The sequence below is a fragment of the Dermacentor variabilis genome, chromosome 5 (assembly GCF_050947875.1).
Source record: "Dermacentor variabilis isolate Ectoservices chromosome 5, ASM5094787v1, whole genome shotgun sequence".
Classification (NCBI taxonomy): Eukaryota; Metazoa; Arthropoda; class Arachnida; order Ixodida; family Ixodidae; genus Dermacentor; species Dermacentor variabilis.
The window spans coordinates 128,563,164-128,629,104 of record NC_134572.1 but is presented as its reverse complement, the minus strand read 5'-3'; the positions used below and the strand labels follow the sequence as shown (position 1 = coordinate 128,629,104).

General features: G+C 45.3%; 1 protein-coding gene across 1 annotated transcript; it reads left to right on the top strand.

The window, feature by feature from the left end:
* Window positions 1-8,543: 8,543 nt before the first annotated feature.
* LOC142583643 (disintegrin and metalloproteinase domain-containing protein 10 homolog) lies at window positions 8,544-43,794 on the top strand. The gene is made up of 8 exons (XM_075694136.1): window positions 8,544-8,627; window positions 10,809-11,001; window positions 12,596-12,786; window positions 14,816-14,996; window positions 18,684-18,840; window positions 19,957-20,138; window positions 39,038-39,249; window positions 43,597-43,794. Exons 1-8 carry the CDS (start codon window positions 8,544-8,546, stop codon window positions 43,792-43,794), a joined length of 1,398 nt encoding a protein of 465 aa, XP_075550251.1.
* Window positions 43,795-65,941: the final 22,147 nt, after the last annotated feature.

Sequence of the window (65,941 nt, the reverse complement as noted above, 5' to 3'; positions counted from 1 at the left end):
GATGCGTGCGATTTGCAGGCCAACCTCGCAGCCGGGTTTTCGGCTCTCTGCACCGTGGTGTGTTCGAAGGCAGCATCGACACCGGCTCGGGCGATCGCCTTTACGTGGAGCGGGCCAGGAGGTTCTTCAACGACACCCGCCCTTACCACTCGGTGCTCTACTCGAGCGCGGACGTCGAGATCCCCGCGGTGGCAGGAGGAGGCAGCGGCCGCTGGTGCGGACTTCACGGCAGCACCGAGCACTGGATGAAGGATATGCTACGCAGATTCCGTCGCGCTTCGGCTCCTGAGGTGACTCCACCTCAGTATAGCTCTCAACTTTTGCACGAGGTGTCTTCTCGCAGGAGCTATCCATTACCTTGGGTTCTATTTTTATGTAACCTTGTCATTGTATAGCGTAAATAATATCAAAAATAACGTACAGTGCGAAGGACAAGGACTGCGAAGACGACATACACAGCGCTGACTTCAAACAATACTTAATTGCGTTGCCACAAAGTGTGTATATGTACAAGAAAGGGCATGGCGCAGAAAATGAAAGGCAGTCACATGGGGTGTTCTAACAGCAAGTCACTGAACTAAGAGCATGGTCATTAAAAAAATAAAAAAACATTACGATTTCTATCTGTTTAGATACGTGACTTCACCAGGGGTCAGCGCGATAGAGGGGGCACTAACGCAAATGCTACCATGTTTTCTGATAAAATCAGCTTCCACAATTTGCCGGGTGAGCTGTGAGCTGTCTCGCTAAAACTTCAGTATCTTCAAAGAGGGGCACGCAGCCGCATTCCCGGCAATGGATGCCCAAGTGACCTTGTAGAGTGCTGTGGACGTTGTTACAGTGCTCTCTTAGTCGATCGTTTAAGCACCTGCCTGTCTGTCCAACTTATTTACTGCCGCAAGACAGGAGAATACGGTAGACTACATTTGTTGCGCACGTCACAAAACGTTTTCTATGCCCGACAGAGCAACAACTCTGATGCGATTTAGGCGCGTTTACCCGCTTACAGAGCCTTGCCAATTTTTCCCGGGCTGAGAAAACGACTATGATTCCTGCCCGCTGCCTAATTTTCTTTAGCCTATGGGAGACATCATGCACATAAGGTAGCACTGCAAACCTGCGTCTTTCAGCCAGCTGGTTCCCTGATTGAGCGAGCTCATCACGTTTCGTGTGCCTCAGAAGCTGTTCCGCTATGGCTGAAATTAAGGCCAAAGGGTAACGAGCCCAAGAAAGGCTATCAACCTGAGCAGCAAGACAAATGTTGCATCTGGAGTGGGCACGATTTATTGAGGCTGTTAACGAGACATAACTTTATAATACCTCGTTTAACGAGCTTTGAGTGTGCGGAGTTAAAGGGCAAGAGTGGCTTTTTACTTCTCGGTTCGAAGCACCAGCACAAATGTTTGTTAGCAAGGCTCAGCATGAGATCTAGAAAGCGCAAGTAATGATTAATGGGGACCTCATGCGTAAGTTCTAGAGGCTCCAGCTCTTTCTTAAAGATCTCCAAGACTTCAGACACAGCAGGCTCAAAAGCGGGATTAGTGCAATCAATAAATATCAGCTAGTCGTCCACAAACCTGCACACTTTGACAACAGGGGAAGCGGCTAGGTGACCATGAATATTGCGATCATGATGAGCTAGATAAATATCACTTAGTACTGGCGCCAGACATGTTCCTATACAAACACCATTCCTTTGTATGTAACTTTGTTCATTCCATGAGATGTAAGTTGATTTCAAGTAGAAGGTGAGCAATTCAAGAAAGCCGCTAACAGAAACACCAGCAGCATTCTGAAAGACAACTGATCCCAAGTGATCAATGCATTCTTCAACAACCAGAAGCAACTTGTCATGCGGAAGTGAATAGTACATATCTTTAACGTCTACCGAGAACATCTTGAGTCCCTTTTCATTCTCTTTTAAAAAACTAATAACTTCACCAGAACCTCTAATGAGGAAAGGATCGTCAATGATTAGAAGGTTTAGTTTATCTTGCAAAAACAAGTCAACAGCTTTCAACACCAGAGGTTCTGGAGAAGTTATTAGTTTTTTAAAAGAGAATGAAAATGAACTCAAGATGTAAGAAAACAGAGCGTTGCCCCGGAAAAATTGGCAAGGCTCTGTAAGCCGGTAAACGCGCCTAAATCGCATCAGAGTTGTTGCTCTGTCGGGCACAGAAAACGTTTTGTGACGTGCGCAACAAATGTAGTCTACCGAATTCCCCTGTCTGGCGGCAGTAAATATGTTGGACAGACAGGCAGGTGCTTAAACGATCGACTACGAGAGCACTGGAACAACGTCCACAGCACTGTACAAGGCCACTTGGGCATCGACTGCCGGGACTGCGGCTGCGTGCCCATCTTTGAAGATACTGAAGTTTTAGCGAGACACAGCTCACAGCTCTCCTGGGAAGTTGTGGAAGCTGATTTCATCAGAAAACTTGGTAGTAATTGCGTTAATGCCCCCTCTCTCGCGCTGACCACTGGTGAAGTCACGTATCTAAACAAATAGAAATCGTAATGTCTTTTTAAATTTTTTTAATGGCCATATGCTCTTATTTCAGTGACTTGCTGTTAGAACACCCCATGTGACTGCCTTTCATTTTCTGCGCATGCCCTTTCTTGTATATATACACACGTTGTGGCAACGCAATTAAATACTGTTGGAAGTCAGCGCGCTGTATGTCGTCTTCGCAGTCCTTGTCTTTCGCGCTGTACGTTATTTTTGATCATGAATTACCAACTAGCTCAAGCAACCACCCTAGTAAATAATATGTTTGGTAACTGTCATTTTGTGCAGACGCTTTGTTGAAGCTCGCGTGATTTATTTACTACCCTTCTCTGGTCTTGGTAACAAGGGCTCGCTCAATATTCAGTCTGACAGGGAACGGTGGCTCTTTTTCTTACGTTTCGTTGTGTAATTCTGCCACGTCGTTACATTTGCGATTGAGGCCCCCATGTTTTCTAAGCATCATTATCATGAGCCAATTTTGTGTCCAGTGGCAGATGAAACCATCATCTCCCAAAAATATCCGGTTACGACTGTCTTGCTTCATCCGACTCCGTAAATTTCCCCCCAAATGTAGCTCTTGTTACACTACTTTATCATCCGCAGTGTTGGAGTATATGTCCGTTCCTTTAAAACCCACTCGATCCTGCTGGCCCGGCACTGATAACATGAGGTGTGTAACTGCGCCTTATTTTTCTAGAATATAAGTTGCACACTTCGGTTTCTATTTATACTACTATCTTCCTGTCTATTGCCCCTACCATTCCTAGTTGAATCAGTCGCTCTAGGTCCTTGGCTTCTTATGGAACTTTGCCGCTATCCACCTAATTTTAGCTGAATAGAAATAACGCATTGAATATATGCCCTCTTTTACAAATGATGTCGGTAAGCGGTCAGTAATGATAGTAGAGTTCCAGCCATAGGGGCTCCAATGCTTTTATTTGTGTGGAAATTAGCGCACGTACTCGGGTGACTTGACGCGAGTCGTACGTGCTAGCTTCAGGTCAAAGTAAACGAATACAAAGACTACGACAACATAGCGTACATTGCGTTGTTGTCGGCTTTGTAAACGTCTGTGTTGCGTTAAAGTTAACATATAGAAATTACTTCTCGCCATTGGGCACTCCTTCAACTATTCGGCCGCCTGTACGAATGTAGTCTGACACAAGTTCGAGAGGTTGTCTACCCATAACAAACGGTTGTTCGGTGTCAGGTTATTAAAGCTTGCCATAATCCCTGGCATAGTGATCCTCAAACATAATTTTACGGTGTGCTTTTTAAGTACTTTGTTGTACTTTTGAAGCTTAACAGCACAATAATAGTTGACGTACTTCTACGTGCGCTTTCAGAGCTGACACCAGTCACAAGGTCTTATAATTCAGACAGTACTGACATCTAGAATATAGCTTTTACTCGCCTTCTGTTAACAAAAGAAATACTGCGTCACACCTTTCTAAAGCTGTTAAACGAACTTCATCAACACGAAATCAATTTAGAACAGCTGGGGACTGTGGAATTCAGACTTTTTTTTTCTCGTGATGGATTGATCAACTTCTTTCATGTGATTAACTGCACATTATGTAAAATTCTATTGCAGATTTTTGAATTTTTTGCATTGTTAAAGTTGTATAAAGGAATGATGAATTTATTGTCGTGAATACGTGAGGTATTTATAACTATACGATGCACATAAGTATTTTTGTATTTCCCTGTTCTTCCCCGCCGTGGTTGCTCAGTGGCTATGGTGTTGGGCTGTTGAGCACGAGGTCGCGGGATTTAATCCCGGCCAGGGCGGCCGCATTTCGATGGAGGCTAAATGCGAGAACACTCGTGCACTTAGATTTAGGTGCACGTTAAAGAAACCCAGGTGGCCGAAATTTCCGGAGTCCTCCACTACGGCGTGCATAATCAGAAAGTGGTTTTGGCACGTAAAACCCCATAATTAAATTATTTCTCCGTTCTTACTGTATGCCATGCCATGTAAACGGTGGCTGGAACCTCCTGAAGTGGACAGATCGACTGTTTCTCGAGCCCTCGTCTTTTCCAAAAGAACAAACTTGTCGAAAGAATAACGTTTTGTTTGAATTGATTTGATTAACATATTGTTACGTCCAAGCGCGTCAAAGGGACGCGGGGATCAAGAAGAGAGGGGAAGAGGAGAACGAAGACTGTGCAGCGGCCATTCCTGTTCTTTGTAGCCTGCCGTTCCTGCCCTCGCACGCCTAAATAAACCCCTTTTCCCCGTGCTTGTAACAAATTGGTGGAGGTGCGGGGTGGCGGAAGTCCGGCAAGTCGACGGCTTCGGCGAAGTTGTAGCAGCGTAGGCTCCGTGATTACGAGGTTTACCCCGCACCGTGGACCTGCGCTCAGGATATTGGCAAATCCCGATACACCCGGCAGACAAGGAGAAAACAGCCTTCATAACCCCGGATGGATTATTCGAATTCAATGTGATGCCATTTGGGTTGTGCAACGCTCCAGCAACCTTTGAAAGGTTCATGGACACCATTCTACGTGGGTTAAAGTGGAACATCTGTATGTGCTATCTTGACGACGTTGTTATATTTGGGCGCACATTCAATGAGCACAATACGCGCCTGGATATTGTCCTCGACTGCATCAAAAACGCTGGCCTGGTTCTGAACTCCAAGAAATGTAACTTTGGTGACCGTCAAACACTTGTGCTGGGTCATCTTGTTGACAAAGACGGTATCCGGCCTGATCCCCTCAAGACGGCAGCTGTCGAGGCATTCAGTGCACCGCAGTCAGTGAAGCAACTTCGTAGTTTTCTGGGTCTTTGCTCTTACTTTCGCCGATTTATTCCTGGTTTTGCTGACGTCGCTTATCCTCTGACAGATCTGCTACATAAAGACGCACGGTTTGAGTGGACACCCGAGTGCGATTCTGCATTTCGTCAGCTGAAGTTCCTGTTAACCTCCCGACCTATCCTTCGCTACTTTAATCCTACTGCGCCAACAGAAATCCACACAGATGCTAGTGGCGTTGGTCTGGGTGCCGTCTTGGTCCAACACTATGACGACCGTCAGCACGTGATTGCTTATGCAAGTCGCTCATTAAGCAAACCTGAACGCAACTACACGGTGACAGAACAAGAATGCCTCGCTGTAATCTTTGCGGTTCAGCGATTTCGCTCGTACTTGTACGGACGCCTATTCCAAGTCGTCACAGACCACCATTCCCTGTGCTGGCTCGTGAACCTTCGCGACCTTTGTGGCCGCCTTGCGCGCTGGGCTTTGAGGTTGCAGGAATATAACTTCACTGTTTCCTACAAGAGTGGCCGAAAACACGCTGACGCAGACTGCCTTTCCCGTCTGCCGCTTGCCACGATGGACTGCGACGCAGACGATTTTGATCATCTCGTCGCTTCTGTGACACCCGCTTTTCCAGATATCGATGCATTCAAAGCAGAACAACGGACAGACACTAAATTGGAGCCACTCTTTACTTCTGCCCATTCAAGTGCAACAAGCAGCTACTGTGTACGTGACGGGCTCCTGTACAAAAAGAACTACTCAAGCACGGGTGCACGCTTCCTTCTAGTGGTGCCGGAGCGTCTCCGGCCAGCAATCCTTCAGGCTATGCACGATGACCCTACCTCCGGTCACTTAGGCACTGTGCGCACACTTTATCGCATTCAAGAACGCTTTTACTGGCCCCGGATGCGACATTCGGCATTATGTCGCCAGCTGCATACAGTGCCAACGTCGGAAACGCCCAACCACTGCCCCATCTGGTCTCCTTCAACCTGTGCCGCCTTCCAGCTCACCCTTTCGGCAAGTTGGAATTGATCTGTTAGGCCCTTTTCCAAAGTCATCTAAGGGGAACCGCTGGATAATTGTCTGCGCCGACTATTTCACACGCTATTGCGAGACGGCGGCTATACCATCAGCAACTGCCACCGAAGTGTCGCTTTTCTTACTTCACGCTATTGTTCTACGACATGGACCGCCTGGTGTTATCATAAGCGACCGGGGACGTCAATTCACGGCGGATATCGTGGAAGAGCTTGTGCGTTTATGTAACTCGCACCTCCGGCACTCGACGCCGTATCATCCGCAAACGAACGGCCTCACTGAGCGCACTAATCGAACAATCACCAATATGCTTTCCATGTATGTTGCGTCCAATCACAAGAATTGGGATGAAGTTTTACCGTTTATTACTTACGCCTACAACACCGCCAAGCACGAGACAACCGGCTACAGCCCCTTCTTCCTTCTATATGCTCGGCCGCCCCAGTATACGCTCGACACTGTCCTCCCCTTTTACCACCACGAAAATCCTACGGTCGCCGATACGCTATGCCTCGCTGAAGAGGCTCGGCGACTTGCGCGTCTGCGGACTTTGGCATCACAAGAAAACTCCAAAGCCCGCTACGACGCACGACATCGGCCTGTTACATATCACCCTGGTGATCTCGTTTGGCTTTGGACTCCCACAAGGGAGCGCGGTTTGTGTCAAAAGCTGCTGGCAAACTACGATGGACCGTACGTTGTCATCGACAAAGTCAGCGAAGTGAACTATACTCTCGCGCGCCTCACGAACACTGGTAGACGTTCTGCTAGGACACAAGTCGCGCATGTCGCACGGTTGAAATCATGTACACCACGACAAGCTAGTTGACTCGCCCAGGGGGCTTTGTCTGCGAGGGGAGGTATATATGTTACGTCCAAGCGCGTCAAAGGGACGCGGGGATCAAGAAGAGAGGGGAAGAGGAGAACGAAGACTGTGCAGCGGCCATTCCTGTTCTTCGTAGCCTTCCGTTCCTGCCCTCGCACGCCTAAATAAACCCCTTTTCCCCGTGCTTGTAACAATATTTTAAAAAGGCATGGACACGTAGCAGTAAGTAGCCTTAGAGAGGATGCGCCGCCTCGACTGACCGTCCTCAAGTCGGTATTCTTTTGCTTTTCTTCTGAATAACTTCCTCTTCTTTTAAATACCTGTGTACATTTTCTAAAATATTGGCCCATTCTTTCTTCACTATTTGTTTGCGCAGTGTTCGCATCCCTTCTGGCATCTCTCTTGAATCAAACGCCTTTACGTGATCTATAAGTTACACAAAGAGGTAGGTTATATCCTACAGGCTTCTCAATCACCTGTGTTATGGCGTGGATCTGATTGATTGTTGTACATCTCTCTCGAAAGCGAGTCCATTGTTGACTGAAAATGGTTACCCCCCTTCTCCACACTCCACGACTCCACATGAGAAGGCGACTTAGATGTCTCACTGCTGGGCACATCCTGGCGTTAGCTATAGGGTTTCGATATGGAAAACGATGTGGTTAAATGGTCACTTTGGGATAAAATAGAGCGGCGACCTATTTCCTTTTTCGGCATACCCTGCCTTCCTGGCAGCTGGGTCTTTATAAGTGGCACTGATTAGAAGCTGGCGCGCAGATGTGGTACGTACGTAGGAGTGCGTTCCCTATTATGGCCCGTCATTGACACACGGGCCTGCTATGCACTGTAAGTAGTGCGGGTTAAACATGAAATAGCCTCTTGGTTTTCTTGTGTTGACCAAAATTGCGCAATACACCTGGACCCCGACAGCAAGGCCTTGCGCAACTTGACACGCGCGTGTATGTATTCTTTGCAGGCTCACCTCGCTCATGGTCGCGTGGGCCGAAAATTGCACGCCGTTACCAAAGCAAGTTACAACGACGAAAGTGACAAAAACGACGCCGACAAAATTGGAATAAGTCAGGCTGATGACGGCGACGACGAAAGGCGAGAAAACACCACTACAATAGACGGCGAGCGATTCGTCGAAGAACGACGTGACACCACCGATAAGGCGGAGCGGGAAAACCTGGACGATTCCGAAGACGAGGTAGAGACGCTGAAGGGTCCGAGACCGAAGGGGACGAGACCCAGCCGACGGCGGGTAGACTCACGGTCGCGTCGCGTGTGCAACTTGGAAATTATCGTCGACAACACGCTCGCCGAGAGTGTCCTGGCGGAGACCTCAGCGCTGGCACCGGCGCGGGAGATCATCGCGTCCATTATCGCCCACATGGTGGACAAGGTGAACGCCATCTACGGCGGCACAAACTTTGGCGGCATCGAAGACATCAACTTCGTCGTGCAGCACATCATGGTGAGAGCTCGACAGGCTCAATATCTCGAACGTACTCGACACGAGGAACAAAAGACCTGCGCACGACGAATTTCCTTGCAAGCTACAGCGACGCAGCTCGTTGTCCTATATAGAGGCTGCACATCTAAGCAGCAGCAATAATTTAATTGTGTATCCAGACAACTACGCTCTGCAAACCATTGTTAATGGTAGCACTTTATTTATTTATTTATTTATTTACTTATCTATTTATTTATTTTATTTTTTTTCTTTATTGATGACAGGCTCATTCCGTGTATTTATGTTCTCGCCAATTTCGCTTGTAGCTAATCACAGACGCCCTCCGGCAGCGAGAGGGCGTAAGGTGTTAGCAGCACAGTTATTCTCTTCGAATTCTCTGCAGAGGCATAATATCCTAACGACCCTGAAAACAGAGGCATAAACACTTTTTCTATATAATCTGATAAGAATTGTAGCACTCCGACGTAGAGAACATGAAAGACGCGACTCCGCGTACCTAATTGGCTGTAATATCTAAATCACGGTGTAACTTTCATTGCTGATTGTGCATGAGCCAGTCAGCGCCAGCCGCTCAGACTTGCGGAAGATACTTCAAATAGTCTTCAGAAGCCGTCGTCGGTGCAGGTATTTCCAGTATATATTGAAGTGAATTTAAATGAAATATATATTGAAATGAAATAATGAATTGAAATGACAGTCCATATGAAGATTTAATCTGTTTGGCGTGGTAGAGTGCCGCTAAGTTTGCTACGCTGGTTTGCACTTAAATGTTAACACTATAGGAAGGACATGAACGAACAGCTTTGGCTGACGCGCCTTAATGGCTTAGATGCTACAGCGTTGTTTTGCTTAGCTCGGAGTTGGCAGGTGCAAAATGCCACGGCGGCAGCATTTCGATGGGGCATAAATGCAAAAACACTCGTGTACTTAGCCTTTGGGGAAATAATAACGGGTGGCGAAAATTTATCCGTAACCCTCCTGCCCCACCATACGGCGTGTCTCATAATCAGCTCGAGTTTTTTTTTTTCACGTAAAATCAGAAAGTTTATTTTTTTAACGTTATGGCTATTGTTCGTGCTGAAACCAACGCGGCATACTGAACTGTGGCTTACTAACGAGCCCTGTTCAAAGAATTATTAACCACTATAGTAAGCCTCCAAATTTCACTTGAATTTGTCTTGCGGAAACATATCGTGTATTGACAATGGTAGTAAAGGCCGGACTTCCAATATTTGCAAGTCACGCACATATTGCCGCCTTCGCGACGTCAGTGCGACGTTGAAGATTTCATTCGTTACAGTTCGCAAAAACGATCAGGTTGACTGTTTAGTTTCTTGAGAATCAGGCGTAATTCTCGTTTTCGAAAAGCATTAAGTAGCCCTGGATGAATGCATTCATAGTGTACGTCACGGAGAGCCGATGATGTAATGCTGAGATCGCGTTGCCACCCCGTCTTTCAACTTCGTATTTTTTCCAGCTTGCAAACCCCTCGTCGACAGTAAGACTAATTCACAGTGACCTGAGATTGTACCTTCACAACTGTGAAAATCTTTTGTGCCTACCGTTTCTTTGCTATCGCTTAAAATATGCGATGACTTCACGTCTTTGTGTGCTTCATTCCATGAAGCACAAGGTCTCTTAGCCTGCCCAGTTCATGTACAAAAAAAAAGTTTAAAAGGCGATTTTATATGGAAGCACTTCGCCATCAGAGGAACAGGTTGCTGCAGAGAAGGGGCTGGTTTCATATCGTGACGTGTTGGAGACTGAAGATTCGGATGAGCGAAATACGCAGTGACGCTTTGCGTTTTACTGATCAGTGCGGAATAAATAATGGAACTTCGTTGCGTAATTTGGCTAATAATGAATGGCTAATCTTATCTTTGAGATTTCTAAATGTAAGACCGCAGGTCGGTGCATTATTTAGCACTCTAGAAGTATAATATAAGAATCACTCTTCGCTTGATATGCGTTTGATGTCGCAGAAACAAGGCCTAAAGAAAAGTCTCAAGGGTTCATTTTGTATAGTAGCGATTCCTGACCCATTCGGTGAGAAGCCGGTAAACTGGTACGCAGCTTTTTCAGGGGCACAGGTGACGTCCGTCTAAGTCTGCCTTCAAGTAAACCAGCGCTGCTTGAGGGTTGGTTTCAAGGGGCCACAACGGGCTGTTTTCCGAGTCGCAGATTGCTGAGCCCGGCGACTGTGTGGGCTACAAGGCCAAGCAGGACCCGCTGTGCAGCACGTCCCTGGACGCGCCGCAGCTGCTGTACCTGGCGTCACTGACCCGACACGATGACTACTGCCTCTCGTACAGGCTCAACTACCGAGATTTCGCGGACGGCACGCTGGGGCTTGCGTGGATTGCCAGCGACGAAAGTGAGCATTAGTTTCAGCGTGAGCCCCAATACAAGGTGGAACGGCATCGGACAATGTTTCGTTTGGTCATACGTCACTGGGCGGTCACCTCCTGCCCTTGGTGACATTGATGACGGCAGGCGACTGACAGGCGCTTGTTCGCGGTTTTGGCCGGAAAGAACAAAACTCTTGCTAAAACATGAAGGCTGTTGAAACACTGCTTCTGAAAGCAGTCTCCACTTAAGAGGAAGCTTTAGCTCGGGTGCTCGTATCTAAATGCATGTAAAAGGAGAATTCTTTTTCTCGGCGACCACTGCACCAAATTTGACGAGGTTTGTTGCTTTTAAAAGAAAAACTTAAAGTCTAGTAACTGTTGGTTTCGAATTTTGGATTTATTTCCCTGATTTTTCATTAAAAATTGACAAATATCGCAAATTTATAAAAAGAAACTACCAAGCTTACAACGCTGTAACTCTAAAACGAAAAACGATAATACAATTCCTTCAATTGCATCTAATAGTACATCTAAAGCGGACAAAATTGATATGCTATGCATGAATCTAAAAAAAATTTAGTAATATGGAAATACAGCTTTTACAGAACCTTTGTAAACAACGTAACAAATTTACGTAAGATATAAAATGACATATCAGATTTGTCCGCTTTCAATGGTCTAATGGACACCGTTTACAAAACCGCGATATCTGTTTTTGATGCAGAGTTATGAATTTGTAAACTTCGTTCTTCTCTTTTTTTCGAACTTCCGAATTTTTGAAAATTTGTTTAACAAGATCCAGGGCCTAAATCGAAGTTGCGCTTCCAACACTCACTAGAATTTAACTTTCTCTCTCAAATGCAACAAACTTCATTAACATCGGTCCAGGGGTTATCTCAGAAAAACGTTTTTGCGTTTTACATGTATTTGAATAGGCCGCGTCGGAGTTGGGCCCGAGCTAAAGCTTCCTCTTAATGACTATTCCGCCTAAATCGAATTTCCGTTTTGCGCGTCAGAACACAATCAGCATGAAAGTGGAGCACCACTCCAATTTATTTCTGCGTCCTATATTCAAGGAGCAGGGTTTAGAAGTAACATATAGCCGCTGTTAATATCTTCCCAAGGCTGTTATAGCATTTAGGTAGCTTAACAAAGCGCTGAGGTGATGATACAATTACAGTGGCATATAGGAGTAGGTGATTCGGCTTTATACTGCTGCGCAGACCGCTACTGCTAATTTTTGCAATAGTTTCATTGTAATTCAGTTATGGCTAATATGAGTTCGCAATATTTATTGACTAATGGTCGATGGGGACGCGAAGGACAAGATTATTGCGAAATCAAAGAACTCGCGCGAGACTACTAGCAATTCTTACTGTTTGGTTTAAGAACAAGGCATAGTTCGCGCATTGTGACGATGCGCATTGCCTGCGGATGTTCGTACGAAGTGGACGGACTCGCATGTGCCAGTATCGCTTCAGGCTGTCGATGAACTTACATACGGGTCGCCGCAAAGGACCACTAACGAGCCAATCCCGCTCGCTGTTCGTTGAAGGACTTTACGTGAGCGATATTGCGGATATGTCATAATTAACAGGTCAAAATCGATGCCACACGCAGTTGCCTCTGGCGGCATCTGTGAGCGGTACCGGATGTCCGTGGAGCTGGACCCCGACAGTGGCGAATACAGGCAGGCCAAGTTGAGCCTTAACACTGGCATCACCACGCTCATCAACCACAAGCAGTACGTGGGGCTGTCCATAGGGGCACTCACGCTCGCCCACGAGATTGGTCACAGCTTCGGATCGCCCGTGAGTTCGGTCTACGTTGCATTTATTTCCCTATACTCCAGCATGACCGTCACTGACTGATGTAGCTGAAGCGTTAGCTCGGCCTCAACTCCGCCGCCGCCTATTCAAGTACATGCAAAACGCAGAAATGCTTTTCTGAGGTAATCCCTGGGCCTATTTTAATGAAATAAGCGGCATTTATGAAAACAAAAGTTAAATTCTGGTGACCTTTATGTCATTGCGTGTCAAAAAAGCTGGAAGCCCGATGTTTACAAATTTGTCCTTCTGCATCCAAAAACAGATATCACCCTTCTGTAAATTGAATCCACCATAACATCAAAAGCTGACGAATTTGATGTATTAATTTATTTCGTGCATGATTTTGTTACAACGTTTTTGAAAGTATTGCAAAAGTGTTACGCACATATTAGGGATGCATTTGAGAACTAGGTAAACTACAGAAAATATGTCCGCTTTAGATGTGCTATTGGATGGAGTTGACCCAATTGAGACATTTTTTTGTTGTTGTTGGTAAGTTACAAAGTTGTAAACTTAATAGCTTTGTTTTGTGGAAAATGTGTGATTTTTGACAATGTTCATGAAGAAACCAACCGCCATAATAAAAATACCCCTTCTAACAGTCACTAGGCCTTAACTTGTCATTTTAGATGCCGCAAAAGTCATCAAATTTGGTGCATTGGTGGCCGCGAAAAACGATTTCTCATTTCCCATGTATTTAGATAGCAGCCCCGAGCTAAAGCTTCCTCTTAAGGCGAGCCTACGGCAGACGGCTGTAGTCGTGTTCGTCATGCATTTCACAGGATCTCATTTTAATGCATTTTTAATTTTTCGTCCGCTGTTGTACACCGATTATCAAAAGCGTTGTCCACAGTATGGCTATCCATGCACATTATACATAGCCCAGAAAAGATAACGTTCTCCAAAGTGTCTAATATATCGAGATAAAGAAAATGCTACCGTTGTGGTAAGACACAGCACCAATTGTCGCCCTGTCATTGCGGAACGCTTTTACAAGTTGTCGCGCTTATTGCCAACGTAATTCCTTGATTATTGCGACTGTTCCGAAAGTAGAACTGCTGAAGAAAAGCTTTTATAAGTGAGACGGAAGAGCGATTATCAGAAATTCTCGTAGTATGCGTAGCTCATGGACCATTAAAACATGAACATATAAAACTAAATTTACAGAATTTGTACAACATAAACATGCTATGGTACCACCATCCTTGACTCGGAAAGTGGCGTTTGCGCACGGAGTTTTCGACAGCGCTGAAGGCTCCGTCAAATTGTCTGCATAAACTGCACTAGTTCACTCTACTTGCCAACCGTTTTACAAGCTGTCATGTAGTGCGAGACAGTTCGCCTTTCATGTCAAAGGATGGCTAGTAAGAAGACGTGCTCATATAAAGGACATTTTTTTTTTTTTTGCTGAACAAGTTTTTAAAAAATTGCCTGTGCCAGATAGCACAATTCTAACCCTGGATTTAAATTACTCGCTGAAGTGGCCATAACGACTACGAGTAATCAAATAGCTTAATGGATTGAATATCATAATGACCACACTTAACCTTTTAGTTAATTACTTTATGGCACATATTTCAATTTACGCATTGTAGCTAGTGGGAACGCAAGGCCCGTCCACTTGTAAGGAAAATACAGGACTAGGCCAGTTCCGAAAGGTTAATTTTGAAAATTTCCAACGAAATGCATTGGTCTTCCAGCTAGCTTTGTACTTTGCGGCATGAAACGGTGTTTTCTTGAAATAAAGTAACTAAAACTACACTGCATTTTACTGCAAGATTTGGCGGCGCCTGTCCCGAAACCTGTGCCATCCTCAGTATACCTTCCAAGTCGCATTGCCTTGCATACTCACTAGCTACAATTCGTAGATTGAAGTATCTGCCGATAATTGGCGTAAACTTGCCTAATATTCAATTACGCACGACCGTGGTTTCTTTTGTGAGCGAAAATAAAGCCACGATGTGCCACTCCGTACCTCTTCCACCGTTGCCAACCTCCTTTCCCTTCGCAGCACGACAAAGGGAGTATTTGCGAACCCGTGGGTGCCGCGGGCAAGTTCCTGATGTACGAGTCGGCGACCAAGGGGAACAGGCCGAACAACGACCGCTTCTCGCCCTGCAGTATCGGCAACATCAGCGTGATCCTTGTGCCCGTCCTCAAGGGAGAGAGCCTGCGCGAGAACTGCTTCCAGAGTGAGTCCGCCGTTTCTGCATTGCCAGAAAAAAAAAATATGCAGCTTAAAGGGACACGCTCAAGATACAAAAGTATTTTTGCTGTGTGGTAGTAAATTATCATTCTACGATACCGGAAAAAATAAAGAGCCAAAACCACTATTCCCGCGAAAAGGACGTTCGGTAAGCCATAAGAAAGGCAAGAACAAAAGTCAAGTGGCGGCGTCGCTTAAAAGTTCCCGATCCATCTCGCCGGGACGTCATGGATTTGAGCGGCGTGCAGCGAAACGTTGTGTTCATGCGCGAAAGCATTCCCAATAATTCAACACCGTGCTCGTGTTGAAAACACAAAGCACACTTTCAGCGGCATATTCTCGCTGTCCGGTACGAAACTGCTACACGCACATGGGTAATAATGTCTATTTCTTCGTAAACTATCAGTATGGTGAAAAGTTACGTTGCCAAATAATTCTTCATTGGCAGCCGAAGCTTTCTACCGGCCTCCTAACTCGTATTTCACCACGCCACAGGTTTTATATGAAATTGTTTCTGAGGCTTCTTACACGTTCATGATGGCAGGAGACTAATTTGCCTGATTTATGCTGGCGTTAAGGAAGTTCTCAGTACACAGCAGGTGGAAACTTCAACTTGGAGATGAAAAGTATCGTAGATTCTTTCAGATTAAGGCAATATGTGACTGATCAAACTCGTGGTACCAATACATTGGACCTTTTCTTCTGCAACTTGCCAAATAGAGTGAATTTTGTAAAGGTTATTCCGGGAAAAAGTGACCACCGGGCTGTCGCTCCAAGTGTTGCAACCAAAGTAGCAGACAAAAAGAAAGAGATCAGAACAATGTAGCTATATGACAGAGCTGATTATTCCAGCATATCAAAGATGCTCCTAGATCATTTGCCGCTTTTTGAATGCCTGCCAGATGATTGTGACATTCAAGAATTGTGCAATAAGTTTAAAGAAAAACTCAAGGAGCTTACCGATACCTACATTCCCAGTATAAAATGCGGTAAACTTAAAAAACGTAACAAGCCATGGATGAGCGTATCTTAAGAATAGTTAAGAATAGAAGGCGTGTGTACTTAAACACGAAACAACTATAATAGCAATCGTCACTTTGAAAGTTTGCGTGCTATAACTCATGAACACAACCAAAACATAAAAATTGCTAAGGGGTGCTACTTTGAAAAATTCGGCAGGGAAATAAAAACGAATGCCAAGGCAGCCCAGCAATATATGAAAGGCTACGGAGCAGCTCCAGAGGGCATCACCGAAATTGTCTTTAATAAAGAGAAGTTTTTAGATGACACTGAGAAGGCTACTTGTTTAAATAATTACTTTCGTTCGGTATATTTGCAAAAACACAGCTCTAGTCCTTCACCATGCACACGTTACTTCCCGACCATCAAAACAGTAGAGCCAATTGTGAATCGAATCAAAGTATTACTAAACAATATTAACGATAATAAGGCAACTGGACCGAACGACATTTCTCCTCGAATTCAAAAGTAATGTTTCCCTTAAAGCAATTTCCCTTTATCTCTATGTAATCTACACCAAGTCTTTACCTTCGGGTGCCCTCCCGGATGACTGGAAAATTGCACATGTCGTCCCTATCATAAAGGTGGGTCGAAAAAAGATTTAAATAACTATAGGCCCATTTCACTTACGTCCATACCATGTAAATTATTAGAACACATTTTATACAAGGAGATAATGACACACTTACAAAGTACTGGCTTCACAACAACATGGGTTCCTTAAGGGTATATCTTGCACAACACAACTGATTGAATCATGTGTTGTGCATGATTCAATATCAACATGATATGATATCATATCAAGCATAATTTCAGATACAAGGTCATGAATATATCATGACCTTGTATCTGCTATCGACACCGGCGGATAAATTGATTGCCTCTTCCTGGTCTTTCAAAAGGTGTTTCATAAGGCATCACACCGTTTGCTTTTAGGAAAACTAGCGTCACTAAATATTGACTATACATTTCTAGCTTAGATAGAAAACTATCTATCGTTCCGCCGACAATGCGTAGTATTAAACGGAAAGAAATCCAGTTTCATAGATATACATCGGGTGTCCCACAGTGTTCAGTTTTGGGGCCACTTTTTGTTTTATTATAAATAAATGACATTTGCTGAGGAATTAGTTTCAATATACGGTTGTTTACCGATGACTGCGTGTTCCATAGGAAAATTAGAAAAGAAGATGACGTTGCCCTGTTACAAGGTGACTTATCCTGTGTTCTTAAATGCTGCTCAAGATTAAAAATGAACTTAAGTACTAAAAATGCGTTCATGTTACTCTTACACGTAAAAAACAAAGGCTAATACTTGATTATGTCATCAGCAATAACATAGTGCTCCAAAAATTTCACTATATATACTTAGGTGTGACATTCTCAGCCGATTGTTCATGGAATGCTCACGTTTATGCAGTGGTTGCTAAGGGCACTAGGACCTTCAACTTTATGCAGCGAAATCTGAGACACCCGCCGATTTGTTTGAAATCAACTGCTTAATAAGATACGTTCGACCAATGCTCAAATATGCTTGTGCTGTGTGGGACCCGTGGCAAAAAACACTAAGTGATAAACTTGAAAAAATCATGAACAGAGCAGCAAGGTTCGTCTTATGCCAGTACTCCAGAATCCATAGCTGTGCCCATATGAAAAATGAAATAGGATGGGAAATTTTTCCTCTTGCTGAAAAAAAATGAGACTGAAAATGCTTTATCAAATATTTCATGGTAAAACTAGCATACGAAAGGAAACGTACTTACACAGACCTCATTATGTCTCTGCACGTACAGATCATCAAATCAAGATATTAGAATACCACCCTAGAACTAATATTTATGCTAATTCATTTTTTGTTCGTTTCATTAGCGAATGGAATCGCCAATCAAGTCAGCAAGTGTGATGTGTCACTAAAGATGTGTTTTTTCGACATTGTAAACCCCTGCTATAGTGCCTTCGGTCTAAGCGGTGTAATCATTGTATAAAGAAAGGGAATCACAGTGCTCGCCTCGAATTTTTATCGATAGCGTTTGTGACTGGCACCTCATAGCCAAAAACAATGGCATCGTGTGAGGTCTCTTACCTCTGGCGGTGTGAACGACGCACTATTGGCATCCTGACAGCGAGATCCTACCTAGTCTTCAACGTCTGGAGTCATTACTTACCAAGCGAAGTCCTCATGATGAATACATTGTGGCACCTTCGACACGTTCAATTTGCATTAGCACTCCCGCAACTGCATGAGCGATAGGGTTTTCTTCGCTATTTATACCACCAGAATTTGTCGGACTTTTTCTTTTCCATGCGTCAATGAGGTAGGCGGCAGTTTCAGTAGTAGTCCCGTTTACACGGAATTCACAAAAAGATTGGTTCCACGTAACCCAACATTGTGCCTATGTTAGGCCAACCAATATTGATAACATTGTTTCATTTATCCGTAGACCATTGTATCTCATTCCATTACGTGTAGCGTTTTCTCCACACCTCTGGGCATTGTTTTTGTTTTTTGACAAGAGCTTTCTTTTTTACTTCCCCACGGCGTCTGAACTAGCAACATACCACATACCGTATTACCTTGAATGATACCACAGTCCACCCGAGTCAACTGAAAATCTTCGGACCGCTTGCCCATTTTTGTCTGCCATCGTCGCAGGGCACAGTGGTCCCGTGTGCGGCAACCGGATCGTGGAGGGCAACGAGCAGTGTGACTGCGGTCTCAACGAGGCCGAGTGCACGGACAAGTGCTGCTACCCGCGTCACGCGCAGAACAAGTCGCTCTCCTGCCGCCTCAAGCCATTTGCTCGGTGTAGGTGAGTACCTGCGTGCGCGAGGGAAAAGATTCATGGAAAACAAGCATGGCGAAAAAAAATATACATATTCTGCTGAGAACAGTCAGTTATACTTCTATTCTTGATTGTTCTGAATGTATCTCGGTTCTGACACTAACTTTTGTGTTTGAAGTCACAACGAAATAACAGACAGGGAGAGCAGTGAAGAGAAGAACGAGAGTCTGTTATTTCGTTTTTGTTTTTGTTTTATCTGTGCGCAAAGGGGTCATCGTTGCTTTTCTGATGTTCTGCAGTAATTGCGGTGTGCGAGGAAACAAACGATGTTAGAGTGACGAAGAGTGCGCGCAACGACATATAACATTGACGATGGCGGGCTGTGAATGTTTGCAAGGGATTAGTATAATGTCTGTCGCGTGATCCCCAACATTGTATACTAGAGAAATAGATAGCCGTAACACGGGCAATAAAATATCTGACGCTCGGCATTTTCTTGAATTAACATCTGTCTGGCCCCTGCAATCGCTGCGGCAACTTTACTGTTGTCTACATTGCCTTAGCAGTGTTCCTGCGGATACTTGTGCATTGTGTCCTGCATTTGCGTGCCTCTTGTGCAGCCCCACAGCTGGCGTCTGCTGCAACGCGTCGTGCAACTTCGTACCGAGAGGGAAATTGTGCAGTCATGCGACCGACTGCACCGAGGTTTCGTACTGCGAATATCCTTTGAGTGAGCCTTAAGCAGGGTGCTATTCACCCGCAGAAATGCGCAAAAATGGCCGACAGTCTAGAAGAGAATTCGTAGATCTGAAGAGTTGAGTGAGAGGCATAAGACGAACCAACAGGCTCAACACTTTATGACTAACAACCATACGAAGTAAACAAAGCCAAGGCTTCATGCTCTGTTCGGACAGCTTGCTGTTTTAAATGCTGAGTCGTTGACTCCATTCATAAGAATGCAATCGTTCGGCTCCAATGTTATCGTTAGTTTCATGCGACGTTGACAGTGCAATGAAGATAACATCGCTGTATGAGGAGGTTCGCAAGATTGAGTACAACGCTCCCGCCACCATGTACGCACCACTCGCTGCAGCGCGCTGCAAGACAATGCTTCCTTGACTTGTGCATTCGCACCGGCCGCAGGGCCGAATGTCCTAAGGCACCGGCCAAGCCCAACATGACGGCGTGCAACAAGAACACGCAGGTGTGCCTCTCAGGCCAGTGCATGGGTTCCATATGCCAGAAGTACGGACTTGAGGAGTGCTTCCGCGGCGCCAAGGGGCTGAGCATTGACGAGCAGTGCCTCCTCACCTGTCAGGCACGTGGTGAGTGGCTTACTACACACCTGCGGTAGATATGCAAGGTCTAGGATAAATTCAATCTTTAGTCACAAAGGCAGCCGGAAGCACGGTAAAGCAAAATGAGTAAGCGTTAAATTGTTTCTTTCTATTGATTGGGTCGTTCGTAAGTGCGACCAAGGCTTAAACTGTTAATGTTCCAGAGGTATGCGAGGCACTGCAGGCCCCTAGAAAAACTTGTATTGAGCTAGTTGGTACATGCCACTTAATCAACACAGCCCAAGGAAACAATCACAACGACACAGATCAGTATCTTACACGATAGACACCGTATAGTTCGGGGTGCATGGTTAATTGTGGCCACCTGGTACTCTTGAAAGCCTACCCTAAATTTGAATTCACGGGTGTTTTTACATTTCGCTTCCATCGAGGTGCCGCGGGGATTTCTTACTCGAACCACTGCGGTGTATCTGTTCGCAGGTTCCTGGTCTTTTTTTCCCTATGAGCAACCAGCGCTGAAGTTTTGCATGCCAACATCGGCACCGTAACACTCATCCTAGTGAGCCGAGGTGTCCATCTAGCACCCTTGCTCGCCTTATTGAACTAAATATTATTATACATTCCTGCAGAACTACAGTTAGTAATAACGACAGTTAATAATGTCACGAATACGGAGGAGTGTGTCATTAGCATTCATAAGCTCTTCACAGATGCAGCTCCATTGCTTATTGTGTGGCAGAAACGACAACACGCGAATATACCACCTCCGAGAAGGGTAGTGCTAGTGTTCAAAGCACTAGTTTCTTTTGTCTCGCTGCGGGAAATCTAGAATGTAGCACGCATGAGATTTTGAACGGAGTAAAAAGTCTCTTAACCGAACAGAAACTTCGAAACAAAATGAGAGCTCCATTTGCAATATGGCTTTTCAGTGGAAACCAGCGTGAAACTTCGTGGATTACTGTACATTAGGTATAGCTAGAGTTTTACGCTGAGCGTGTTCGACTGGGAAGAATACGTTAGCAAACACTTTGCAACTGCGCGAACAAGTACAGGAAATTATAGTTCATTCGTTGTACGACTAGTTAGTTGGGTCGTTCTGTACTGACGGGCATTGTACCAATCCTTGGAACCGTTGAAGAAAAGAAAAGCAGTTCGAAGTGGCGTATTTGTCCTTTACTCGAAATTAGCGCTCATTAATTTTCATCAGAGTTGCAGATACAGTATCACACAGTCCAGTTGTCTGCATGCTGTTCAAGATGTGCTGCGCCTCATGGCGTAAACGTCACAACGACGAAGCCACGTTATGAACAGCACTTGCTGCTACGCTTTCATATCTGTAGTCGAGTTTGGCGTAGGAACAAGCACCAAGGTTGTTCAGTTTTAGCGTTTACACATCTACTGTTTTCTCTGAGTGAAGTAAAAAGGTGCCACATATATGAGCCATCTAGCATCGATTTGTACCTCTCGTCATAACATAACATTATGAACACTAATTACTTCGAAATTAATGTGCTTCTGCACGTATGTTAAGGTCAAGGTAGAAAAGAGCACGCATGGCAAATCCAAATATCACAATAAAATTTCGAGGTGAATGTATGTCCTGGTATACATGTTTCTACATCAGCGCTCGTCTTCGAATGCGTAAATATTCATCCGCATCAGTCGTGATAAAAAATTATCGCACATATTGGTACTTCAGAGGAACCTTTAGCACGCGGTGACTCCAGACTTCCCTATTCAAATACATGTAGGGCTCAAAAATACTTTTCGAGAGAACATTTGGACTAACTTGAATAAAATTTGTGGCACCTTGTAGAGAAAGGTAAGTCGCAATAACTATAGAAAGCAGAATATTTATGACATCGACATTTTTACAAAATATAAAGAAAACAATCGAAAAATAACAAAATGAGAAGCACGATTATTACGAATCAGTAACTCTGCACCTAAAACAGTTATAGCCGTTTTGTAGGCTGCATTTCCTAGAGCATTTAGAGCCGGACACATGTGATATATTAATTTCGAGCTTACAATTGATGAAACTGATACAAGGCTCTCGCAAAGACCCTAGTGATTATATTTCAAACACATAAATTTTATCCACTATAGATGTATTATTTGGCACAGTTTGCAGAATTGTAATACCGTTGTCTTATTACGGCTCAAGCCTTATACGATTCGTGGTACCAAAAATGCTATGTTCGTCGTTGCGCCGTCCAGCGTTATGGCACCAAAATTCATGAAACCGAAAATTTCTAGGAAATCGAACCCTCGACCTTTGCACCAAATCGATGGCGCCACCATTTCTGATCGAACCGAAGGCCATTGGTGGCAGGTGAACCCACGACATTTGGAGTTAGCTAAAGCGAAGCTAAGGCACAGTTAATTACAGCAGAGTTAATCAAGGCATTGGAACCCACGGCTTTTGGCGGCACTCGAGCCCACAACCTTTGGTGTTAATTACGGCGAGGTTAAAATATAGGTAATAAGACACACCAATCCACGACCATGGGTGGGACCAAAATTCGATCGCAACAAAATTGATGGTGCCACCATTCACTTTAGCACCAACGACCATGGGTGGGAGTCGAACGCCCGACTTTTGGTGTTAAGGCGAAGCAAAGGCACAGTTCATTAGGATATAGTTAAATAGGGCACTCCAACCAGGACCTTTGGTGGGACAAAACAAGTAATAGGAAGTAACAACGCATTTCTATGACAATGTCAAGTAATTTAATGACTGTCTCGAGAGCGCGCAGGCTTTCGCCTTCATCCCCTTTAGCGTTGGCTAAAGTGACTGTCAACTTTTTTGAGTTACACAGTTATAAAAGTTCGAACTTAAATGGAGTGAGAAGTTAACACTACAAAAGAATAATGTGGCACCAATCAGAATTTTGGCTGAGTACCGGTTTCACCACCTTGTAAACGCAAAAAACCTCATCAAAATTAGCAAGGTAGTTGTCTAGAAAAACAATTTCTCCACCCTCGTGTATTTTTCTTAGCAGTACTTGCTAATAAGCTTCTGTAAGAGCCAGGTAGACTCCCCTGAATTAAAGAGAAACATTGTTGGAAGTAGGCCAATATCCTTCATAATGGCCTTAATCTCTGCCCTTGTTGTAGGATTCACGCTCGTCTATACGCAATAGATGTGCTGGCGAAATAGTACAGGCATCCGTCACTTCTAGTATTTTGCAACTGCGCATGGGACCAGTTCGTGACGGCAACAGGTGTATTTGAATGGCAACTGTATAAAAGAAATAAATGAATCTGAATCTCTCGGCGCGTTATTGAACACCCGGTGATCGAAATTAACTGGTGCTAGTGATTAAAAGTAAGTTTATCATCCCAAAACCATGCAATAAGAAGTGTTTGCTGCGCTAATGATTCGACGGAGAAAGACGTGCACAGGACGAACAAGAAAGAGACATTAAAAGTCATCTTTTATATGCAGCGTGTGTACTTGGAGTACGGCGCAACTATTTCGAAGTTTTGTTTAGCGAATACTGCAGGGCTCATGCAGGAGGGGCATTGGTACAGTCGTCATCAATGTCATACTTAACAGTAGGTTGTCTTGAGAAACGTTTAGAATCAATGAACACTTTTATGGAGGGAATGTGTGTATAGCTCCAATGGAAGTTTAACAAAAAGAAAAAAGAGTGTTTCTTTTGATATTGATGACGAGTTTACGTTGCAAAGGAGAAACAATCGCGATACAGTAAATGCCACTAGCTAATGTGACACCAGGAACTCTATAGCAATATTGGCAAGGACATAACAGCAATAAAAGAAGGTTAAAAAACCGAAGCTCAGGCGTCGACACATGCAGCACATTAAGTGCTAGAAGGAAGTGATAAGAGTAACGTGTTCCACTTGAATAGTATCGTGCGCAGAAACGAGGGATATTTGAAAGTGATTGTCCTAGGAGAGTGCGGTTTTAATTGCTACGTGCCTTGTCGATCGCCCTATCTGCAACCCTGCTCCCGCATGGGTTGCAGAAGATAGTGCTAGCCTTCCCTCCTTCCCCACAAGAACCACTTCTCTCTCTCTCTCTCTCTCTCTCTCTCTCTCTCTCTCTATCAGTTGTGAAGTGTTGCATCTGTTGTGAAGTGTTGTGAAGCTTGTTACCCTCAAGCAGAAACTTCTGCCTTTAAATTGTCCTTCGTAACTGCAATGTTTGAATACCTTGCGTAATCAATAAGCTACACAGTTCAACGATATTTAGAGAATAAAAAATCATCTTTTTTAACGTGTAATGTTCTGTTTAATGTAGGGATCCCAGATAATTGCTGAATATTCTAGTTTAGGGCTTATAATAGAGCAGTAAGTCAAACGACATTAAATTTGTGTCTGAGCAGATAGTTTTCTGAAAGACGAGGAACGTGTAGCAGAAATGTGCGTATTACAGCTCAGGTTGACTGTTATGGTAACACCAAGGCATCTATATTTACCCACTTCACATAAATGGTGAGATGAAAGATCATGAGCAAGGGATAAATGGTGTTTTTTCGACAGACCTATTCCAACCGTTTTAATATGCTTTAGTTCCAATAATATATATATATATACATATATATATATATATATATATATATATATATATATATGTATATATATTGTGGCAGGAAGAAAGCAGGCCCACGAGTGTAAAATAACGTATATTTACAACTGGCGTATATGGCGTTCAGGCAACTGCCAGACTTCGTCTTCCTCTAGTCCAATTCAACTTCTTCGTTCCCGTCACCGTAACATCACCCTCCCGGTGGAGTAGCTCCGTCCCGGTGCAAGTTATAGAGCCTCACTTAATGGGGGGACATAGGGCTTAAGCCTGGCGACGTGAACAACATCGCTGGTGACGTTGCGATGCACTGAAGGCTGACCGACTGGGGTGATCTCGTATGTCACGTCGGACAGTTGGCGTACGATCTGGTACCGGAATACCGGAAAAGTAGTCTTTCCGACAAGCCGACGCGACGTGAGGGCGTCCAGAGAAGGATAAGGGAACCAGGTGAAAAATGGTAGTCTCGGTGCCGAAGGTCGTACCGTCGCTTTTGAGAAGCTTGCGAGACTGTGAGGCGATGACGGGCGACATCTCGGGCCTGGGCGGCTAAGTTAATAGCATCGCGAGCGTAACCAGTGCTGGGTGATCGTACTGTGGAAAATAGCAACGTGTCAAAGGGCAAGGTGGCGTCGCGGCCATACAAAAGGTAAAATGGTGAAAATCCGGTAGTGTCGTGACGGGACGAGTTGTATGCGAAAGTGATGTGTGGTAAAGTGACGTCCCAGTCACGGTGATCGTCGGAAACGTACGTGGCCAGCATTTCAGTTAGCGTGCGGCTGAGTCACTCGGTGAGGCCGTTCGTTTGAGGATGGCACGCGGTAGCAATCTGGTGTTCTGTAGAGCAGGAGCGGAGCAGGTCATCGACGACGTTCGATAAAAAGTAGCGGCCGCGATTCGTCAGCAACTGATGAGGGGCGCTGTGGTGCAGGATGACGTCGTATAGTAAGAAGTCGGCGACATCTGTAGCGCAGCTGGTTGGTAGCGCTCGTGCGATGGCATATCTCGTGGCATAATCGGTTGCTACAGTGATCCATTTGCTGCCTTTGATAGAAATTGGAAAGGGATCAAGGAGGTCTAGGCCCACACGAAAGAAAGGCTCTGTGGGGATATCATTTGGTTGAAGCAAACCAGCAGGAGGCGCAGCAGGCGTCTTCCGGCGCTGACACAGGTCGCATGAAGCGACATAACGACGCACAGAGCGATAAATGCCGGGCCAGAAGAAGCGGCGCCGCAGGCGGTCGTATGTACGAGTGATGCCCAGATGTCCAGCAGTAGGAGCGTCGTGAAGTTGCTGGAGCACGGCTAGTTGAAGGTGGTTGGGAACGACTAGGAGGAGCTCCGGGCCGTCAGGACGAACGCTAGGACGGTATAAAGTTCCATCGCGCAAGGTGAACATCCGGAGGGACGGGTCATTGGGCGAGGAGCGTAGGCGTTCCATAAGTGTTCGAATAACAAGATCTTTGCGCTGCTCGTCCCCAATATGGAGGAAGCCGGAGATGGATAGAACACTGATGTCGGATTCTGCACCGGTATAGTCCGGTTGATCCACGGCATTGCGGGACAGGCAGTCAGCGTCTTTATGCAGGCGCCCTGACTTATACATAATAGAAAATGTACATTCCTGGAGACGCAATGCCCAACGTGCAAGTCGTCTAGTTGGGTCTTTCAAAGAGGAGAGCCAGCAGAGGGCGTGATGATCGGTTATGACGCAGAAGCTCCGAACGAAAAGGTACGGCCGGAATTTCGCGACCGCCAATACGAGCGCGAGACATTCTCTCTCAGTAATGGAGTAATTTCGCTCGGGCGTGGAAAGAAGGCGGCTAGCGTAAGCGATGACACGGTCTTCGCCCTGTTGACGCTGAGCGAGGACAGCGCCGATGCCATGACCACTCGCGTCAGTTCGTACTACAGTGGGCGCAGAAGGGTCAAAGCGTGACAGAATTGGGGAAGTTGTAAGCCGCTCAATCAGGGTAGAAAAGGCTTTCTCCTACAGTGGTCCCCAAGAGAAAGAGACGTCTTTCTTAAGAAGGTCAGTGAGAGGGTGAGCGATGTCGGCAAAGCCCAGAAAACTACGGACATCGTTTGTTGAACAAGGTACAGGAGAATTTCGCATGGCGTGAAATTTCTGTGGATCAGGTTGGACTCCGGTGGCGTTTACGAGATGGCCGAGCATGTTAATTTCACGGCGACCGAAATGGCACTTGGAGGAGTTTAGCTCAAGGCCAGCCCTGCGAAACACGGAGAGTATGGTTGTGAGGCGCCGCAGGTGGCTCTCAAAGTTCGGCGAAAACACAATCACACCGTCGAGGTAACAGAGGCATGTAGACCACTTCAAGCCGCGAAAGAGAGAGTCCATCATGCGCTCGAATGTAGCTGGCGCATTGCATAATCCAAACGGCACGAATTTAAATTGGTACAGACCATCCGGTGTGACGAAGGCGGTTTTCTCGCGGTCCATCTCATCGACGCTAATCTGCCAATAGCTGGAGTGGAGGTCAATCGATGAAAAGTATTGGGATCCGTGAAGGCAGTCAAGAGCATCATCAATGCGCGGCAGGGGATAGACATCCTTCTTTGGTATCCTGTTGAGGAGAAGGTAGTCAACGCAGAAGCGCCACGAAATGTCTTTTTTCTTTACTAAGACAACCGGTGATGCCCACGGGCTACTGGAAGGTTCAATGATGTCCTTGTCCATCATCCTGTCTACTTCTTCCTGTATGATGGCCCTTTCTGTTGCGGAGACACGATATGGCCGCCTATGAATGGGGCTGGCATCACTGGTGTTGATGCGATGCGTGACGACAGATGTCTGGCCAAGTGGACGGTCGTCCAAATCAAAGATGTCCCGTAAAGATAACAGGAGGTGACGAAGAGCTGTTGTTTGCTCGGAAGGAAGGTCAGGGGCGATCATCTTAGAAACATCGTCCGCAGGCGCCTAGTAAGGAGGAGTGGGTGACAAAGGCCCGTTGGTACTCACGAAGGATTCAGAGGTAAAAGAAGAAATCTCAAATTCTTCCAAAGGAGTGATATGCGCTGTGGCGAAACCGTGTGGCAGCACAAGCGACGAAAATCCAAAATTGAGGATGGGCACGCTAGCGCAGTCTTCGCGGATCCGGATTAAGGTGCTCGGTAGGGCAATATTGCGTGAAAAACCACGTCAGTAAGCAGCGGCACGACGTACTCGCCATCAGGTACGGGAGGACAGGACGACAGGACGACATTTGTAGCCGCTTGTGGAGACAGCCTTGCAAACTCAGCAGAACATAAGAGGTGTGAAGCACAAGTTGTCGCGTCGGCAGGAAGCGGCAGATCCAACCGTACAACACCTGCGGAGAAGTCAATTTGGGCAAAGTGTTTAGAAAGGAAGTCGAGGCCGAGAATTAGGTCGTGTGGACAGTGTTCAAGGACGATAAATAGAGCAACGGTATAATGGCCCCCAATGGCCACGCGCGCTGTGCACATTCCAAGACCAGTGACGTACTCCCATCGGCGACTCGCACAGTGCGTGGTACGGCTGGCATCAGAACCTTTTTGAGCCTTCAGCGGAGAGCAGCGCTCATAACTGAAAGCTGCGCTCCTGTGTCAACGAGAGATCTAGCAGGAACGCCATCAACTTCAATTCCAGTAGGTTTCCACATGTAGGCACGGTCAACAGAGGATTTGCAGGCCGGGTCGGAGTTGCAGCTTCACTTCCGGGAGTTGCAGCGCCTAGTTTCCCGAAGCGAAGCGTCCGATTGCAGAAGGGGACGAAGAGCGGTGAACGAGAGGCGAACGGGACCTACGACCTTGCGGAGACGGGGAGCGGCTGGATCTTGGTAAAGCACTGTCGGCGTTGATGTTCCTAGTCGGCGTATAGGGCGAGAAAGTACCATTGTCTGGTACTTGGTGGTAGTGACCACCGACGAGGCGACGACCAATGGTTGCGGCAATGACGGGTGATGTGTCCAATACCGGAACAATTAAAACAGATAGGTTTATCATCCGCTGTGCGCCAGTCAGCTGGGTTGCGACGAGGAGGCGGAAAGCTTTGCGTCTGGGAGCGAGCGGCCGGAGAAATCTGGTAGGTGTTTGTATGGCGGACAGAGCAGAGAGATGGAATGCGCAAACTTGATATTTCCTCCCGAACGACCGCTTGTATAAGGGAGATAGCGGGCACGCTTTCCCGACAGTCAGAACGAACTTGAGCGGGAGCCATGGTCTCAAGCTCATGGCGAACGATGTGCGTGATTTCTTCCGCTCCTGTGGGCTGAACGAAGCGCGGCGGGTCCTCGCAAGATGTTGCGGCAGTATTGGGCAACCGGGCGAAAGTTTGAGCGACGCGGCGGCCCTTCGCTTGTTCGAAGCGCCGGCACTCCTTTATAATTGCATCCACAGTGGCACAATCCTTGCACATCAGGAGATTGAAGGCATCGTCTGCAATACCTTTCAATATGTGACCAATCTTGTCTGCCTCGGTCATGTTGTTATCAGCCTTGCGACAGAGGCCAGCACATCCTATATGTAAACGACATAGGATTCTGTGGACGTTTGAGCGCGACACGCAAGTTCTTTTTTTGCCGCCAGCTGACGACCGACAGATCTGCCAAAAAGGTCTCGCATTTTTTCTTTGCAGACATCCCAGCTCGTTAGGTCAGCTTCGTGTTTGTCGTACCATTGCCTCGCAGTTCTTCTTAGGTAAGATATCACGTTTGCTAGCATCATTGATGGGTCCCACCTGTTGTTGTCGCACACTCGTTCGTACATCGTAAGCCAGTCCTCGACGTCGGCGTTGTCCGTGCCACAAGATGTCCCTGGGTCCCGCGGATGAGTGAGGATGACCGTTGGCACGGGCTGCTGAGGCGTTGCCGCTTGTGTCGCTTGATTTGCCATTGTGGCGGCAAGTAGATGACGTCCGCTGCGAAGTTCCGTGATTGCACCCCACACCTTCCACCAAAATGTTGCAGGAAGAAAGCAGGCCCACAAGTGTAAAATAACGTATATTTACAACTGGCGTATATGGCGTGTAGGCAACTTCCAGACTTCGTCTTCGTCGAGTCCAATTCAACTTCTTCGTTCCCTTCACCGTAACAATATATATATATATATATATATATATATATATATATATATATATAGTGAGAGAGAGAGCGAGAGAGAGAGGCAATCACTTGGGCTCAAGTTCTTTTAATTCATAATAAATTCATATGCGAAAGCACCATCATCATCATCAGCCTAGTTACGCCCACTGCAGGGCAAAGGCCTCTCCCATACTTCTCCAACTACCCCGGTCATGTACTAATTGTGGCCATGTTGTCGCTGCAAACTTCTTAATCTCATCCGCCCACCTAACTTTCTGCCGCCCCCTGCTACGCTTCCCTTCCCTTGGAATCCAGTCCGTAACCCTTAGTGACCATCGGTTATCTACCCTCCTCATTACATGCCCGGCCTATGCCCATTTCTTTTTCTTGATTTCAACTAAGATGTCATTTACCCGCGTTTGTTCCCTCACCCAATCTGCTCTTTTCTTATCCCTTAAAGTTACATCCATCATTCTTCTTTCCATAGCTCGTTGCGTCGTCCTCAATTTCAGCAGAACCCTTTTCGTAAGCCTGGTTTCTGCCCCATACGTGAGTACTGGTAAGACACAACTGTTATACACTTTTCTCTTGAATGATAGTGGCAACCTGCTGTTCATGATTTGAGAATGCCTGCCAAACGCCCTCCAGTCCATTCTTATTCTTCTGGTTATTTCCGTCTCATGATCCGGATCCGTGGTCACTACCTGCCCTAAGTAGATGTATTCCCTTACCACTTCCAGTGCCTCGCTATCTATCGTAAACTGCTGTTCTCTTCCGAGACTGTTAAACATTATTTTAGTTTTCTGCAGATTAATTTTCAGACCCACCCTTCTGCTTTACCTCCCCAGGTCAGTGAACGTGCATTGCAATTGGCCTCCTGAGTTACTAAGCAAGGCAATATCATCAGCGAATCTCAAGTTGCTAAGGTATTCTCCTTCAACTTTTATCCCCAATTCTTCCCACTCCAGGTCTCTGAATACCTCCTGTAAACATGCTGTGAATAGCATTGGAGAGATCGTATCTCCCTGTCTGACGCTTTCTTCATTGGGATTTTGTTGCTTTTTTTATGGAGGACTACGGTGGCTGTGGAGCCGCTATAGATATCTTCCAGTATTTTTACATATGGCTCATCTACAACCTGATTCCGTAATGCCTCAATGACTGCTGAGGTTTCGACTGAATCAAACGCTTTCTCGTAATCAATGAAGGGTATATATAAGGGTCGATTATATTCTGCACATTTCTCTATCACCTGATTGATAGTGTGAATATGGTCTAGTGTTGACTAGCCATTACGGAATCCTGCCTGGTCCTTTGGTTCACAGAAGTCTAAGGTGTTCCTGATTCTATTCGCGATTACCTTAGTAAATACTTTGTAGGCGACGGACAGTAAGCTGATCGGTCTATAATGTTTCAAGTCTATAGCGTCCCCTTTCTTATGGATTAGGATTATGTTAGCGTTCTTGCAAGATTCCGGTACGTTCGAGGTCATGAGGCATTGTGTATATAGGGTGGCCAGTTTTTCTAGGACAATGTTCCGACCATCCTTCAACAAATCTGCTCTTACCTGATCCTTTTTAGCCCCCTTTTAGCTGCCAAGGCGTTCTTTACTTCTTCCGGCGTTATTTGTGGGATTTCAAGTTCCTCTAGACTATTCTCTCTCACATTATCGTCGTGGGTGTTGCTGGTACTGTATAAATCTCTATAGAACTCCTCAGCTACTTGAACTATCTCATCTGTATTAGTAACGATATTGCCGGCTTTGTCTCTTAACGCATGCATTTGATTCTTGCCTATTCCTAGTTTCTTCTTCACTGCTTTTAGGCTTCCTGCGTTCCTGAGAGCATGTTCAATTCTATCCATATTATAGTTCCTTATGTCAGCTGTCTTACGCTTCTTGATTAACTTGAAAGTTCTGCCAGTTCTATTCTAGCTGTAGGGTTAGAGGCTTTCATACATTGGCGTTTCTTGATCAGATCTTCCGTCTCCTGCGATAGCTTACTGTTCTCCTGTCTAACGGAGTTACCACCGACTTCTATTGCGCACTCCTTAATGATGCCCATAAGATTGTCCTTCATTGCTTCAACACGAAGTTCCTCTTCCTGAGTTAAAGCCGAGTACCTGTTCTGTAGCTTGATTCGGAATTCCTCTAGTTTCCCTCTTACCGCTAACTCATTGATTGGCTTCTTGTGTACCAGTTTCTTCCGTTCCCTCCTCAAGTCTAGGCTAATTCGAGTTCTTACCATCCTATGGTCACTGCAGCGCACCTTGCCGAGCCCATCTACATCTTGTATGATGCCAGGGTTCGCGCAGAGTATGAAGTCGATTTCATTTCTAGTCTCACCATTCGGCCTCCTCCACGCCCACTTTCGGCTAACCCGCTTGCGGAAAAAGGTATTCATTATCCGCATATTATTCTGTACTGCAAACTCTACTAATAACTCTCCCCTGGTATTCCTTGAGCCTATGCCATATTCCCCCACTGACTTGTCTCCAGCCTGCTTCTTGCCTACCCTGGCATTGAAGTCGCCCATCAGTATAGTGTATTTTGTTTTGACTTTACCCATCGCCGATACCACGTCTTCATAAAAGCTTTCAACTTCCTGGTCATCATGACCGGATGTAGGGGCGTAGACCTGTACTACCTTCAATTTGCACTTCTTATTAAGTTTCACATCAAGACCTGTCACCCTCTCGTTAATGCTATAGAATTCCTGTATGTTACCAGCTATATCCTTATTAATCAAGAATCCGACTCATAGTTATCGTCTCTGCGCTAAGCCCAGGTAGCACACTACGTGCCCGCTTTTTAGCACTGTATATGCTTCTTTTGTCCTCCTAACCTCACTGAGCCCTAGTATATCCCGTTTACTACCCTCTAAATCCTCCAATAACACTGCTAGACTCGCCTCGCTAGATAACGTTCTTACGTTAAACGTTGCCAGGTTCAGATTCCAATGGAAGCCTGTCCGGAGCCAGGTATTCTTAGCATCCTCTGCGGCGTCACAGATCTGGCCGCCGCCGTGGTCAGTTTCTTCGCGGCTGCTGGGGACTGAGGGCCGGGGTTTGATTGTTGTATTCATATAGGAGGTTGTAGCCAAGTACTGCACCAGGGTGGCCAATCCTGCTCTGGTGAGAGAGTGCATTACTGGTTCTGGTCACCGGGATCAGGCCGCACTCCAGGCCTGTTTGTGCAATTTTCTCAACACACGGTTTTCTTCCGGTGGAGAATCGCGCGGCACCGGGATTCGAACCACGGTCCTCTTGCATGCGAGGCGGATACTCTACCGCCCGCACAGGAGTTGTACGCCTCAGTTAACCTACAGTGGGGCCCTATTTGATCAGTCAAGGTGGACCAATCTGAGATCGGTTATACCGGTTATACTCACCTAGAGAACCTGGTATTTATGATCTGCACATGTGTGGCCATACATAGAGATATTTTTTTCTTTTTTCTTAGGAGGGTCCTTGTACTGTGATAAACTAAAAGAGAATTACATATTAAAAAAGGGAGAAGAAAAAAAAGAAGGAATACAAGAAAAGGAAGAGAACAGGTGATTTGAACTCGTGACCCTGGAATGTTGCCCGCAAACATAGCTCAGTCGGTTGGTCCGTCAGGCTCCTGGTTACATTGAAGCGCCATAGCTCCTGTCCAGAGCCTCATGCTTACGTGGAAAGTAACTGATGTTGTCCGCGATGGTCAATTTTTGCTACTTCCTTGGAAAAATGGCCGCCCGTGGATAAGAGCGAACTCGAGCGGCTACCCGCCGTGGTCGCTCAGTGGCTATGGTGTTGGGCTGCTGAGCATGAGGTCGCGGGATCGAATCCCGGCCACGGCGGCCGCATTTCGATGAGGGCGAAATGCGCAAACACCCGTGTGCTTAGATTTAGGTGCACGTTAAAGAACCCCAGGTGGTCAAAATTTCCGGAGTCCTCCACTACGGCGTGCCTCATAATCAGAAAGTAGTTTTGGCTCGTCGAACCCCATAATTTTTTTTTAACTCGAGCGGCTTTAGAGACTAGAAAAAGCTTGATCACGTGCTAGGCGAGCGCGGCACTCTTAGCGGGGGAAGCTAGCCCGAGTAACTATCTCAAGGACTGCTGCTCACGAGGGCGAAATACCTTCGTGTAGCTATAATAACCCTAATAAGACTACTTTCGAAAAAGGGAACGGCCGAGAGTGCTGTACTACGAGTGCTACGACTGATAATATCATATATATATATATATATATATATATATATATATATATATATATATATATATATATCCATCTCATATATGGGATCGAATGCGAGCGCTGTTGCTTTGTCTCTGCGTGTAGTAGTTAAGAGAACGAATTTAAGGGAGGCGAAGAACCAAGGAAAGGAAAGTTTCTGAAGCATAATTGCAGCGCCGTGGTTTTAAAGCGTACCCGCGGTAGAGAAACGGAAGGAGATATAAGCGTACGTCGTCATGATACAGACACGACAAAGGTAGTTCAAATCTACGCCGAACTTTTTTTTTATTTTCCACGGTTACGGAAGTTATTCGGGCACGTCAAAGTGTTGCCAACGTTTGAGCATCGAAATATTGCTCATTGCGCCACAGTTCAGACGGCTTTGTCTTATTGCCGCCACTGTGTACCGTGTACAAGTTGAGAAATGTCTCACATGATCCTGCTTTGGTGGCGTTATCAATGGGGAGGAAATGAATACAAATGGTGCCACGTCCTCTTCTCTCGTAACTATTTCCACCACTTAAGTATTGTGGTGTGGCTTTGTTTCTAATCCCCATGCTGAGCTCGAAATCAGTTTGAGTCTTTTGTTTGTGAGAAAGTTCCGCAAGGTCGTAGGCTTCTCGGCCATGTTTCTTAACACGTCACTTCCGGCTAGAAGCGACATAAGCGCACGGTGACGTGCACATAACGGACAAAATATGGCGCTAGAGCGTATACTATGAAACACCAGAGGTTAACTTCAACGACAGTCGTAGGAGTACCGAGTGATTATGCCTGTACCTACGAATTCACCCAAGAAAAAGTTCACAGACGATTACGCTACTCCCTAAGGCGAAATTTGAGTGCTGCTGTATTGGTGTTTTCATATCGCGATACAATGGCTGGCGCGGACAATCTGTCTCTTGCGGCACGTTGCAGACGGAGTGAAGTGTGCCCCGACTGCCTCGCTAATTGGCAGATCGCGAGAGGCAGTGCGTGGGTACGCTCCCTCGCCACATTTGCGTATTTCCACAGGCGCATTTCCAGAAAATGTGAAGGTTCCTAAGGGAGCAGTATTAATTAAAAGGGGGGATAAATTAGACGTGAAAAACTCTCACTCGATATCGATCCTCTCTCTTTATTCAATAGGTCCTGAAAAAATTTTTAGTCAACTTTCTTCCTTCTGCCAAAAATGCAAGATAAATTCAATATGCTCAATACGGCTTTCGTAAAAACAGTTCCACTGAATTAACTCTTCTCGATCAAAAAAGAAATTATATTGCAGTACTTCGAACGTACGCTATTAAGAATAGGCATATTTGTCGACTTGCGCAGGCGTTTCCCTAGATTATTCGCAACATATTACTTTACAAACTAGAGAAATATTGAATTAGACATGCTGCACTTCAACTATTAAAATCATCATAACAGACGCCAGTTTGTTCCTGTAGACAATATTACATCGGTAACCAAAGAAATATTTTGTGGCGACCCACAGGGCAGCATTTTGGGCCCATTGCTCTTCGACTTATACGAGAACGACATTACTTCCATCTACGAAAAAGCGAAATTTATAATTTACACAGATTACACAAGTGTTTTCATCTCGTCCAGTTCTTGCACCAATTTAATTCCTATAGTAAATACCTTTTTCTGCAGTGTGTCCCATTGATGCACAGAAAACTGTTTAAAAGTAAATACAGCGAAAGCAAAGGCTGTAATTTTTCATGCCAGAGGGGTGAGTCTTCCTTCACGTCTAACAATAGCGCATAGATCTACAAATATAGAACTTGTACAAACTGGAAAAGTGTTAGGGGTACACTTCACAAGTACTATGCAACTGGAAGTCCATGTATGCTCGGTACTCCAAAAACTTAGCCGCATAACAGGTGTTTTAAGTCGCAACAGGCATACTTTACCTGTCTGTGTGAAATTAATAATCTATAATGCTTTATTTCTGTCTCACATTCATTATGAGCATCTAGTATGGGGCACCACGACTCAGTGTAACTTGAATAAATTGTTTCGTATGCAGAAGAAAATAATACGTGTCATCGCTTATGTACCGTATGTCGCTCTCACTGAAAACCCGTATGAGAAATGCAACATTACTACAGCCCATAACTTTTATAAATTCAAGCTCTTACGCGAATATTATTTTAGTGCCAAACAATAGCTTATTTGTAGAACTTGCAATCCTATCGGCCAATTTATGCCGTTATACAACCCGAACACCTGAAGGAAGGTTTATCGGAAGGTTCCTCGCTTTAGAACTAACTACGGTTCTGAAATGTGTAATAATCTCCTAAGATTAATGAATTCATATGATAGAGCAGGCTATAATTAACATAATTCATCGCTGTAAGAATTTAAAACTATTGCTTTCACCTCTTTGAAGTGCGTTTATGAATGTTAAATGTGTGTTTGTTTCTTTTTTTCTTTATGTATTCGTGTATATTATGAAGTGCATATCATTTACTTATACCGTTGCCTGAGTATCTTTGTAATGACTTTACTCGTGCAAATATTTTCTTTCTTTTTTCATATGTTGTATAACTGCAATGCTTTATGGCCACTGTATAAATATATTATATAAGATGCTTCGTGTGCTATTCCATGCAACTATTTGTACCTAAGGGGGTGAGGTTGCCGCAAGCCGCGTCTGTGTGGCTTTTTTTCTCTCAGCCACCTTGATTTACCTCTCCTTCGTGTATGTGTAAATGGAAATCAATAAATCAAATCAAAGATTCCATGAACTGGCTTACACTACTCACATTTTATCCTGGTACTATAGGTTCCTGAAATGAATTTTTATAAAAACAGTGCATTGTTCAGGTGTTCTCTTCGGGATCACTGAAAAACATGTCAAGTTATCCTCACGTGTATAGTTTCGTGATCACATATGATGCAGGCACACTTAAACTTACAGTCGCGCTGATGGGACTTACGGGTGAGCTTGGGGGAATTGGCGGTCTTATAGTGAAGCTCTAAGACGTCTGTCTCCTGTGGGCATTTCGAATTCTGCCTGGACATTTCAGGTACTCATCGAAAAATCTCACTATGAAGACAAGATCTCGCACAATATCATGTGCACAAATGACCAATCACGACCTAATAAAGCTGATCATCGGATCCCGTTCTCGGCATATATACAGGACCTTGATTTCTTTTCCTTTGGTGTTGCATACGCAATGGGTGTAGTCAGAAGCACCACGTATTCCGATATGGAAGCTGCTTGCTGAAGCCAATTACACCGCCCCAGAAAGGACACCGGCAATATTTAAAAATTAAAGGTTTACGGTATTTTGGAACTATAAAAACAAACTGGCATCGTATAAAGAGTGTCGAATTTTGAGGTGCCTGAATTATCCACAGCAATAAGATTGACATTTGACGTCACCCTTGCTTGCTGTGGACGGGTCCCGTTACAGACGCAAGGTACCACCTAGATAACACATACAACAGGAAGTTATCAGGAGCCAATGAGAAAATGGAGTTAATTGAATAAAAGTGAAACTTGCCGCTCACAATCGTTTGGATGATCCCATCAGTTGACCTAATAGCCACAACAGCTTCTGGTCCACGTATACAACAAATTCGTGGTGCGGCTCACTTGACCAAGCATGAACGACGACATAAGAGCAGACACAATAATAAGCACAAAACGACGAAGTTTCGAAATCATCCGTTTGGGCTTCGCTGAACTTGACAGAGGGCGAACGTACCAGAAATAACCCGGATTCTTACTCAGCCTTGACGAATGGTCATGGTCGAAGCAGATAGAGGTACACGGCAACATCGCCATTGCACGTTAAGATAAATGCTACAAGATCTTAGAATTAATTAAGGGGAAATGAGACATCCACCCAATCGTAGCGATTGTTACAAAGGAAACCCTTACGGGTTCCTTTGTAGATCTTAGAATGACCGTAAAAGATCTTAGAATGACTGTAACATGTTGTTTTCAGGACTTAAATCAGCAAATTGTACCACAGCTACAAAATGAGCTTCTCGAGAATTTCAGTCTGACCGAAGCCAGTAAGCCTGCCAAGAAACGCAACACTGACATAAATTACTGATACGATCTTGACACGGTGAGGTGGGTCGTCACCATGAGAATCGGGAGACGGCGACGAAGGCGGGCATCTTTATGATGAAAAAAATAGAAAGAATGTAATCCCTTCATTGGTACATGATTGTCACTCTATTCGAGTCTCGAATGGTTCTGCCAAACACGGGAGCCAGGACGGCCTTAAATAACCCCTCGCGTACAGCCATTACAATCGGTGGAGAAGTCCCCAGCGAAAGGGTCATTCACTTTTCGTGGTCTTGTGGTAGTCGATGTCTGCTTGGGAAACTTGCCGAACTTGGGGACTTCATGGAAGTGTCCGTGCCTGGGTGCTCAGCGCAATCTTGTGTCCCATTGTCAGGTTGTGAAGTCGACGGCTTCTTTCTCTTTGTGTCCTCCCACTCGGTATCCGCTCAGGGCGTGGCAGGGGCCATAGGGGTGGCGCTGGAACGCTTCCTACACTTGAGTGGTTGAATTCCAGGCGGATCACAACTAGACATACAAGTCGGAGACCATGCCCTAATCAAGAAAGCCACGTGTGGTACCTCACTTGAACGTCAATTAAGAGTAGTAGAGGCTCGCGGAAAGTGGAATTACATTATATTTACCCCAGGAAACTACACTAGTTACAGCTCGAGTGAGCGCTAAGTCATCGCTGCCACTGTCGGTGATCACATATCATACAGAGAAGTAATTTTGCTTGAGGTTTATTATTGTACTGCAATAGTCTCCTGTCCCCGCTTTCTCTATCGACCCTTCTCCTTGAATTCTTCCTCATTCATTCAGCTGTAGAATAAAGTGCGTGCATGCGCAACGAACTTCCGAAGCAATTTACGTCTTGATTACTGGCCCCACACAAAAACTCATCATTGAAGCCAGGGGAATACACAAGAACTGCCAGGTAGAGTTCTTGTTAAATTTCGAATGCGAACCATCGCTTTTTATTTGCGCGATGCCATCCTACAAGATAGGACAGCTAAATATGGGCATTGAAGGTCACCAGAATAAAGTGAAATTGATCTCATTGTAATCTGCGTCCGACAGGCTCGTCAGAATGCAAGGTTGCGTGCTCCTTCCCGAAGATGGCCAGCCAGTGTGGTGCCAAGCTGCAGCCGGGGTCGCCGTGCAATGAAATGCGCGGATACTGCGACATCTTTCACAAGTGCCGCCTCGTCGAGCCACGGGGTTTCTTGACGCGGCTGCAGGCGTTCTTCTTCGGTGGCGAATCAGTGAACACCCTGTACGAGTTCCTCGCAGTGAGTGTTGCATACTGCATAACGTTACGAGATACGACGGCAATGGACTGCTGTATACGTAGGAAGTCAAGAAAAAGTGTTGTTTAAGATATCGCTGCGATCTCTTTGCCAACGCTTGTTATCATTTATTGTTATCAAATGGAGCGACAATGCAAGCTATTGTCGCCCCTTTTCAATTTCGTATGCTTCAATCTTGTTGCATCACATGCCACTAATGCGTTTCTGTAACTGCAAGGGCCAATTTCGCTAACAGTCATGTGAGATATGCTGCTCACGCTACTGGACATTTCACAGGCCATTGGCTCTACCGTTCCCGTGATCAAGTGAGTAACATGTCGAGCTCACACGATCAAAGCGTGACGTTTGAATCCCTCTGCCTGCCATGGGTACTCGTATTAGGACTATTGTCTGCGCTCGATGACCGGGACATCGAGCACAAGGAGAGACGATTTGTGCCTTTTAGGCACATTGTCTCTTCTCGCTGTCCCCCGGGCATCCAATCCGCGGGTGCCCGTTGCATTTTTTTTCTTTTTCTGTATTAGTGACATCGTTTTAACCACTAGTACCTGCGATGGGTGTATCTGCAAATAGCCCTTGCCGGAACACTCACTGAAGCTTCAATTCTTGTATTTTGGTCTACACCTAAATATTAAATCATAATTATTATCAGAGCAAGGCCTGTCGATACAGATTACACTTAGCTTTAAATTCAGCTTCAACGCTTTGCTTGGGCCGGTGTCCGTACCCAAACCATGCCCATCCTGCGCCGAAAGCAAGTAACCATTGACATCCTAAGCAGTTATCTTTCTTGCTACTGCTGGATTGTAATAAATGCACACATCGCCAGAACTGCATTCGTACAACGGTTTACTGTGACACGTCAGCAGTTTTCTCAATTGGTATACCTTGCTCATAGATGTGGAACAAATATTATTACTATTGCTTGTCTGCGCATACGAAAAGTGTAGATGGTCATGTGCGACATCAGCAACTGCATTTCTTTCAAGCATATCGTATCAACAGAAATATAAATACATATTTAAAAAAACCATAGGTATATTAGAAGGGAATTTTGGGCGAGTTTGTGGTAATTGATGTTTTGGAAAGTAACAGCGCTAAACGGACAAAGACTTGGGCAAAGAAGAAGCGATTGTTTCGTTTTCTTCTTTACCTAAGTCCTTGTCCGCTTAGCGCTGTTACTTCCCAAAACATGAACGCATACTGCAATTCAAGCGTGCTTATACTGGTGCTTAAAACTACGTTTTCGTTTGCAGGCCTATGGTCATCACTGAATACTCAAAACCAAAGATTCGATTATCGAGTGTTAGTATTTGTTGACGACTGCGTACACCCATGTTTGTATGACCTCTTCAATACCAGCGTACATATTTGTCGACACTTGCTCTAAAGCCATGTAGGCCTCAGTGGAAACTTCCGAAGCTTTCAAATCGCGCGCTTTTATTAGTCTGGTTTACACAGTTTCCACAGAAGGGCGCCATATGTCGGCTGAGGCGGCCGTTAAAGAAACTGGCTGCAAGCAGTTCATCAAATCGTTTCTGAACTTGGGTCAACATCTTCAGAGATGGCTTTTTGGCGTCAAGATGCCTTTTACGTCTCTATTCTTTTTCTGCGATCTCTTGAAGTAGTGTGGAATAACACGATTGCAGGAGTTCAGCAATTCTTTATTTGCTTGCCTACATTTTTTTTCTGCAGTGAAGAAGATAAGACTTCGCTCATTGTTCACTCCATGCTGTGACGATAAGACTGAATCGGCTGTTTCGAAAGCATAATTTTGAACGCTGAGCTAAACATGAGCTCTAAGAACTCTCAAGAAGATGTTTGACAAGGGCCGTGGTATGGCTGTTGCGTGTATTTTGAACCACGAAGAAAGCAGTTATACCCGCTACACTCTAAAAAAAGTTTACACCCTTTGGGGCTTATCTTGTCCCCCAACAATAATCGTCATCTGCCTTGCTTGCGTTGCCTCTCTTGAAAACTCGGTGCTCGCTACTTTCCTGCCGAGAATTCTGGGTCAACCTGACAACGTGCAAGCCGTTCGTGACTAGGACAAAATACAACTCAAAGGGTGTAAACTTTCTTTACAGTGTCCGTCTGCAACACACCATAAAACCAGTTGGAATGGGTACGTTTCTGTCTGGCTGCGTATATTTTATTATTTTTTTACCGTATTTATCACAATGCATTGTCTGGAAACCATTTTTCTGCTTGCTACTTCTCCCTCTTCTGAGTAATTTAGGCGAATTCTATGACTGTAGGGCACACCGTGGTAACTTGAACAGAATATTTTCATTTATCTTTATTCACACGCAGGACTAATGTATTGCAAGCAGACCACATTATATTTTCCGTGTTTCGAAAGTTCACTTTGGCGCCAAGCTATCGCTAAATTTAGTTCAACAATGCACGCTACGGCTTCTGCATTACTATAGCTTGCTTGAGAAGCCGTCACTGGATCACTACAGCACGCCACCTTTTTCATTATAAATTGTGTAAATTTATCCACAAGCATTAAACTTTCCATGGATATAACCCGATAATATTCCCCGCACGTTTACTACATTTGGTGTCACTGACAACTGTAGTTCTACCATGGATGCGGGTGAAATTCTGCCCCTTTCATTAAATACAACGCTCCGAAGCATATTATACGTAAATTTCCTGCCCCATCTTTCCAAGAAATATAAACAGGGCGACTCCTTCAATTCACAGAGGACGCAGGTGCTTCATATGACACGCGAGGAAGAAAGAGCACGAGTATTCAGTAGTTTTTACAAATGTCTTATTTGTGCGGATATTCTCAATTTCTAAAAAAAGAAAAATGAAATCTTCCACTGAATCTGTTAAGAAGCAAAATAAAGTACGATCGCATATGGTGCACTATAACAATGACATGGAATAAGAAACTGAAACAGCACGTGACAAGATGTATATGGTAGAGTGTATAGGTCGTTAACAAAACTAAGGGCTATACCACAGCCAAGTGTCATCGTTTTGAAGGAATCTAAACATGCTAAGATGAGCCGAGGGGCCAATTAATTTGTCTAAATAGATAAAGCGAATTCATAGGCTGCCCAAAGCGGGACATACCCACTCAGTGTCTTGCAATTATTGCGCATAAGTAGCTTCTAGATGTTTGTTAAGGAAATGGATCGTCTACGCTACATCCGTGGCTCCCCTGAACCAGACTCGTTCGGACGAGCCGCCCTTTGCATCTATCTATCTAACGGTAAACGTGAAGAACTGTTGTTTTCCTTGAATAAAAAGAATAGTCATGCATTTCTATTCCTAATTATTACAAAAATGCCGAACGTTCCCCGCGCATTACACATAATACCCACAAAGGGGGGGGGGGGGGTGTTATTTGTAAGGCTCCGTGTGACAGAATTTTCTCGGGACATTGGGAAACAGCGCGTAACGCTTTCGATCACGTTAACTTTTGACTTACTTTTGACAAAAACTTATATGTGCACAATGCATGGCCATAATGTTTTTTTCCATTTTCAACAAATTTGATTTTGGTGGCTTGCTTACTTCAGCGAAAAAGGCTATCACAAACACGCAAAAAATAAGTATCAAACGAGGGTTTGCTACTTACATAATTGCAATCTAATAACTCATCCAGAAACCCTCTTCATACAATATTGTTAACGCCCTCCTCATTTCTCATGTCGACAATCGGGATTACAGGTTATAACGACTTATATAAGCCTGAATAAACGGTTTGAGAATTTACCTAACTAATTTTTCGCAGATGTTCTAATAAACTGATGTCGTTGAAACGTTGCCGCACATTGGCCAAAGTTTTTGTGAAATACGCTTCCATAAATATTTTTCTGAAATATATTGTAACTTACACACTTCAAACGTTCGGCGTATGCTGCCATTCTCTGCAAATATAATATCGACACAAGTTTCCTTTTTCCAGGACCGGGGGTAAACTGTATAAGCGTTTTGTACAATACTTTTAAACAGGCAAGAACAATGGTTCATCAATATCTATTTAGCCCTAATCACCCCTAACATACACCACATTCACTATATATGATAGACATCGTGAAAACAGGCATTTAGCCTTATTACAGGTATTTAACATTATTACAGGTATAATCTATCATAATGATGAAATTGCGCCGTATTTCTGCATGCTCGTACTTCCTAGCGAATTTTCCAAGATTTTCCTTTTCTTTCTCTAGCGTTCCCCGCACGCTCTAAGGACCGAGACGAAATCATACGCCTCGTTTAGTGTGCACTATGGATGTACTTTTCCTGCATTATAAACAACAGTGCGCGCTCCCCAGCCGCTATATGAGTGTTACGAAATTGCAGCACCACCCTATCGTATCGTGCCTGGTGATCCTCGGCTCCTCCTGGTTCATGCTGCTCATATTTCGCTGCTTCGCTCTGCATACGCCTAGTAGCAACCCCCTGAAGAAGCCGCCTTTCAAGCTCAAGGATACACTGCGGCACCCTATCAACACCCTCGTCAGCGTGAGTGCCAAGCGCGTCAAAGCAAGCGTTGAATAAGCTGGTCTAAAGGGGACTTAATTATTTTGCTAAGCGCGGCCACAGGCCGTATCGGCGATCACTTTAGTGTGGCTAGTACGCAAAACACTGGTGTCTACCCGAGACATGATTCTTGGCGTACTCTTCCACTTGGCATTGAAGCACGCTGGCGTGTCCAGTGAATGCAACGAGAAATCTTGAGAGAGCATCTCCGAAAATGATCAGCTGAGAATACAACCACAAGTGAAGCGAGGAATATATGTGAAGCAAGGGGGTTGGTGCAGTTTTGGAAATTATGTACGGTAGTAAACATGTAAACAAACGTTTCTTTTTCCTTTTCTTTTTTTTTCGTGGGGCGATGAAAGCGACGAAAACAATGAAAGCGATGAAAGAAATTACAGTGCCTCTGCAAGGAACGCCCTTTTGCAGGGCACAGCAGGAATAGTTTTCAGTAATGTCTGGTTCGGGAAATGTTGCGGTCAACAGCACGGTAGATGTATGACCACCGAACTGGGTTGTGTTTCAATAAACATTTCATCCTTTTCTTTTCGTTCACAGAGCTGACGAGGGCTGTGCTGCCATCATCATGCAAGGGAACCGCCACCGCGTCAACACGAAGTGGGACGCGTTGTTAATGACTCCGTGATGAATTAACAACGCCCTTCAAATGTCTTGCCTTATGCTGGGATGTTCTTGATTAATATTATAGCAGTTGAATGTCTATTTCATGCATTTCAATTCTCTCAAGGTCTCCCCGATTCGTCTGGGCTATACTTTATCATTTTACTCTTTCTGAAATCGGAGCCTAAGATTCAGTTCAATGAGCTTCGGAATGAACCTTCGCGCTTTCTAGCGAAGTACAATTCAAAAATTGGGCGGATGCTTAAACTTGGCCTTTAATAGTGGAATGTATATGATTCAAAGATCCCTGACTGCTTCTCACGCTTCCCGGTAACGGCAGCTTATGTAACCGTAATGTGTACGGGAACGCTAGACACGAAGGCGGGCTTTCTGGTAGAAGCGCGACCTCTTGCGTGGGCCGATTCCGGAGGTGCTGCACAGCCATGCCAAAAAGTTACATCATTTTCAGGCTTCTGTTATTGTTTCGTACTTTTAATATTTAAGTCTGAGAACATTTAACACAAAAGGTATACAACTTCGGTGTTTTCTTTCATGGCATTTGTTCGTGAACCATCATTCTCAATATTACAACGAATAACTTTGTCAAGAATGTAAGACAAGGTATGAGCAAGTCTTGTGATAGAATGGCGTGGCAGTATAACCCGCATATACCGCATGTCATGTAGCTATGTGTAGCATACACAGATACCTAAGCATATACAGAAATTTTCGCTCACTGACAACTCCGCTAACACCGGCTCCAGCACCGGATTTGCTGCTACAACGTGCCCTTAACTCTATCGCGTTATTATTGCGCATTTCCCCACAAGCAGCTAATCTCTGCCGTCGCAGTGTAGTGCTTTTTGGTACCAGTAAGTTATGGAATAATATACCATGAGCAACTCGACTGGTGGTTAGGAGGAGAAATGTGCGCATTCATTCAGGCTGTTAAACATTGCTAACCTCGACTGTGCCCTCAGAACAACTTCAACTGCTATCTGGTTCAACTATACTGCGCTCACATCGATGACGCAGATTACTTGAACCTATTTCTCTTCACTGCTTGCTGCATAGAGTGAGCTTGGGTTTGAGATCCGGCCGTCCACAACATTACGTTTTTTATTGTTGTTGTCGTTGTTGCTGTTGTTAACAACCCACCCATAGTCATGTATTCGCGCTGTTGAATACAGTGGCTAACCAATGGCTATAGGGTGTGTCGCGTTGACTTTGCTCCTGCTGACCAGAACTAGTTTACTCTGATTCAACCACTTCTGGCCTACTATGTGCTGATAATATTTTCAACGTTCTGAAAAATAAGTATAAATAAATAACATACAATATGATAGATTGTGCTCCAGTTGCTGCGTTATATCGATAATACCAGCTGTAGGCAGGCAACACTCCTTTGATTTAATTAGAAGGCTGGTGCCACGACAGCAACTCTAGGGACTGGATGTCAAAATTACGATGCATATTGCTTGGCAACGTTGAAACATTTAAAAGCAATGACTGAGTAACAAGACGCGGTGCAATTTTACCCCTTGAGGCTTCTAGCAGACTTAGTAGAAATTAAATAGACGTTTACGTTTTTGTTACATATAATACTCATGCTAAACGTTATAACAATTACCATAAGGCTCATGTCAAATAATCCCGTATAAATGCTCGTAGTTCCAATATATTGTGTAGCTACATGCGCCATGTTATATGTGGTAACATGAGTGTCTTTATATGGAATCATCGAATGTGAGGCCTATGCGTTTATTTAGATACGTAGGGCAGACCCTTCGGTTGGGTACTGAAGTCAGGGCCTCGTACTTAGTCACTGGTGATAACTGGTACGATTTAATTTCGCAAAGCGAAACGGAAGCGATTACAGACACCGTAATATAGACGTCTTCGAATTTTTGAACCTATAACAATAGAAGAGATCAACAAATATTTTACAAGCTGCGGCCTCCTCTTCAGCTGCTGAACCACCACGCTGGGTGATGACGAACGACGTCTACAGGCAAGGGACACGGCACTCATGAACTGCAGCATTCCATTCATTACTATAATGGTGGTCTGAAACTGCGCCAAACATGCGTTTCATGTTTATTTTCGCAGAAGCGTAATTCACAGGCTGAAGTACAAAAATTATGACTACGAAACAGTAGCCACCGGCGCCGATGAAAGGACGCGACAAAATCGCTTCGCCGGAGCGATTCGATGAGAGAAGGGCAAGAAGGAAACACGGAGCGCGAAAAAGCTGGTCGAAGGAACGCAAGCAGATTGGGAGACGCTTTGCCAGAGCGTTAAATGAACGCTGGCTACACCACCAACGTGCAGCGTTCAGTGAAGGTTTAGGGATGGCTGCAGGTATCAAGCGAAAATTCGTCTGACACTGAAGACGGGCGGAAGGGACTAGTTGCAAAGATTAGAAAGTCGCTTAGGAGCGAACCCTAGGCCCGGAATGCGGGCAACAAGCCTACACTGTACTCTGCAGGCACGCACTACTGTGGAGCGAAATAGAAGGTACTGTCAAGGAGGAACTAACCTCCTCAATAGGTCAAGACATTTTGTTAACACAAAATGCTTTCGCGGCAGTACATGATAAACGCAAGTTAAAGAAAATGGGTGGCTTTACTTTTGACTTGGTGAAGGATTTTTGTTCGTCCTTCTGGTGTGTGTAATGCCGTTTACAAATGGCGCGCTGCATGTTTCTAATTCCTGCTTGTTTATGTGCTTATCAGCAACGGGATCGAATATATGTAAGCTAGATCTTCGAGTTTTCATCACAAACGTTCAAAACACTTTTTTTTTTGTACATAAAAACTTAATACGCTCACTGTATCAGTGTACGTATGCATGGAATTAGCCGTACAATAGCTCTTTTCTTTAGTTTTTATTCTGTCTGAATCGTAGAGCTTCTGACTGTAACTCTATGGTCTGAAATGTGGGTCTTATTCCCGAACAAGCAATGTTGCTCTGTGCCTAGGTTCACATTATAATCGCCATGCTTTGCATAGTTCACAATGGACACCGGGAAAGAGCAACTACATTGCGTGTATAAAGTATGAGATAATTATTCAATAATTATTTTCGATAAACTCAACTACCCTAGACAGTTCAAAATTGCTGCACACATAACACATAGATTGGTCTCCATTTCCTTGTAGTATGCGATCTCTGCCATTTATGGTCCTCCCACGGTAGCAGGTTAACTTTTTAAGCGTTCCATATAACGCTTCTAAAGTGGCCGAAAACGAGGTTTTATTTATCCCATAAGTGACAAGTACATTTCAACATTTGCCTGCACACTTCCCCTAGGAGTAACCACATTTCCTCAAAACAATGGGTTTGTGAGTAAACCAGGTTTTTTTTTTAAATATAAAACCGTGCAAACTGGAAAATAAGCTTTATGAGCGCGCTTTTAGTCGCGTTAACCTCTTCGCTGTTAAAAAAACAGAGTTAAATATGTAATTCTGAGCCCGTGAGGTTCAACATCGCAGCTTGTCGCTGGTGGCATAAAACACAACTGGCCTTCCCAACCGCAATCATAAATGAGTAGGCTAAATATAATTTCAAAGAAATATTAGGAGAGATTTTGTCCTTTTTAGACAGCGAAAGCAGACGGAAGTTCAACGCACTACGGTGCGCTGGAGAGAGCGCTGAGCATGTTGGACCTGTAATAGAGTCTAACTCGTTTTGGCATAATATTTCGGAAGTGCTGTGCACGCAAGTTCGCCTATTTTCCTTGAAGTTGTGATTGAGATGGAAGCACTGTGACTTGATCGAGGCTGCTGCTTTGCGAGGATCAACGTTCCAACACACGTGAAACGAGGAAAGGCTTTAATTCAGTAATTCGACTTATTCTTAAACCAGTAGAATTAAAAAAACTTCCGAATACAAAAAAAAACAAGAAATAGAAATGGGTGAAGAATATTCGCCTTAGGTGGTCACTGAATTATTTGGGCTAACTAGGAAATCATAAGGTGGGAGCACGGATTATTACAGCGAAGCTGTACATGGCTAGGGTTCCGTGCATTTTTCGTTCTCCGTGAACAAAAACCATCATCAATGGCTCATACCCCCTAAGCAATCACACTCGTGCAAGCAAGCAAAAAATGCAGTGGCTCATAGCCCCGTAAGGCAGAGAGGGGGGGAAAAGTTTATTGTAAAAAGTTCGTTGTCTGTCTGTCTGTCTGTCTGTCCGTCCTTGATGGGGTCTGGGAAGGGGGGGGCTGAGAGATTAACCCCGAGTACCCACCTCCCCATTCCTCAGACGGCGGCCAGTCCTTGCTTTTTGGCGGCGTCTTCGACCATCCGGACGGTCCAGAGCTGCTCTTCTGGGTCCAAGCTAAGCAGCTAAGTCTCCCACTGCTCGGCCGTAGTTATGATGCGTGCAGCGTCGGTGCGATGGGTGTGGGTAGGTGTTGGAGGGTGAGGCTTTGGGGCATTGCCAGATAATGTGATCGAGTACAGCGCGGGTCTCGCACGCTTTGCAGAGTGGGGAGTATGCATCGGGGTAAATGCGGTTGTATAGCACGGGATTTGCGAAAGCTCACGTCTGAAGTAGTCGTCAAGTGGTGGATGAGATTTATTCAGCGTTTTCTGCGCTCAGGGGTAGCGCAACCGTTCTCGGTTGTAGTGGAGGAGGATCTTTCTGAACATGATCATTCGGTCTCGTGCCTGACCGCGATGCAGAAAAGAGGGCTGGTCAGGATCTGAAGACGCAGTAGAATGATGATGTACCCTGTGTACGAGAGTTCGAGCGGCATCGTGGGCGGCTTTGTTACCAGCCAGACCTGAGTGACCAGGGGCCAAGATGGACTGGACGGGGCGTTGCCTGGAGGGAGGCGTGTCGGAGATTAACTTCTGCGCTTGGGGCGCTATCAGTCCTCTTGTGTAGTTGAGAATGGCCGTTTTTGAATCGCTGATGATGCAGTGCGCATTGGTAGAGGCGTAGGTCATAGCGGTGGGCATTTCTTATTCGTGTTTAGTGGGGAGTGTTGATGCGGCCACGGCGAGGCAATACTGCGAGTCCGCGACTACGACATCCGCCATGGCGTTCTGTTTGGGTCATTCCGCTGTGTCTATGTAGGCTACGTCAGCGGCTTGGTCGTAGCGCTTTTGTAGTCGTTTAGCTCTGTCTGCACGTCGCTCCTGATTGTGTTCACGGTCCATATTGCGAGCTATGGACAGGATCGGCAGGCTGAGCGCGAATGTTCGGAGAGACGGGTACATAGGTACAAATTGGATGGTGCAGGTTAGCCCTAGGGTACTTAGAATGTACCTGTCCGTGGTGGAATTTGCCAGTCGTTCCTATTGGCTAATACGCTGAGCTTCAATGAGTTCGTCTATGGTGTTGAATGCCGAGAGCGTCCAGTTTCTCGTTAGATGTGGAAATGGGACGATGTGGGGCTTGTTTACAGGCCCTCTTGATCCTCGTATTGAGTTTGAGCTTGTCCTTTGCACTGAGGCTAAGGTACGGGGCGACATAGGTTTTCCTGCTCAGGGCGTAGGTGGTTACCAGGCGTATCAGGTTGTTTTCTTTCATGTCGTGGTGTTGATTTGCGATGCGTGCAGCAAGGCGAGTGGTTTTGCGTACTTGAGTGTCTAATTGCTTAGTATCTCTGTGTTTCTGCCATTTTGTTGGATGCTTAAGCTAAAGATACGGATGCTAGGTACAGTAGGTATTCATTGCTGATGCACGTGGAGTTCTACCTCGGGGGAGGGGGGGAGGTCCTTGTCGTCGACCTCCGCAATTAGGCTTGTTAGAAGGAGCTCCGACTTCTGTGGGGAGCACTGCAGGCCGCGCGGTTCTACATATGCAACAACCTCGTTGATGGCTTGCTGCATCGTGTGTTGGATGTCCCATTCGCTGCCCCCCATGGCCCACAGGGTGATGTCCTCTGCGAAGAGGCTATGCTTGAGGTTGGGCATGCTAGCTAATGCAGGCGGTAGTCCGAGTAAGGCCACGTTAAACAGGCTACAAGCACTCAACAAAGTGAACAGTGTTTAAATTGTTACGAATCAAGCATACAACATGCAAAACAGCATGTCGTAAACTGTCCTTATCAGGGGCTCATACCCCCGCAAGCAAGAAAAAATGCCTTGACTCGTACTGCCGTAAGGTTCATGGCTACTCACTTTGCGTGAATTAGCTGCGATGACGCTACCCCTGTTGCCGTTGTCGGTGATTTCAATGTGGATGTGTCGGTACGGGAGTGGTTTATGCATTCCTTGTTGCAGACATATCCCTTGCAATGCCACACATACCTGGCCCAACCGACGACCCAGCGGCGTACGTGCATCGACTTTACATTAAAAAGGATGTGATTACAGCTGCGAGTGAAATAATGACCACCGATCAAGACAATAAATGAGTGCGCGTACCTTTTGTTACGATGATCACCCATCAAGACATTCAATGAGTTCGTACCTTTGTTCAAAATTATGTGTCACCTCCGTGTCGTGTGCTAAACAGCTTCGCTGGTCAACCACCTTCAGAGTGGAATGGCGCATCATTTTTGTTTTACAACTTCAAGCGCCGAACCTAATTGATTATTCTTGTCGTGGAGTTTAAATAAGGCTCCTGCGCTCATCTGAATTTTAACTTTACATGCAACGTCCTCAGTTTGAATACATCAATTCAGTAGTTGTGTATAGAGAGAGAACATGTCTTCCTTTCACATGGACTTGCCTAGGGAGGTAAGAAATGCACGGTTCACGCCGGACGCGGCTTAACCAGTGATGTTTCCAATGAAGGTCCTGAGAGATATTTCCTTCGACAGAGTTCACCACTGACGACTTCCACGCGTCCCAGAACTCCATTATTTCATTCATCAGTAGTCCAGAAGGTACTTGATAGACGAACGCGAAAACTAAGAACACAGCAGGCACCAGATGTGTCGCACAGCACTTTGCAAGGTTCCGACTACTACGCACCATACGCCTCACATAACGCGATATTGGTACCGTGCATACTACTTCCACAGTACAAGATAAGCATACAAAATAGGGTCGCTATACGGTTCCTCCAAATGCTGTGTTTAAAACACACTTATAGAAGCGTGAATAAATGCGCATTCGAAATATACCTTCATTTCAGAGATTCCTGTCATTGTAACCGGTAGGTGGGGTCTGTGCATTCATGCTGCCGTAAGCATTGGTCGACTCCACACAATTTAGAGAACAGATTTTGCTTTTCAGTACATCTAACACCACTGCGAGCACTGAACTCATGGCTCCATTCTATATGGAATATTGAAAGCGGTTCTGTTAATAAAAAAATTGGTTTCAGTAAACGGCACGCGTATGACGTCGAGACGGCGTTGCAGCGCACAAGTGTAGAGCAAGGCGCGGGTATGACTGATGCAGGGAACTCTCCCGGTGTCCAGGCTCTGATATTCGTAGTGATGAAGGCTGTTGCTAGTAGGCGGCGATTCCGACACAGCCTCTCGAGGAGTTTCCTGTCTCCGGAGTAGCCGGCGCTCTCTTTATTGATTTACATTTTTTTTTTTTGCTAGCTTCCGCTTTGTGCCTGAAACGTCGCGCCTGATCCACGGCTGTTTGTGCTTTTACTACAAGTAGAGAAAAAGCAGATTAGACTGTGTGCGTTAGCAGGGCAGATCTATCACAATGATAAACAGTGTGGAGGAAGAGGGTTTATTTTTTTTTAGGTAATCGAGGATAAACAGCACATTTACCGCCTTCCGAATACGAGCTACCGCGTGTGCTCCCGAACGCGACACGTAGAGTGCCCTGCCAAAATCTATCGCGCCCGAAAAAATTAATTCTTGAATTATGTTTCCTTCCGTCAGGCAAAAGCGTTTCGTTTCCTCTTTTCTAAGACCGCCGTGCTTTCGGAAGAAGGCGCGAAATGCCGAGATAACGTTGTCTGTCGCCTCAGTGTCAAAACTTGGAGACTTTTCGGCGACATCTATAGCATGACCGCTTTATACGACGCTTCTATTCGCCGCTTCCTGATGTGCAACGCGCATTCCTGGGGAGTAGTATTAGAGGGCGGTGGAGGGGGGGGGGGGGGCGACTGAGGCGATTAAGGGCTACATTTGGAGGGCTCGCTTTATTAGCGGTCGCTTATTACACCCGAATTGTCTTCACGCTTCGCGCCTTTCCATACGACTCGAGTATTTCCTCCTCCAAAGTGAAAGCTTTCCACGGGGCTATTTCGGTATGTCGGCCACACTCTCGAGCACTTTCCTTTTCATTTTAGAGTCCATTGATTTTGAAACAACGAGAAGATAAGCCTGCAGCGAGAAGCAGATAAAAAGTTCGGTTGCAAAGCGCTTGAGAAAAGGCGCACTCAGCAAGAAAGCTGGAGATATACCTCGTCGTGCTTCTACTGAGTTACTCCGTCGTGAGTAACGCAAGACGTACGTTCGTTCCATTACCCTATCAACGCCGACTGTATTCGTTTCCGATAGTTGATCTCGACGTATTTATCGTATTCGTACTACTTGGTGCACAAAATGACTATTTACTGGTGTGCATAACGGCTGTTATTGCAAGCAGAGCTGGTATCACTGATATAATGGCGGAGCCTTGAACTTTTGAATCATTAGACGTGTATCCATATCATCAATCCAAGGATGCCGGGTGCAGCATAAAATAGGTTTTGTGATTGCTACATACGGCCAGCGTTACATGATGTAAAGATAGTGCTAACTATATTCTTATATATAGTTGCAAATTGCTGTAAAAATAATTTAATAAGATAAAGACGTGCTTGAAGGTGTAAAGATAGTGGTAACTATGTTCTTATATATAGTTGCAAATTGCTGTAAAAATAGTTTAAGAAGATAAAGACGTGCTTAAAGCATTCGTCCTTTTAGTGAAAATACGTATAAATAATACCCGAAGGGTAGAATTCAGATTTCTGAGGACTAACGTAATTAATTATTTTATGAAGGTCATAGCGAAAGCTGGTTTGCCAGTCCGAGCATAAAAATAAATACCTTACAGCATAACTATTGAACTTCGCAATGAGTTGAGTTTTCGTTTAGAATTATTAGGCATTTCCAAGAGAGCCCAAATAAATCGACAAGACATAAAAACAGACAATTAATTCATCGTCCCGTATCGATGTCCGTATGGTTCAATATTATTATACCACACTGTATGGCCGAACGTAAAGTGAGACAAACACTTTCTTCCATTGCTGAACATTTTCCTGATGCATTCTTGAAATAGAAAGTCTTCGCACCATTCTGTATTTCTGCAGATACTTTCATTGCTACAGCCGGTGCTTTCGCAGACTATTTCATGCATGCTCACTTCCATGTGCAGGAACATGAAAAAAAGATCAGTACCCTACCACTTGATGAAAAAGGTCGCCCAGTGAAGCTGTGCATGTGGGCCCCTTAGTGGCGAACTGCAACTCTACCGCGGGCCGGCGCGGCATTGCACTATCTTTCGGATCGGCCCACGTATGGAGAGTACTTAACGCCTGCTTCACCTCCACCGCGGGTCAGCCCGGCGTTGCACTATCTTTGGGATCGGGTCACGTATGGAAAGTGCTTAACACCTGCTTCACATCTACTGCAGGACGGCCCGGCATTGCACTATCTTTGGGATCGGCTCACCTATGCGGAGTACTTAACGCCTGCGTCACCTCCGCCGTAGGACGGGCCGGTATTGCACTATCTTCTAGATCGGCCCACGTATGGGGAGTGCTTAAGGCCTGCTTAACCTCCACCGCGGGTCAGCCCGGCATTGCACTATCCTAAGATCGGCTCGGGGAGTGTTCGACGCTTGTTTCACTTTTGCCGTGGGTCGGTCCGGTATTGCACTATCTACGGGATCGGCCCACGTTTAGGGAGTGCTTAAAACCTGCGCCACCTCGGCTGCGGGTTGACCTGGTATTGCCCCCTCTTCCGGATTTTTTTTTTACACACGGACACGATGGTGAGTAAAGTAGCCCTTATTAGCTTCGCGGTAAAAGCAATGCTACATGAGAATGACTGCGTTATGGAAACTCAGAATTTCGGTCAGATGAAAGTGTGAGCAGGATAGATTAAGAAAAAGAGAAATCATCACAGAATGCTGGAGACTAGATATGGTGAACAGGAGTAGGACAAAATACTGTGGAGCTACACAGTCAAGATTTCAACAGGCCGACTTGTCGAAACGCTGGCTCCAATAACGGGCCTCTTCAGATCACTGTCGTTAGTAGACTAAGGATATATTTCTGTCAGCACGTAGTAGTATCAGGAATAGTGAAGCATTGCAATATAGTAATGAGGAATAGATGATTAACCGTTAAGCGAGAGCATTTCTTGCCACGCTTAGCGATCATACATGTTTAGCTTTCAGAACGCTAGTCGTTCGAAGATCTGTCAGCATTGGTGGCATTACTCAAATTTCGTATTGGAAAGAGCACGTCTGCGCTGACAAGTGCCCCGGCGCTGTTCACACCACGCAGGTAGTGGATTGACGCCAAAGGTGGGTTTTTTTTTTATCTTCTGTATCTGTGTCCACGCGACCTACGTGCCAATGACGTCACAGGGCTTACATATACGGCAGTGAATGAACGTCCGGGGCTTCTTGCGTGTCTTAGAGAAAGGGGCCTACACCTGAGTGGTTATGAATAGCGGATGTCCTGGTGGCCGCAGCCCGCGGTAAAACGACAACACCCTCCCCCATGTGTTCCGAAGAAAGAAAAGTTGAGCGTCGCTTATTCAGTCTATTCGAACGTTATTGCTACTGAAACGGTCAATCAAGATACGGAGAGAAAAACAGACGGGTAAAATGCTGGGACTATAATTTCTCCACTAGAAAGTTCACCAAATATGCAGCTTATTTTGGATGCAATAGATACCGCTGCTCAATGAAGAAACTGGGTTAAGACGCCGCATCCAGCAAACAACCTCTTCTTGTAAACAAGCCTCATTCCAAGTGCGCATTCTTTTCGTGGTTAGCGCGCAAGAGGTGGGCTATGCTGCATTGTTTGCTTCCGGTTGGTCTTCCGGAAGCATGTCGTGGGACAAGGAAGTGGTGCAATAGATGACGTAATGCTGCGATGAAAACGGAGAAGGAAGAAAAATGTGTTATTTCAACTTAATAAAAAGGTAGACGGAAGTGCTACAGCGTTGTTAATGCAGCACACGCAGCAAATAAAAAGCCAAGAAGCTCTTCAAGGAAGGTCGGCAACCGGAAGCAGGTTACGCGAAGTGAAGATCGCCAAAATCATCGCCGGTCTCCAAAAGCTAGAGCCACCGTTACTCTAAGGAGGCTGTTATATAAAGGAAGGGGGGTCAATGAGCACGGGGCTCGACGCGTCGACCTAGCCTGGTTGAGCACTGATACGTGCCAGAAATAAGTGCGCATTTCTAGAGCACCCGACTTTGCCGATACGTATGTTACAGGCTGTATTAATAAAATCGAGCGCTTTCTCGTTCAATTGCAGTGCAATTCGCGGAAAACCTAGGGCTCCTCACAAGGCAGTTGTCTAACAAGGTTGCAAACATTGATTTTTTGTGTGCTAACCATCTGCATACTCGGCGCGAAGAACATGGAGTGCAGTGGCATCGGTATTACCTTTGTTACGTTCCAAGTGCTACACTAGACATGCTCCTCAAAAACATCTCCAAATGCTGCTTTAGATTAACCTTAGATGTATAATGTAAACAGTTTAGAAAGACGTTAGACAAAACAAAACGTGATCTAAAAGTCCAACAAAAACAAACTAAAAAGAAAAGAAACGGAGTTTCTACCATATCCGGTAGCGTGAGAACCGTAAACGAACCCAAATGCGATGAACACGAGCAGTCCCCATCAATACATGAGTTTAACAATACAATCCAATGGAATAGGTAAACAACATAGAAAGATCCATATAACGCAGAAAAAAATATTATGCAACACTAAGAACATGAATGTACGTAAAATAATTATTCAAGCGTTCGTGGGTTATGACACGTTGATGCACTCTAACAAGGTTGGCATGCAGGGCTGCGTGAAATGATGATTCCTTAAGAGACAAGGCTTGAAGGTAAAGAGTTCAATTCGGCAACAGTTAGTCCGGGCAAGCGTTAGTCCGGGCAAACATAGGTTTTACAGTATGAATGTGATCTTCGCAGATCGTGATGTGAGGAACGAGGCGAATATGGGCTCAAGCGAATGGAATGTTGTTATGGTGAAGAATACGGGAGAACGACCAACTTGTTAATTTCCTGCGCATGTAAGAAAAGAAAAATTTAGTGATTCCTTTAAGGCGAACACACCTTGACAGCGAGAGTATGAAGATAATATGGACCGTGCAGCTTTATTTTGGATTGATTCGAGTACATTCGAGAGATAACAGCGGTCGGACAGCCAAATTATGGACGCATATTCTAAAGAGGGCCTGATAAGAGAACTATATGCGTGAATTCTAGAAACTGCATTCGCATGATGTAAGCAACGTTTGAGGTAACCAAGCTTTTAAAATGATTTTGTGATAATTTTTCAATGCGGACATTCCAGCTTAAATAGGAGGCAAACACATCACCTAAGTTCTAGATTGAAGATGCTGTGTCGATAGCATTACCGCATACCTTATACTGGTCATAGGTAAGTGGAGTAATAGAAGCGATCTTTACGTGCTTGTTTTGGCTATGTTAATTCTCATCTGCCTTGTGTCACAAGCTTTCTTAAGCCAGACTGCAGCACAGTGACGTCGGTAGGGCAGCCCATTTCATTACACAAGACGCAGTCATCTGCGAAGATGGGCATTTGTGAAGTAGCACTAGTTGCGATGTAACTGATGAAAATTAAACATAGCAGCGGACCAAGGTCGAACCCTTGAAGTCCCGAAGTTAAGTCAGTGTGTTTAGAAAAGTAGTTGTTTAAATTGATTACTTTAATTCTGTCCGTTAGGAACTCCTCTATCCATCGCGTTGTGTTATATTCAAGCTCCAGGTATAAACTATCTTAGCCCCCTTCGCTACGCACCTTCTCATTATTATCTACAGTCAGTCCAACAAACACAGCTTCGCATGGTGAATTCAAATTCGTTGACGTTGAGAAGAACAATACACTTTCGAAAAGAAGTGTACCAGCAGTACAGAATACGTAGTAGTCACTTGAAAACAAAAAAGGCCCGACGTCGCTCTTTTCAAGTCTGTCCTTAGTTTAGCTCGAGACCGTTTGCCTGGTCTTAAAGGAGATCGCAGAGGCGCTGAGCATCCTCCATCCACGCAGCGCAAGATATGTTCCACTGTAATTTCTTCACACTTTGGCTACTTGAAACTACTTTATATTGGAACGTACGCGCGAAAACAATGTGCTTTTTGCAAGATCGTGAGAGAGAGAGAGAGAGAGAGAGAGAGATTTCACTTAGAGTGGCTTCTGGAACCTTCTGGACGCGGATCGTCTCAAGAGACACAGAATCAGCTCTACTGAGCAAGATAGCTTGCTTGCTCAATTGAAATATTGTTTAGCTGAGTTGGTATGCCAGTGCGCTACTGAGCTCGAGATCCCGGGTTCTATTCAGAACATGGCAGCCGCATCTTGGTTGGGGTGGAATGTAGACACGCTCGCGTACTTGGACTCAAGTATGTGTTAACGAAACGAATGCAGTCAAAATAATTCCGCAGTCCTCCACTACATGGCGCGCCTAACAATGAGATCGTGCTATTTGCCCGTAAAATCCCAATTCAATTCAATCGTGAATTGATTTTGACGCACCGAGCAGCAATGTACTGTAAGCCTTTCGTTCTGCTCTTCGCCGGCGTCACACATCTCTTGCGATGCTTACATTTGCTGGTTTCAGTAGCTAAAGTTATTCGTAGGTGTAGAGCTTGTGCCGTCCCTCTGTGGTTATTTTGCTGTGTTTATCCCAAATTTGATATTCTAATGACAAAAAGAACTACTTTTTTCTTCTGGAAATGAAAAATGATCCCATGCAAGAAAGCCTGGTCGCTTTATTTTTTTAAGCCAACTTCCCCTAATAAATGAAGGCGAATTGCCGAAGCCACGTCTTCGTGTTTGATGAGAACCCCACCTCTAGAACCTAGGACAGAAAGCTGGGCTTGTTAAAATGTAAATCTTTTGACACACTTCTAGTGCTCAGGAGAAAACCGGAACACTTAGACGAAGAGAAGACATCAAGACAGGAAATGCTTGCAGCGATCCCTTTTCCCTTCCCCCTTTCGACCTATGGTATTCTTTTAAACGTCTATCTATACAAACGCAAAGCCCCAAAGGCTGAGACAACACCCATTCCAGTAGAATCCTTGCAAGGTCGCTATTAACGATTGTGTTCTTCTCGGCCGAAGGTCAAAGCACCTGTTTTCGTTGGCTTTCGGTTGAATATGTTTCCATAGGCCTATGGCCCCATCAAATGTAAAAGAGTACAGTACACGTAGAGAAATTTGCATTTCGCAGATTATTGCTAGGCATCAGATTACGCTACTCCTTTCAGGACATCACACTCAGTCAACCGAGCGTGGCTTAGATAACCAACTTAAATCCTCGGCACTCGTATCAACGGGCCGTTGAAAGCTGCGAGTTAGTTTGCTCTCAAGTCCCGAAGCACGAATAAATATTAACTACACCACTTCGAGTGCACTCGAAGGCGTAGGTTTCTCCGCTTCCGGTAACAGACACCACTGACTCGTCGATTCCTTCGTCCCCGTACCAGGCCTTTCACCTCGGACGAAGCCGGTCGCCATTCCACATTTACCCGTCGGCTTGGAAGCACTTAGATTCGAAGGATAAGAAAATCAGATTGCTGAGCGCACAATCTCGAGGCATGCGCTCAGCTTTCTGCACATCAGTGGTCGGTCGGAGCCTTTGAAGACAATGAGAAAACCAGCAAACAATGCGCCCAAGAAAACTGGGCCACGCCTCTCCTAACGTCGCTTTCGACTCCGCGATATTCACCGGCATCGCAAACCAATCTCGACCATCCCTCGCGGTCCAACGCGTGTAATCCACCGGGACACGATTCGTCAGCCCGAGCGCGCAGGGAGGCGAGCATCTGGCTTCAGTCTTTATTTCATTCTTTTTATCCGGAAGGAAGTGTGCGCCGCTGTAGCGATAGCATCGACACGAAGCGAAGAAGTGGATGAAGAACAAAAGCAGACGCGATTGGATCGTGCAGTGTCGCTTCCGGTGCTGTGGACAGAAACTGAAATAGTGGGGCTGTCCCCAGGAAACCGCGTACGAAGTGGGTTACCTCGGGGCGTCCGTCGTCAGTGGAAACGCGAAGAACGTCGGAAACTCGGAAACGAGCAATCGCTGCGATGCAGTCTCAAGACGCCCGACGGGGTGCCGCCATGCGACGGGCACAAAACGGGGCGGTGACCATTTCAGTGCTCGTAACTTTCCACGCTGCAACATTATTGCAAAAAGCGCGCTTTCAGTGGAAAGCTTCTGACTCTTCACTGCAGATCGATGGAGTAGTAGTATGGGCTGCAGTCGTTTAAACGTGAAAACCAGTTTGATAGTTCACTGTACGTGGCAGAAAGTTGAGCGTTGTCGAATAGCTTGTTTATCACATTTACATACGCGTTGCCCGCGATTCAATAACGTCCTGTGCATGCTTACTTAATTTGTTGCTTTTGTTTTTTAATATGCAGATCGAATACGTACTTCGAATAACGATTCTAGATGCAGAGCGGGCACCAATGTTCTCCCTGCCACTAATTGTACCTAAGTATTGGCAAGGGCTTGGTAATCACATTATCGGTCACTGCCGGCAAGATGTTAGTACGCTTTCGCTACTCCAAAGTCAAGTGACGTTGCATTAACAGCAGCTCTTTTCTTATAAGCAGATGGTTTGAACTAATAACATGCCTGAAAGATATATTCTTTAACGAGTTTAACAAGTTTGGTTGGAGGATGGGCTGTCGAGGCGATGATACGGCTTCCTGGCTGACCGGTGGGCAGGCGATTTCCTGTCACTCTGCCAACCCCACAGAACTATATTCCTTTCTTAGCTTAATTCTCCACAATTTACAATGTAGTGTCATGAATATCAGTTTTTGGGGGGAACAGTAGTTCTAATGTTGACATTACTGTGTCCATGTCTCGTGCGCAATGCGGATACTTGGAAACCTTTCCGTGCTCTTTAAAAAGGTTACGTCACTCTCGGTAATGCATTGTGTAACCTGTAGTATATTATTGCGATAAAAAGAATCTAAGAAGCCTGATTAGTTTGTTATTTTTCACCATCTTGAATAGGACGATCCAGTCATTCTTAGGTGTTGTTCCTAAATGCAGTAGACAGATGTGTTCCATGATTGCCAGTGGGAATATATAAAAGAACGCCATGAAAACGGCTGTGTTATCACCAGATGCCAACAGGCACAGTGGAAGCAGAAATGACTGTTTCGCGATATCATGCGTTCTGTGACAGCGTTATGTGCTAAATAGAGACCACAGCCATCACAGAACCATTTACATACATGAATGCGGCTATTCCTAAAGAGGACGGGAGGAGAAGAACCTTTAAAGTCTCTGTTATTGTTATCATTAAAGTAAATGCAGTCATTCCGTTGTCAGAAGGCAACTCGGCGTGACATGTCTCCTTGCTACACTTTAGGGGAACTTTTACTTCCCGGCCCAGTCTAACTTCCATTGTGCAAATACACGAAAAAAAAAACATATTCTGTTATCAAGCAGAAATTGAGCACAAATTTGGTGTGTAGTTCTGGCCGCTAATAAACACAAGTTTTAAGCATGCAGTATAATGGCCGTCATGAAACTGAAGGAAGTGGTAAAAAGCCCCGACAATTCGAGTTATGTAATTCTGAAAAAAACTTATGCATGGACATATTTATTCATTGATTTATTTATTTGCAGTAACGTTAAGGCAAAATTCATTATAGACGAGAGGGGCTACATAGACAAAGGTAAAATGTACATAATATGTATGCAAATACACAGAAAGCACGCTACAAATACCAGATAAAAATTAATGTCAGCTCACTAAATATATTTCATGACCAACATTTCTGCAATACAAAATGGAAGGATAGCAGCTCAATACGCACATTATTTCGAGGTATCATGGTTACGTTATTAATAAAAGTTACGGAATGTGCCACTCACAAAACAGTGCAAAGAGTAGTTGTGGTTCAAGCAGTTTTAAATGAAGCGGTATTTGTTTATACTGACCATTGTCTGCGGCAATTAACAAAATTGTGTTATCTCTTACTGTTCCCCGCCAGCAGTGTTGCGGAGCCTGTGTGTTTAATTTCATTAAAGTTTGTAACGGTAATGGCCATAAATCAATATAACGAGCAAGTGTAATAAAAACTTCGGTAATATTCGTCACTACAACTCGGCCCTTAAATTTCCTTCTGAGTGATGCAAAAGTTACTGACGATAACGGTTTCCACGTAATAGCTTTTCCGGCGTGAATCTTCAGACCACATAAACCGCTTTGAGGGACTCCTGGTCATGCACACTTTGTTTGCTAAGCGAATCTCACAAAAAAAGACCGTTCTAAAGCTCCTTGGTATTGGCGTACACTAAACTAATGTTGCACAGTACGAGAAGGCACCGACAGGTGCTGCATTAAAGAATCCAGTATGACGCTGAGAAACCCTTAGATTGTATTCCGTAAACAATTCTAAGATGTAACGTCGCGAAACTATATACAATGGGTTATGAGAGCACCAGATTGATTTTGACCACCTGGAGTTCTTTAACGGGCGCCCAATGCACGGTACGGAAGCACTTTTTTTTTTGCATTTCACTCCCACCGGAATGCGTACGCTGCCGCTGGAATCGATCATCCGGGACCTCGATCTCAGCGGCGCAGCGACTGAGCTGCTACGCTGGACGGATTACATTCCGTAACTTGCGTTTGTATGGACACGAATTAACCGCGCTAAAGTGCACGTGCCGAAAGCATTCAAGAGGCTCGCCCGTTTGGTAAATCAAATCACTCCTGTACACATGCTCGTGTCCGCGTAATACAGGTCCAGAAGACGTAGATCGACAAATCGACGGCGGCGCATGTACTTAAGCTAACCCGAGTTGGCAACTAGAACAAAATACACTCATACGTGGCGGCTCCGCCTTGACGTGTACGGCGCACTTTTAGTGGATCCACGCAAGATGAAGTTCGTGAAAGCCGTTAACTCGTTCGCAGAGAGGACACTGCCGGATCGATCACTATTCCTGTCAGCAGGCAGTTTTCCTTCATTTCCTCTTCCTCGTTGTCTATCAGCTGCGCAGACTGAAACAATGTACCCTTACTAAACGGAGCCCCTTGTACAATATCATCCGGGATCCCTGCTGAAGCAGCTCAAATAAAAGCAGTCTTAGAGCACACAAAGGAGAGAGTGCCTGGGCCATTATGCAGTCACACGACCTTCCTACGTGAGGGGTCTGCGGGTGCCGGAGGAAAGTGCGTCTCGCTGAGTTCTCGCGAACAGCCCACATAACAGGGACGCCAACACAACGCGTCGGCGCGCACCGTTCATCACGCCGAGTTCACGAGGTCGTGCCGCGCTGTTGATGCTCCAGCTTGCTATAAACGAGCGCCTCGAGCACCAACACTGTCCGGCGAGCTACGTAACACACGCATGCGCACGAGACCGGGGTCGGGTCACAACTACTACTACTAGGTCCGGTCGTTCTTCGAGGTGACGTGTTATCCGGCACCTTTATACTGCTTAATCCTTACTTTTTCTTTTCATTTGTCGCTGGCTTGTTGAGCCTTGGTGAGATGGCCGCGCGGACTTCCGCCATCTATTCTAGGCACAGGCGCAGCGGCAGGCAGTGGCGTGGGTCTCTGGAAAAAGGGTTGCCGCCCCGTCCGCCCGCAGCCTGCGAGAGCACGTCCGAAGAGGCAGCACCCTAAGGGGGCCGAAAGAAAGCGCTATGGTGAGCCGAGAACAGGTTCGGCACTGGAAGCGTGACAAATTGCCGGACGCAATTCGAGCGTGCGTAAGCGTGCGCATACAAGCAGACGTGACTGGTAGATTTTTGTTGCGCGATCTGTTGCCCATTGCGTCAGCTACAATGCCTCTGTCGGTGTGTGTGTGTGTGTGTGTACGCTTACGGGATGTCGCTTGTGTGGGCGGGGCGGAGTCGAACGCTCTGTGACGTCGAGTGTTGTACAGCGGGGTAGCCGCGTTGTTGTTCGGCCGATGTTTTGAAAGGAATTAAGGGCGCAGCCGAAAGGCGTTGCAAAGGCTGTTTCTCGTGAGAATCTCTGACCCAGATGCGAAGTAGAGGAAGGTTTGGACGGAAGTGAATGCGGGTTGAGATTACGCCGAGGCATTGACGGGGTTGCCTAAAATACGCGCTGGCGATATATTCAAAACTCTTCTGCGAAGTGCGGGGTCTGTTGGTTCTTGTGTAAGAGCTGGATAGGCATTTTCAATACGCCTATCGCGCAACACGATGGGATGAGTCCTCCACTTTTTCAGGAGAATGAATGATGCGTGGAAGGATTGTTTGTTAAACGCATTCTGCTCCTCTGAAAAAGAAACGGTGTATGAATGCGAATGCATTTTGGCTCATGTGTAGAAAGACTCATTGTATGCCGATAGCTAACAACGCGTTAGATTTTCTTTAACCTTTTAAAATCCTTATTTGTGAGCACGAACTAAAGTTTCGAGTGCTTATTTCAGTTCGAAAGTAGCATTCTCTACAGCTATACGTCATATGAGAGGCGTTCGCGAATTGCAGAACTAAAAGTAATTACGAGAAACTTCAACGAACGCTTGCGAACTCTCCACGGCCGACCTGTCGAATGTGATTGGCACCGAGCTGTACACTTCTTACGCGTACAACTTTTCTCTGCGATAACTGATCGTCATCGTGATCATCATTCTAGTTTGTATTCACTGTTGGACAAAGGCTTCTCCCTGCGATATTCATTCACTCGTGTATTGCGTCAACTGACGTCATTACCACGCCTGAAAATGTTCTAAATGCCTCACACCACTCTTCATCGACTGCTGTTTCTCTACCCTTAGTACTGCCACTCGACCACTTTAAAAGACCACTGGTTGCCTGCTCTCTGCATAGTATGGCCTGCGCCATCCCCTTCACCCTCCTAAGCAAAACCAGAACATCGCCTGTTCTGTTATAAAATGTAGCTTTCACGGCAAAGTGAAGAAGTCCAAGGTGCATAGAAAGTAAGTAGTTGCAGTGTACTGTGACAGGTCTTATTTCCTGCGTTACCCCCGCACCCCCCCCCCCCCCCCACTCCTTTCGCTTTTGCCACCTGGACGGCATAACGTATGGATAACTTCTGCCCAATTGTTTTCCATTGCAATAACTCATCGCTCCTTGCCAGACGATTATTGCAGTGACACAAGCGGGACGATGCGCGGATCAAGGAAGTCCGTAAAATTACATAGCCAAGTATTTTGACACTGTGCCATACGAAGTGGCGGAAGACAACATAAAAAGATCGCCCGAGAATATTGTTGCGACCTTTATGATGAATAAACATAAACATCGCACGAGTTTACACATTTCACAGGACGTAAATAAACAAAAGTTGTCGCGTCGTCGTCAGTTAATTATGAATCATTTGCTTACTGCTTCATTAAATATTCGCCTCACATGGACATATACGATGGATATGGATATTCTTCACTTCATTTTTTCCTCCTTAAGCTGCCCCGGTTGCTTCAAAAATTCGCAGGGCGCTTAAGCTTCGCCTTAAATAGTGAAACGCCGATAGCATTCAAAGATACCTGACTGCTTTTCACGCTTCCCGGCAACTGCAACTTATGTAACCGCACTGTTTACCGGAAAACACTGGCGGTGAACGCTATGCGCGAAAGCGAGCTTTCTGGTAGAAATGCGGCCTCTTGAGTGGGCCGATCCCTGAGGTAGCGCACAGCCACGCCAAAATAAATTAAAATTTTTTTCAGATTTCTGTTGTTGTTTCGCACTTTTAATATTTTAGTCTGAGAATATCTAACATAAAAGGCATGCCCTGTCGGTGTTTCGTTTCGTGACATTTGTTTGCCAGCTGTCATTGTCAACTTTATCAAAAAATGTAAGACAAGGTATGAGAAACTTTACTGATAGATAGGCGTGGCAATACAACCCTAATATACCGCATGATATATAGCAAGACACGACATATACATATCGGTAAATATTAGCGGTAATTTTTGCTCAAGGACAACTCCACCGACGCCGACACCGGATTTTCTGCGACAGACGGCCCTTAACACCATCGCGTTAAAGTATAGCCTGAGTAGGGAAGGATTCCCGCCGGCGTACAATTTTTTCTGGATTTCTTCGTTTCCTTTTAACGATTCTGTTTTACTGCGACATCACTTATCGGAGTGATGCTCTCATGTAGTCCTAAAAAGAGAAAGAGGATATCCCGTCGCAGCGGCCTGGCAACAAAAGCAAAACTGTTGCGTTCGACCCAGTTCTACAGCTTCCTCCGCCGATGAAGTCCAATCTGGCTGGCGCAAGTTCCTCGACTCACGCTGTGCTTTGTGACCCCTACAGTACAGCGCACTTTGGCGCCGACAGTTCCTGTGACTAAAAAAGGCGCATACATGTTAGGCGCTGTACGCCACACTGATCACAGCTGTGTTGTGATACAGACCCGGCTAAAAGAAAG

Bases quoted from the DNA above. Each gene is read 5' to 3' on its own strand.
- LOC142583643 (XM_075694136.1), top strand. From the start codon at position 8,544: ATGGTGGACAAGGTGAACGCCATCTACGGCGGCACAAACTTTGGCGGC. The intron at 11,002-12,595 runs GTGAGCATTAGT...TGCCACACGCAG, and splicing joins GTGGATTGCCAGCGACGAAA to TTGCCTCTGGCGGCATCTGT. The intron at 14,997-18,683 runs GTGAGTCCGCCG...CCATCGTCGCAG, and splicing joins GCGCGAGAACTGCTTCCAGA to GGCACAGTGGTCCCGTGTGC.